The 69,249-nt window shown below is 39.5% G+C and overlaps 1 protein-coding gene and 1 pseudogene across 2 annotated transcripts; both read right to left on the bottom strand.

Moving 5' to 3' along the window:
• Positions 1 to 13,833: 13,833 nt before the first annotated feature.
• Positions 13,834 to 46,273, bottom strand: SMC3 (structural maintenance of chromosomes 3). Of its 2 annotated transcripts, none has more exons than XM_060127056.1 (29): positions 46,139 to 46,273; positions 45,088 to 45,163; positions 39,823 to 39,861; positions 38,249 to 38,316; positions 36,059 to 36,130; positions 35,603 to 35,682; positions 35,249 to 35,327; positions 33,727 to 33,844; positions 32,582 to 32,757; positions 31,931 to 32,011; positions 31,538 to 31,702; positions 31,091 to 31,212; positions 29,397 to 29,610; positions 26,973 to 27,076; positions 26,700 to 26,799; positions 25,936 to 26,096; positions 25,468 to 25,609; positions 23,337 to 23,487; positions 21,714 to 21,866; positions 20,213 to 20,364; positions 19,296 to 19,454; positions 18,547 to 18,654; positions 17,940 to 18,048; positions 17,039 to 17,286; positions 16,740 to 16,952; positions 16,226 to 16,417; positions 15,923 to 16,100; positions 14,761 to 14,867; positions 13,834 to 14,205 (listed from the first exon to the last, which is right to left on the bottom strand). In XM_060127056.1, the coding sequence occupies exons 1-29, from the start codon at positions 46,151 to 46,153 to the stop codon at positions 14,134 to 14,136; spliced, it is 3,654 nt and encodes a 1,217-aa protein (XP_059983039.1). In that variant the 5' UTR covers positions 46,154 to 46,273; the 3' UTR covers positions 13,834 to 14,133. The 2 variants fall into 2 exon arrangements, with proteins under 2 accessions (XP_059983039.1, XP_059983040.1); XM_060127057.1 differs by having other exon boundaries at positions 38,249 to 38,308; positions 39,814 to 39,861; positions 46,139 to 46,184.
• A 4,535-nt stretch (positions 46,274 to 50,808) lies between these two features.
• Positions 50,809 to 51,615, bottom strand: LOC132506947 (large ribosomal subunit protein eL28-like; annotated as a pseudogene).
• Between the last annotated feature and the right edge of the window lie 17,634 nt (positions 51,616 to 69,249).

The following is a 69,249-nucleotide window of genomic DNA, read 5'->3' as shown; positions in this document are numbered from 1 at the left end:
AATTCAACATTCATTTATGGTAAAAACTCACCACAAAGTGGGTATAGAGGGAACATACCTCAACATAACAAAGGCCATATATGAGAAGCCTACAGCTAATGTAATACTCAATGGTGAAAACCTGAAAGCATTTCCTCTAATATCAGGAATAAGGATGCCCAGTCTTGCCACTTTTATTCAACATAGTTTTGGAAGTCCTAGACACAGAAGTCAGGCAAGAAAAAGAAATAAAAGGAATCCAAGTTGGAAAGGAAGAAGTAAAACTATCACTGTTTGCAGATGACACGATACCATACAAAGAAAATCCTAAAGATGTCACCAAAAAAACTACTAGAACTCATCAATGAATTTGGTAAAGTTGCAGGATACAAAATTAGCGTACAGAAATCTGTTACATTTCTATACACTAACAATGAACTATCAGAAAGAGAAAATAAGAAAACAATCCCATTTACGATCACATCAAAAAGAATAAAAAGGAAAAATAAACGGGACTGTATCAAACTAAAAAGTTTTTTGCACAACGAAGGAAACTATCAACAAAATGAAAGGGCCACCTACTAAATGGAAGAAGATATTTGCTAATGATATATCTGATAAGGGGTTAATATCCAAAATATACAAAGAACTCATACAACTCAACATCAAAAAAACAAACAACCTGATTAAAAATAGGTAGGGGACCTTAAGAGACATTTTTCTATAGAAGACCTACAGATGACCAACAGACACAAAAAAAGATCCTCAAAATCACTAATCAAAGGAAATGCAGGGCTTTGCTGGTGGCGCAGTGGTTGAGAGTCCGCCTGCCGATGCAGGGGACTCGGGTTCGTGCCCTGGTCCGGGAAGATCCCACCTGCCGTGGAGCGGCTGGGCTCGTGAGCCATGGCCGCTGGGCCTGCATGTCCGGAGCCTGTGCTCCGCAACGGGAGAGGCCACAACATTGAGAGGCCCGCGTACCGCAAAAAAAAAAAAAGGAAATGCAAATCAAAATCACAATGAGATATCATCTCACACGTGTCAGAATGGCTGCTATCAAAAAGAACAAATATCAAGTATTGGTAAGGATGTGAAGAAAAGGGAACTCTTGTGTTGGGCTGGTGGGAATGTAAATCGGTGCAGCCGTTATAGAAGACAATACGAGGATTCCTCAAAAGAATTGAAAATAGAGCTACCATATGATCTAGCACTTCCACTCTTGAGTATTTTTCCAAAGAAAACAAAAACACTAATTAGAAAAGATATATGCACCCTTGTGTTCATTGCAGCATTATTTACAATGGCCAAGACATGGAAGCAACCTAGGTGCCCATCGATAGATGAATGGATATAGCAGCCTTGAACTGAGCCTGGGAAGGGCCTGAGCTGGTGCGGAGGGTACAGGGGCTCAAATCCTTTCTCTGCCACTTAGCTGTGGATTCTTGGGCAAGCTACCTTAGCTCACCTTGGCTCAGCCAGTTCACTTCTCTGCAAAATGGGGATAAATGAGGCCTGGCTTAAAGCGTTTTCAGAGGTAAGTAAGAAAGCGTAGGAAAAGCACCTGGCACCCGCCTAGCACAGAGGACAAACCCTCTAGACAAGGTACTTCTCTCTCTCCAAATGATGTGTGTGCCGGTGTGTGTGTGTGTAAAGGTGTAAATACACGTGTGTGTTCGTGAGTGAGAAAAGGCAGGGCCGGCTGTGGGATACAGCACACAGTTGGCTCAATTACTCATGGCCTCAAAATAAAAAGGCTGCTCCAAGCATGTATGGGCCCCAGGATGACTGTAAATCCCACAGCCCCGGGCCCAGGCCAGAACGCTTGCCAACCCTACCCCACCTCCTCTGCTGGTGGCCAGAGCCCTGCTGCCCTCCTCTCTCCCCAGACGGCCTGGTCCATGCCTACCCAGGGCCCTGGGAAGCCACAGAGCATCAGGGGCTCCAGAGTGGTCCTGAAGGGTCCAGGGAGGGGGTCCGGGGCAGAGGCTGGGACCCCGGTTGTCTGCAGGGCTTTTTGGAGACTCTGCGCTGCTTGCCTGCTCCGGGGACCTCTCCAGGTTAAGGAGATCCATCTGGAACCAGCGAGTGGAGGGCTGCACAGCCCGGGCCTCTCGCCTTACATGCGGCTCAGCCAGGGCTGTGGATCCTTAGTCCCTCCCCCACAGGAGCTGGCAGAGCAGGTGGAGCTCTTTAGCCTCAGCGTTGCTGAGGGCTCAGGGATCCCCTTCCTGTTCGGGAGCTTTGGGAGAGCTGGCCGTCTAAAGGACTCCTGCTGTGACTTTGTTTCTAAACAGATAGCCCCCTCCCGGGGAGCTCCTTTTGGCCCCAAATATTACAAATGTAGCTTGGATGCCAACTGGCACAGAAAAGAATTAAACCTAATCCTGACGAGCAACCAAGGCGTGCGAAGCGCTCTGTTCTCATTTAGTTCTGGAACCACCTTTTAAGATAGTTTCATGCGGTGTCTCCATTTTCCTAGAGAGGAAATGGAAACAGGTTAGCAAGCTGGCCTAAGACCATACAACTAGCAAATGCCAGGGCTGGGATTCAAACCCCTGCTTTTTTCCAGAACCTCCCTCGATGGCGGGTGCTTCCACGTATGAGACAACACACCTGGACAGGCTGTGTTGGTGGCACTAGGAGCTCTGGGCAGACGCTGGAGTGAGGGTCCCGGGGCCCCAGGAGAGCTGCCTCTAGGATAATGAACGAGCACAAACCCCAGGCCCAGCCTTCCTCCACCTGCCCAAGCCCCTTCCTCAGGTCCCTGGCACAGCTGTCGCCATCCCAGCCTGTGATCCGATTACAGACCCCAGAGCCGCTGGTCTCTTCCTGCCGCTGCCGCTGCTGCTAGTGAACAGGAAAGCAGAGGCCCATCCTGCCTGCGAACAACGCGGAAGCAAGCGGAGGACGAAGCTATCAGAGGCCCTGCCAGCTACCGTCATCGCTGGGGGCCCCGCCCTCCGAGCTCATTCTCTGGGGTCTTAGGCGGCGGCTGCTGAAGAGGGGCAGGAACGAGGGCCCCGCGGTGAGGATGTGAGGAATCCTGCAGTTGGCTTTGTTTAGACGGGTGGTAGGGGCGCCTCCTCCCTTGCACCAGAGTGCGGACACGTGCGGACACGTGCGCACACACAGAGGAAGCCCCCTCCACCTCCCACCCAGTGGCCTCGCACAGGAGGCCCAGGCCTGGATTAATGCTGGGCTTCACCAGTTATGAATTTGGCGACTCTGGGCCTGCTCCTAATCTAAGCTTGCTTCCTCACGTGTAAACTGGGTTCATCATAGCACCTAACTTGTAGGTTTTTACATCCCAGGTCCTCACCAAATGCTTGTTGAGTAAAACCAGTCCCCGCCACATCGACCCATCCATTCCCTGTGGTACAGGCCCCGGACCCCTCTCTTTTCTGCACTTCTTTCCTTCCTAGCATCCCTACACCTACTCAGCTGGGCTTGACCCGAGGTGTTCTTTCCTAAGCCTCCCCCTTCCAACCCTGCAAGTCCATGAGCTACTTTCCTCAGGGTCACACTTCTGAGGGCTACAACGGGGGGTCCAAGAGGCTTCGGATGTTTAGAAAATGTACCCAGTTCTTGGAAATAAGGCACAAGCCTACTGAATGCTTTTTCAAGGTCACACTAGAGCAGTGTCCAACAGGCCCCCTAGGGGCCTTCTGACTCTCTAAGGGAAGGCCATTTCGTTTGACACAGTCTTCCACTGATTAGGGTGTACACCCTGCAAAGTTAGATGTTAACTTAGAAAGAAATAGAGGATTGGGAATTTGGAAATGATCCTTGTAGGCTAGAAAAATAACCCCAAAGATTATAGTTTTATTGACCTAGAGAGCTTCTGTCATGCTGCTGGTTCCCTCATTAATGAGATAAATCTCTTAACACACGCTCACTATATTGTGTATGAGAATCGTATTTTCAACTTTTCAAAAATGATGCTTCAACACGGATCTCACGTTTCTAGGAAGAGGCCAGGGTTGGGGTGGGAGGATCCCCCAGGGTGGAAATTGGGAAGAATGCAGCCCCTGTGGAGGATGACGGGCTGTGGATGGAGAGGAAGGCTAAGCTTAAGGCCAAGTGCACCTGTGTCCTGAGAGCGGTGATGCTTAGGATGCTGGTGGTGATGTGTGTGTGTGTGGAGGGGGGTGCGGAGGAGGGGGGTAGATGGAACTACAGAGGGGCGACTGCTGAACATAGTGATGACGCAAAGGGGCAACAGAGCGCCCGGAGCTCACGGGTCCCTCTCCCTAAGCCTGCGAGAAGAGACGGGTGAGAAAATGTGGTCTCCATCAAAAGGGCTTCAACAATGAGAGACCTCAGAGGAAATCATCAGGGGGGTAGAAGGAAGGTTTCAGGTGTTGAGATTGAGGCTGAAGGTTCCAGAAGCTTTTGCGATATAAGAGGTTTCGGAGGAGGTGGGGCAGGTATGGAGGATGGCTGGCTGCAAGGACCTCGCCTCAGGCCCAGGGGTGAAGGCAGCCAGGACGGCGGGAAGCCGCCTGGAAGGAACCGGAGCCCTAGTGAGGCCGGTGACAGCCTGGGCAGGCCTGGGGCTTCTACCAGAGCAGGGCCTGGTGCACATCAGAGGTCAGGACTGCTCCTAGTGGGGACTCTGGGCAAGAGGCACTGGAGGTTTTCCTGGTGGTCTAGTGGTTAGGATTTGGGGCTTTCACTGCCGTGACCCGGGTTCAGTCCTTGGCTGGGGAACTGAGATCCTGCAAGCCGTGCGGTGTGTCCAAAAAAAAAATGGGATTAAGAAAAGGGGGTTTTCCTCCCTGGCTGGGCGAGAGGACACCCTGAGTTGGTCACACTCATCTTGGGTCCTGGCTCTTGGCTTTCAACAAAAGCTCCCCAGAAACCTCAGGTGTGCAAGGAAGGTATCAGGGCAGCAGGGAGCAGCTGTCAGGCCCTCTAGCTGCGTCCACTGCAGCACCAGGGCGGTGATTATCCCCCGAGTGTCACCCTTAGAACTGCTGGCAGCAGGCACGGACCCTCAGCTGGGAGCCTCCAGGCCCCTTCTATTGAGGAAGCCCGTGAGTCAAGCTGGTAAGTTTAAAACTACTCTCCCCTCAGGATGGGAATTCGTTTAAAGCGCCCAGTACAATGGGGGAGGTGGAACAGTCCTGAGGCGGGTTGGGACAGCGGCGGCTCTGGTCTGCCAGTCGCAGGGGCCTCCCTCCCACCCGCCCCCCTGCAACCAGCTGCCACCCACTCTTTACCTCGGTTCAGATGAAAGTTTCATTTTCCCCTTTGGATGAAGCATAACCAAAAAAGTCTGCTGCTTTCCTTCGCATAGACGTCTTCAAAAGGATCTCTCCCAGGTCACCGGCCATTCTTTGTTCCAGAGGTCAAGGATTTCAACAGGCCGGAGCCCACTCTTTGAGGCCCGTAGATTTCCCCAGTTAACAGGCAGGACCTGAGGCCTTCCTGCGCCCTGCCCCAGACCTGCTGATTTAGAATCTCCAGGGGAAAAGGCGGGAGAAACTGCATCTTCCAAAACCACTCCAGGTGGGGAGTTCCCTGGTGGTCTAGTGGTTAGGATTTGGGGCTTTCACTGCCGTGACCCAGGTTCAATCCTCGGTTGGGGAACTGAGATCCTGCAAGCCGTGCGGCATGGCCAAAAAGGAAAAAGAAAAAGAAAAAGAAAAAGAAAAAGAAAAAGAAAAAGAAAAAAGGGGGGGGGGGCGGGATTAAAAAAAAACCACTCCAGGTGAATTTGATGATGAGGCAAGGCCTGGGTAACATAGGTTTCTGTTAGAACTCCACCAGGATATGGGGTATTCATACACTTCTCGTCAAACATCTACTAAATTATTCCAGCTTCTTCCCCAGCCACCAGGTTCACCCCTAGGGTGGGGCAGAGTGGACCCCACAGAGCATAGCTTTGCAGAGCATCCACGCCCCCTTCCGCATGGGGAGAACCCTGTCAAAGGGAACCAGGACGATGATAGAAATAGTCTGAGGGAGAAGTCGGAGGGGAGAAGCAGCCTGGGGTGTCCCAGGACACGGCCCGCAGGCAGGAGGAAGTCTCACTGACGGGGAGGTACCACGTGCCTGTGGACCACAGAGGACAGACCTGGGCTGGGGTCCGGCTGCCCCCACGTAGAGCTGCGTGACTGGGGTTCGGGGTGGGGAAATAGCCTCTTCTTTGGAAAACGAGGACAGCAGTTCCTCTCTCAGGGCTGTTGTGAGGTTTGTCTGCCATAAAGAACATAAGTCACTGAGCACAGAGCCTGGCACGTAGTAAGCGTTCAGTAAGTGCCAGCTGCTATTATCAGTTGTTCATTCTACAAACACTCTCTGCATAAAAACGGCAAAAACAAACAGCAAAACAGAAACTTAGACATGGCCCCAGTCCTCATAGTGCTTACAGGGTACAGGGTTTTAAAGGGATTTTGCTCTAAAGTAAGGCAAATAAAAGGTTTTTGTTTTTAACGTGACAGAGGAAAAGAACTTTGGGGAAAAGCACAGGTTTGATTCAGATGAGAGTTCTGCCCTCGCTCCTGCTTTCAGATTCAATCTGTTGGAGCAAGAATAGATTGTGGAGGTCCCAGAAAGGGGGCCTGACTTCCTGAGACCGGAGAACCTTTTCAGCCTTGAAGAACAAATAAAATTTTTACGCCCCCGTGCCCTGCCCCTGCACTAGTGTGTCTAAAGGCTTGGTCACCTGGAACTATTCTTAGTTCTATCAACTTCCAAGTCTGCCTCTACCTCAAATGTCTCAAGTTACTGCTTTAAAACCTTCCTATACCTGCAAACTACAAAGTGAAGACTAATTAAATGGATTTAAGAACCAAAAAAGAAAAGGGATGGTATGGGAAGGGGCACAGAATCACAGTCCTGCTCTTCAGAACTGGAAGATAAGATGAATGAGGACTGAACCCAGGCCCTCCTCAGGGAAAACTGAGCTCTAAGAGGCTAGGGAAGAGTGGCAGTGGTGGCAGTGCTCAATGTGCAACCTTTGCCTTTTTCAAATTGGGAGCAGAGAATAGGGTTGGGGGACTTAAGAGGAGTTGATGGTTAACTGCTAGAGAATTCCAGAATCAAAAGCACTCAGCCAGCATCCTCCTCTGCAAGGATGCTTGTGTGATACAGAGTGGGGTGGGGGCTCCTGGTTTTGAATTTGCAGTTCCTTTTCGGGGACCACTTACAAGTCGACCACCTGAAATTGAAATTTTTTTTTTTTTTTTTTTTTTGGCCGCACTGCGTGTCTTGCAGGATCTTAGTTCCCTGACCAGAGATCGAACCCAGTGCCTGGGCACTGGGAGTGCAGAGTCCTAACCACTGGACTGCCAGGGAAGTCCCCAAACGTTTCGTTTTAATACCCAGCCAAGGGCAGAGGTTAGACAGACAGACACCCAGGAGCGTGTCCACAAGAAAAAGAAAGCAAAGAGTCACTGGAAAGACCTCTTTGGCATGCAGCTTCAGTAATTTCTCTTTCTTGAAGGTTCCAGAGCTTTAATCTCACAACTGAGATGAAAGACAGACACTCTCACCTCAGAAGTGAAACACCATGTTGCTTATTTCTCTACTTGTGCCTTTAACTCCAGTGCATCATAAGGCCACACTTGGTGCCAGTATTTGCATCAGGGGCATGGATGGATCGAGTGTTAGGGAGGACAAGATTTAGGCCACTGTGTGACGCCAGCTGAGGCACAGAGGCAGGGCCGTGCATGTGCACAGGCAGGCACACATGCTCCTTCACACCTGCTCACCGAGAGGATGAACACTTTATTCTCCAGCAGTACAGAAACTGGACTTCTGGGAAAATCCTAAAGAGGATAATAGTGCTTTCTCCAAGGCTACAGGGGTGCTAACTAGGTTTCTAACAAGAAAACAAATCATTAAGTATTGTCATCACTGTGTGAGAGAATGTAAGAGATCCTAATTCTGACTCAGTAGTGTTGGGGAGATGATGCTGAAATGGTAAACTGAAAAGCAACGTAATAGGTGAAGGTGTTTCCATTAAGGGATGCAAGGTGTGAGTCAGAAATAGGAAACAGGGAAAACGAAGACAATCTCTTCTGGGTCTACAGAAGGATTCAGAAGGCACCAGCAGAAAAAAATGCTGCTCTGAGAAACAAGTAGGGCTGTTGGAAGAAAGTGTTGCCATTTTGTTAACAAGATCCTATTAAACAGCTGCTGTGTATCTTTCTAAATAGCAATACAACCTGTTGCGAGCACTAGGTACCTTGGCTGAAAGCATCCGCTTTATGAGCACTTAGCTCGTAAACTCCAGCAACAGGGCAATCTCAAGAATATCACACCTTGACCTTCTCATTGCTCCTGGAACTCTACTAATGAGGAACTAAAGAGGAAACTAGTTTGAAAACTAGACTGGAAAAATGGAGGGGTTGGCTGCGTCAAGGTCCCCCTCTAGCGGTTCTGGAAATAAACAAAGTAACTTGAGATTTAGAATATCAGGAGAAAAAAATAGCTGCATAGACAAAGCTGAAACAAACCTTTGCAGTCATCATTTCTAATTCTGAGGGCGTATGATAGATTCCTGTTTGAAAAACCTCTCCTAGCAAAGGCTTCTGCCTTAGAAGTGGCATGACCCTTTTACTATGTTACACATTAACTGCCTCTGTGACCTTGGTTCCAAATGATTTGGTCTCACATCCATGTCCGTCAAATTCAACTTTCTACTGTTTGTTTTTCTCTCTCTCTCACCTATATGTACTTCTATGTTACCAGTCTTTATAACTATCACCTTTAAAGAAGGAAAAATTTCAGACTTAACTTATGAGGCTAAAGCAGGACTTGGCATCACTGCACACCCGACTGCTTGTGTATTATATAATCAACATGCCATGCACTGGTCTGAAGCACAGAGAATACATAAAAGTTGACATTCAATGTTAATGTCCTCTTTGCAATAGACTTATACCAACCAATGTGATGACTTGAGAGAGTAAATATATCCACATTCTCCTTGAAAACCTAATCTCTATGCTGCCTCATATCCCTGTGCAGTTACTGGCTGCCACAAGGGCTCTTACACCCAGGAGACTCTCTGTCTCTAGGAAGGGGAGACTCGGTGCCACATGGTGGCAGATTTATGGAGCAACACTAACATCTTTCATGCAAAAGTCTGGCAACCGGGAGTAACCCAATCCCCCTAGGACATTCAGGGACACAAGTGATCAGAGTGTACCTAAATAGGTAAAGGGCTAAAGAAGAGGGGAGAAGGGTGGGGAGGGAAAAGGTAAAGAAAACTAAAGATGGTGGTAACTCGCCCTTAAAATCTGTTACTGGGTGTAACGAGGAGGACCAATCAACACTGTACAATTATGGTACAAAATATCTCTTACTTCCATAGTTAACCAGGGAGAACAAAGAGCTAACCATTCCATATTTTACATTCTTTAAAAAGGTGCAAAAATTATACAAACAACTTTCTATCTTGGGAAAATAATCCTAAATTTCCACAGTTCTGTGTAAAAATGCTCAGTTTAAGGGGGTTTGTTTTTGGCATTGTAGCCAAAAGGAAACAATCTAAGCACCCAACAGGAGGAGGTATTTTAAGTAAATTAGGCTACTTCTATTTGACAGAATTTTGTGGCCGTTAAAATTTTGTTTCTGAAGAGGTTAAACAGAGGAATATTTTATATTGTATTACTAAGTGAAAATTCAGGATATAAAATTATATACACACTTCAAATCTACTAATACTTGGTAACAATATTAACAAAATCTCAAAGTGGAAAAATCAGGACAGGACTATCCAGCCACAGAGAAGCACTTTTTAGATTTATGAATCACTGGCTAATTCCTTTGGTGAATTTCTTTCCTTCCTCTAAGTTTCTGGGTTAGCCAAGTATGTCCAGGATTGTCACATTTTTCTATTCATTTTCATTAAGAATTAATAATTTATAGGGAATTTCCTGGCAGTCCAGTGCTTAGGACTCTGCACATCCACTGCCGGGGGCCCAGGTTCAATCCCTGGTCGGGGAGCTAAGATCCCACAAGCTGTGCAGCGCGGCGCAAAAATAAAAATAAAACAATAAATTTATGACTCAGATATAACAAGGAATATGGGTTTTATATTTATATTCTATGTTTCATTATCTAGGTGCTTATTGTTACAAATCCACTGGAGTCTCATTTATACTGATATTCTTGGGGACATGCTTAAGATTATTAGGAAGTTCTAGAATGATGGCATGCAGGTAACATCCCTTGCCAAATTCTTTATTATAGAGGGTGGGTCATATCAGGGCAAAGCTATAGATCATAAACTATATACCATTTCAGTCTCCACAGGTAGTGACTCATAATGATTATTCTTGGGGAGATGCTTAAGAAACATTTTAGGAATATCAGAAAGATACTGTGCTTACATAACCCTTTGAATGGGGTCTTAGAATATTTCTTATACCAAATTCTCTATTAGGGAAGATCAGTTATATTATGGCAAAACTATAAACAATATACTGAACGTTTAAACTCTACAGAGATTCAGCTGGTCAAAATGAAAACTCAAAGTGAATGTACATTTTAAAGTCACAATACTTTTTCCTCATTTTAGAAGTGCCTCTTTAGGGATTTCTGGCTCCCACCAATGGAGACTCCTAACAAACCAAACCTCTTGTAGATAACAACTATAAACTCTGAGGGTAAAAAAAGTCAGCAAGAAATAAATGGTATATATATTAAAAAGGAAGAAATAAAACTGTCTGTATTTGCATATGACATGATTATGTAGAAAATCTCAAAGAATCTACAAAAAAGACCTAGTAGAATAAGGGAGATTTCCAAGGACACAAGAGTATTCAACCCAGTATAGGCTGTACTGGTGACTTGCTTCCAAAGGAGCGTCAAAGGGGGAAAAAAGTAACTATAGTGAAGAAACCTGACAAACAATCTTGGGCAGGTGATCGAGGTAAACATCACCAGTGATAAAGCATGTTAATAACAGGCACTGCTGATGTGATGTGATGAGGACATTTCACCTCTATAGTATTATATATTTAACTCCAGTTTAACCATGAGAAAAATAGCAGACAAGGGCAAATTGAGGGACATTCTACAAAACATCTGAAAAGCAGTCCTCAAAACTGTCAAGGATGAAAAACAGACTAAGAAACTGTCACAGACCAGAGGAGACATGACAAGTAAAAGTAATGCAGTATCCTCTGTGGGATCTGAGAAAAAAAGGCATTAGTGGAAAAACTGGCAAAATCTATAGTTGAAAAACTAAATGTACCCACGTTGGGGGAAAAATGTACCACGGTAACTGTTATGGGCTGAATTGTATCCCCCCTCCAAATGTACATGTTTAAGTCCCAAACCCACTACCTCCAAATATCACTACTGTTTTGGAGATAGGACCTTTTAAAGAGGTGATCAAGTTACAATAAGGCTGGAGAGAGTGGGCCCTAATCCAACCTGACTGGTGTCCTTAGGAGGAAATCTGGACAAACGAGCTTATTTCTTTTAAATGTTATGCTTCAAAAGATACCATTAAGAAAGTAAAAAGACAATCCAAGGGCTGGGGTATTTACAAGTCACACACCTGACAAGGGTCTTTTGCATCCAGAATAAAGAACTCTAACTTCTGTTATTAGTATTCTATAATAATGCAAACTATGATTCTATAATAAAAGCACGAGTAACAGAATTTAAATATGGGCAAAAGATATGAATAGACATCTCACTGAAGAAAATATATAAATGACCAGTAAGCACATAAAAAGATGCTTAACATCATTAGTCATTAGGAAAATGCAAATTTAAACCACAATGAGGTACTACTTCACATAAGAATGGCTATACTAAAAAGACAGAAAAATAAGTATTGGTGAGGATGTGGAAAAAAACATAGCCCTCATATATTACTGGTGGAAATGTAAAATGGTGCAGCCTTTGGAAAAGTCTGGCAGTTCCTCAAAATGTTAAACATACCATATGACCCAACAATTCCAATCCAGGGTAAATACCCAAGAAAAATGAAAACATATTCACACACAAAAAACTTGTTCATAAATAGCATTATTTATAATAGCCAAAAGGTAGAAACAACCCAAATGTCCAACTAATGAATGGATAAACAAACCATGGTATACAGTTGACCCTTGAACAACACATAGGTTAGTGGTGCTGACTCCCCTTTGGGGTTGAAAATTCATGTACTGTTATCTCTGCCTCAAAAACAAAGGAATTGATAAATTACTCACCCAAGGGCAGGAAGCTAAAACACTTTGGATAGAATAAGGCCTCAAACCCTAGATCTTTTGATTCCTCATATTATGAACACAATCTTTATCCTCATACTTAAAGATCAATAAAATGACAATACAGGTGCTATACTGAAAAAAACCCAAGTATAAGTGAACCTGAGCAGTTCAAACCCATGTTGTTCAAGGGTCAAATTGTATATTCATACAATGGGATATTATTCAGCAATAAAAAGGAATCAAGTTCCGGTATGTGCTACAACATAAATGAACCTTGAAAACATGCTAAATAAAGGAAGTCAGTCACAAAAGGTCCCATACTGTATGATTCCATTTATAAGAAATATCCAGAATAGGCAAATCCATAGTATGAGACAAATTAGATCTGTGGTCGCCAGAGAAATGATAAGGGGAGAGGGAGATGTAGAGTGACTGCTAATGAGTACAGTGTTACTTTTGGGGTAACTGAAATGTTCTAAAATTAGATTGTAGAGATAGTTGCACAATTCTGTGAATAAACTAAAAAGCACTGAATTGCACCATTTTAATGGGTGAATGTTACGGTATGAATTACCTCAATAAAGCAATTTTAAAACACAATAAGCAGCAAAGCTCTAATCTGGGAAAAGACCAATGTTTCAATAACAAGGTTTTCCAAACTACTTATCCAGAAAAACAAGGAAATTTTATAGCTCAATTTCTTGGATACTCTCCCCAACTTCTATTAAACACACTGCCGTTTTAAATTAAAAATACTTTTTAAAGGACTGTTACATTGAGTTAAAGCAGGGGTTCTAACCCTCACTGAGGGTCAGAATCACCTTGCAGAACTTTAGAATTAACAATGAACAAGACCCTATGCCTTAAAGATTTCGATTCAAGTGGTCTAGGGAAAGATTTCAGCAATGTTACATTTTTTTTTAATTAATTTATTTATTATTGGCTGTGTTGGGTCTTCGTTTCTGTGCGAGGGCTTTCTCTAGTTGCAGCGAGCGGGGGCCCCTTCATCGCAGTGTGCGGGCCTCTCACTGTCGCGGCCTCTCTTGTTGTGGAGCACACGCTCCAGATGCGCAGGCTCAGTAGTTGTGGCTCATGGGCCTAGTTGCTCTGTGGCACGTGGGATCTTCCCAGACCACGGCTCGAACCCATGTCCCCTGCAGTGGCAGGCAGATTCTCAACCACTGCGCCACCAGGGAAGCCCAGCAATGTTACATTTTTAAAAGCTCACTTATGGATTTAAAAATGCAGCCAGGATTGGGAATCACTGCTGTAATTCAACAAAATATTAAACTGTGTTTTAAAAATCTTCTTTTAGGGGCTTCCCTGGTGGCACAGTGGTTGAGAGTCTGCCTGCCAATGCAGGGGACACGGGTTTGTGCCCCGGTCCGGGAAGATCCCACATGCCACGGAGCGGCTGGGCCCGTGAGCCATGGCCTCTGAGCCTGCGTGTCCGGAGCCTGTGCTCCGCAACGGGAGAGGCCACAACACTGAGAGGCCCGCGTACCGCCAAAAAAAAAAAAAAAAACTTCTTTTAGGTGAAGGCAGACCTTTTCTTAAGCAAAACAAAAGGTAGATATTTAAGAAAAATTTGTTTCTAATCATAGAACCATAAATAAAAAGCCACATAAAACACAGTTAGTCATAAAACCAATTATTTAATTGAAGCTATAAAAAAGAGGCAATATAACAGATAAAATAATTAGGAAAGACTATTTAGCACATTTTTAAAGATTTAAAATAGGAGAACACTTTACAAAAGGTTGTGTGGGAAAAATTCTTAAACTATAAGTAGAAATGTAACATTACAGAGCATGTTATAAAATACAATGACAGAAATATAAAAGGGCTATGTATGCTCTAAGTCTGAAAACTATTAATAATGACCAGATATTTAGGTTTAAATTTACAGTTCCTGGGTATGAGGATCATATTACTATACACATCTTCCAAACCAATGGGAAGTATTTTCCAATTAACCATGAGTGGTATCATCTTCTACAAAGTCTTTGGCCATCTCTGCTGTGATCACATCAATATGACTAACCTGAAGAATAAATGTTAAAAACAAAATCTGTTAAATCTTAAAGAAATATATCAGTGTTCCCCTGTATAGGGTAATATTTTAAAAATACACCCAATCACCTAAATATTTTACATAACAAGTCAAATGACTCTAAAACACTGACTGATAAAACCTTTATTTACAATGCTGTTTGTTCAATGCATGAGTTTAAAAATATTTGAACCATATTTTTGTTCAGTTTTTATTACTTTGCTATTTTAAAGAATCTTAAGGCTGAAAGCACCAGGAAGAGTTGTGTGGTCTAACCAAATATAAATGAACTTATGTAACTGTTTAAGACTGTGAATTAAATAAGCACTAAAGAGATAGATAGGAAGATAGTGTCTCTTAATGCCAATAAAAATAAAACCAATGCAATGAATGCTACAAAAAAAACTGATAACCTTCACAGTCATTTTAAGTTTTTTTCAATAACTTTCTAAATTTTCTTTCATACTTAAGTAACATAAAACAAGAATTCAACAGTATAATGGATTGAATACTACATAAACTTAAACTTAATATAAAAAAAATTACCTTATTTCTGAACTTTACACCATAGAATTTGTCAGCTGACTCAAGCAATTCAGGCCTAAAAGTAGTTGTAATAAATTGAGCATGTACAGCAAGTTCCATAATCATATCTGTAAAAAGAAATAGTAATCTAATAAAACCTTTTCAGTTGAAATGAAAATTTAAAAAGCAACTATCTTTTTACTCTTACCTAAAACTTAAAACTGCCTGCATGCATACATCTACAAAAAATATCAACTTGTTTCTTAAACTAGGGATAAATCTTTAACACAAATAACTTAGTTACAGAATATAAAGAAGCAACACCTTCTAACACAGCATTAGAAATAATGTCAGAGCAAAGTAAATTTTCTCACACAAAAAAACCAAAAGCAACCTTTTCCTGCTACCCACACCCCCAACCTGTATACTGGATTTGTTTGCATAAACTTACTAAAGATCACATATAGATTATTTAAACACATCAACATTGTTTATGACAGGGACTATTCAAGCATTGAGAAAAAGTGTTTAAAGGAGAGACGTTTGTATAAAAGTTTAACTGGAGGAGGATTTTCAATTATTACATCTATTTCTCACAGAACTAAACTTTTCAGTCTAATACTAGGTTTTTGAAAAATTGTTCAAAGAGAAATTATTTTATTTACTAATACCCTGTCCAGGCTCCCTGGATATCTCAGGCAACAAGAAATATACTATAAAGGAGGTAAGCTATTGGGGCTTCCCTGGTGGCACAGTGGTTAAGAATACACCTGCCAATGCAGGGGACATGGGTTTGAGCCCTGGTCTGGGAAGATCCTACATGCCACGGAGCAACTAAGCCCGCAAGCCACAACTACTGCTGCCTGCGAGCCGCAACTACTGCTGCCCACGTGCCACAACTACTGAAGCCTGCGGGCCTAGAGCGCATGCTCCGCAACAAACCCACCTCAATGAGAAGCCCACGTACCACAACGAAGAGTAGCCCCCGCTTGCCGCAACTAAAGAAAGCCTGAGTGCAGCAACAAAGACCCAATGCAGCCAAAAATAAGTAAATAAATTTTTTAAAAAAAGAAAGTGATGGAATTTAGTGGAGTGGGGATGAAGGGAAAAAGTAAAAAAAAAAAAAAAAAAAAAAGAGGTAAGCTATCATTTCTAGTAAGTTACTATGAAACCAAAACTGTACCTGACACAGCCTTTCTGTGCTGAGCATCCAGAGCCTGGTCAATCTCATCAAACAAGTAAAAAGGAGCTGGGTCACATTTCTGAATGGCAAAAATCAGAGCAAGAGCTACCAAGGATTTCTGTCCACCTGAAAGCTGTTGCATTTCTCTCATTTCACCTTGTTTTCCTGTAAATGACACCTAAGAAAATATTTAATGAGTTATATCTCAAAGGGGTAAAAATGTACCAATTTAGATTCGCAAAATAGTCTACAAATTCTACTATGATAACGCTCTGGGGAAAATTGAATGTAAAGGTATTTTACCCTAATTCCAACTCCAGTGAACTGGTCAACTGATGGAACACTGCTTTGTGACCCAGAGCCCCTCTCACTTTCACCACTCCCTTCTCCTTCATCCTGAGACTGACTGCCTTCCACATCTCCTTTCTTCATCACCAAAGTAGCTTTGCCACCAGGTACCAACTTTTGGAATACTTCACTGAAGTTTTTGGATACCTTAAAATAAACAGATAGATAGATAGATAGATAGGGTGTCAACTGGAATATGTATTTTTTTAAAAAAAGACAAAATTTAAAAGCAATCAAAAATAGTTTTATTTTTTTAATCTTAGGAACAAGAATAACAGATTGGATCCCCTTTAAGAGCTGTATAAAACATTCCAGTTACTATATTTGCAACCTATATACTGGATTTGTTTGCATGTTTCAGATATAATTATCAGTGGGAAAAAAGTTTAAAAATCTTTACAAATTGAATAACAGACTGAATAATACCTGAAGACTTTAGCTTGTGTGTTTACTACAAATAGAAACATACCTGTTTGAAAGTCAACTGAATAGCTTCATATTTTCGAAGTTCAAGTACATTCATCAGTTCCATGATTGATTTGTACCCCCTATCCAACTCTTCTTGTCGCTTTATTAACTTTTCTTTCTGCTCAGAGAAATTTACAAACTGATCTAAAGCTTTTTTGTTAACATGGCTGTACTTCTTCAATTCTGTGTTGCACTGTTCAAGTTTTCGAAACAACTATAAAGAGGAAAAAAATGTGTAAATAAATCCACATACAGGGAAATTTGCAATGAGATTTCAAATTTAAAACCAATTAGATTTACCTGTTTGAGGCTCAGTGTTTGGTATTTTTCAAATGCTTCCTGGGGAAGTGATCCAAGTTCTCGAATTTTCTTCATACACTCTTCTTTCTTCTTCAGTAGCATGCCTTGTCGATTTGTCATCTTTTCTAGTTCTTTAGTGTCATGATTTATAGCATCCATGTGTTCTTTTTCCATATTTTTCCAGCGTTCCATACTTTTCTGCAACTCCTTAATTCCAGCTTCTGTTTTATCAATGGAATTGTCCAAATCTAAAATGGGGGGAAAACCAAATTAGGCCATAACACCTATTTTATTATTTTTTTGACCAAGCTGCGTGGCTTGAGGAATCTTAGTTCCATGACCAGGGATTGAACCCAGGCCCTCAGTAGTGAAAGCATAGAGTCCTAACCACTGGACCGCCAGGGATTTCCCCAAAACACCTGTTTTTAAAGCCAGAGTGTTAGCTGACCAAAGATTTTCAAGGTCAAATCTATCAAAATAAATAGGTTTAAATTTTACTGTGAAAACTTATGAAAAACTTCAGAACAAAATTGGGAGTGTACATGAGTCAAGGTATACAGTTTACATTTAATGTTTATAAAAACCTAAAATAGTTTTCTTCTCAGCAACTAGTGATAAGAAACTTGATTCAGCTATTTCATACTTTTGTCAATGAAACTAGTAATGTTATGGTCTCTCATAAAATTGTCACAAACATTTCAACAAAACAAAGGTTACTATTTATAATCAACACCCTAAACTCTGTTCACTATAAACTGTTTATGATGATGGAAAACACATAAAACTATTGGTACATGCTTTTGCCTATTTGGATATTTCATTTTGTAGTAAACAATCCTATAAAACCAATAAGCTAAATTTAACTAAATACCAAAAATATTTTTACTAAATAAAAATTCACCTTCTGATCGTGCCATGGTATCTTTTACTCTTTTATTGATGGCTTCAAGTTCTGAGGTTGTAGCAGTGAGAACAGTACCCCCTTCTGTCTCTCTCAGTTCATTGAGTTCCTACAACACAAAAGGAACTTAAGAGCATTAAACCACAAAAATATGAATTTTGTTAGTTTCAAAATGTTATAACTGCCGTTTATATAGCTGTTGATATGTCTGAATAAACACTTAAGAAAACCAAAAAAAATTTAAAATAATTGTAAATACTTAATGTATCCATTAAAGGGGAAAAAATTACCAGAAAACTTCTTAGCATCTGACTACTGATGAGAAAATATTCATAACTAATATTTACTACCTAGAATGTGCCAGATAATCATACAAAACGGGTACTACTGTTATGCTTATTTTACACAAGAGGAAACTGGAGCTTAGAAATATTAAATGACTTGCCCAGTACTGTACACTAGGTGGCAGTGCTAGAACTCCAAGCCAGGGCAGGTGGTCAGACTGCTAGGCTTTCTGTCCCCAGAGCCCATACTCTAAATCAGAGCCTCTCATATAAGCATTATCAAAAGGTTATGTTTGTCAAGGAACCCTAGAAAAAGAACATACCTGTTCTACTTGGTCCAAGCGCTTTCTTAAATTCTCGTTGAGGTAAGTCTCTACTCGAGTAATAATACCTTCTAACTTAATTCTTTCATTTAGCAACTGTCTGTTTTCCTAGAAGAAAAAACAAAATTCTTTGTCTACACAACCATGCACATTTCACATACAGGAATGCTATCAATCTGTTGTTTTCTCCATTATTTTTGTTCAAATGAGCTGAAATAATTTTACACCTTTCCAAAAGGCCCTATATTTAAAAAAAAAAAAAAAAGCCCTGTATTTTCTTCATTTTCCCTCTTATCTATTCAGAATGCTGTTTCTGTGCCTGGTTCTTTTTATAAGACATGCTACCAAAAATATTTTTCTTTTCCTGCTTTTCGTGTTTTGAACTTAGTATTAATTGCTTACATCTCTGTATTTAAAAATCAAATGTTGTTAAAATGTTTAATCAAGACAATATTATTAAATATGTAAAGGTGGTCAGGTCAATAAATACAGCAAAGGTGACAAGCTCCATCTTACCAATGACAAATGGGCATTAAGTAAGATGAAAGAAAACAAAGATTTCTTACACAATCCTAACATATAGTTTGGAAAAACTTATTAAAACATCATTTACTTTAATGGATATTAGAAGTCTAGTAAGTTTTATATTTTCTCAATAATCTCTTTCACATTCCTTTATTAGCCAGAAAGACACTTTTCACAACAGCCAATTGTCAACAAAAAATTTTTTTCCTGTCAACTCTACTTGCCTGCTGAAGTTGACGAATTTCATCATTCAGTGCATCTACTCTCTTCTGATCTTCCAGACTAAGTTGAGAAAGCAAATCAGTTCCAAGTTCTGCTTTCAGCGATTCTCTGGTGGACTCCATAGCATGCAAACTTGCCTCCAAACTTTGTAAGCTACGTTGCTATATGACAGATTATCCATTTATTAATAAACGTACTAGTCAGTGTATCACTTATAATAGTGAAAAATTGGCAACTATCTAAATTTGATATTAAAGTGAGCTAAGTAATATTAACTCAATTAAATATTAGATATCCATTATATTTGATAATTAGAACTATGTAGCAACAAGAAAAATATTTATGATGCAGTATTTGCGGATGTGTGTAACACATCATATTCCATGGTCAAACTATAAAAAGAAGTTGCTAGAATGTTAGGGTGGTATAATTGTGGGTGTATATATATATATTCTAAACTTTGTTGTTTTACTACTATTGATGTACAAAATTAATAGTTTTTTGTCAAAACTGCTTCATGTTTATGACACCAATGTGTATTATCATTTGTAATAGCAGTAATAGTTTACTTTCTACTCATTTTAGCACAATCTGGACAGAATGCAATCAAATAAATCCATAAATAGTACTTTATAGACAAAAATGGATACTGGCTGACTACTATCAGGCAGTGCTATTATGCCGCAGCTCAAAATGCCTATTTGTTTAATGAAGTTGGAAAGTCTGAATGAGGCCTACAAAAGGAGACTCTGGGTACTCATGGGTAAAAGTGTGATAAAGATACATGTAGATTCCCAAAAGTATGGGCCTAAATGAAAATGGAACAGAATGTATATGTTATATAACTTATATAATATATGGTCCACCCCAAATCTTTATAATTAAAACAAATCTATTAAAAAAAGCATACTTAACAAACCTTGGGCATAAAGGTTTTCTCTGACTGCTGCCTCTTCTCTTTTAACATCTTCATTTCTGATAATATGCTATCTCGAGATGCTTTAAATTTCCTTTGCTGAGTCTCTATCTGCTGCATTTGGTTCATCAGCTGATCAATTTCATTATTAATCCATATACAAGGCTAAGGAAAATTCTCTTTGGTGCCATTAACAAAACATTGTGTATCCCCCTTCCTTTTCTTTACCCGTAAATAAAGCTATTTCCACAAATTTATGGACCATAACAACACTGAATTAAATACTACACTGTGTTCAGTCATAAGAGAAGCTTAAAACATTTCACCCCACTTCTCTCTCAAAATAACATACATACTGTTTTACTAATTGCTATACAAAAAAATAAATAATAAATACAATCCTGGGAAGCCCTAAAGGAAGCTAAATGAAATATAATACATATATATTTTTTCATTCAACAAATATTTACTATATAATCTATTATGCTTACAGCACTATATAAGGGAGTCAGATATGAAGAGGAGGTCTTGCCCGATGTAGAAGAATAACTCCATCTAGCTGGATTATCAAATACAGGAAAGTAGTTGGTGCCTACTGTAAACCTCTTTTTTATTAGTATTTCCCCATGCTTCGTGCTCACATCTTGCCAAACTTGGGCAGTTCTCAAAAGTATGCTGTGCAGACCCCTGCAAAGTTAAAACTAAGATGTCTGTTTACCTTTTTCTTTGTGCTTTTGCTTGCAACTGATGACAGAAAAGCTATAAACTCACATTTTAAAAAATGCCAGTTCCAATAAAGAATATCCTAATGAAGCAGTAAAAATAATTATTTTTGCTGCTTGAGTACCTGTACTTAATATTGTGTGACATAATGCAAAGTACACATAAAGCACTTCTACCTTATACCATGGTTGTTTTAAGAAGATGCACGTGCACAAGTGTCTCACAGTTGTGAATCGAACTAGTCACTCTTCACAGAACACCATTTTTATTTGAAAGAACTAAGAGAACTATGGTTACTAAGACTTGCATTTTGATGGCCATTTCCTCCACTAATACTAAATCTGAGCCTCAAGATAATAATGGACATTTTTCAACCTTTATATATTTAACTTCTATGTAGTATGTGGCATTGCTGATACTGTCCACCCTTCTTCCACTGAAATACTATCCTGGTTTTCCTCCTATAAAACTGTCTGACAAATACTCCTCAGTTCCCTCCATAACCTTAAATTTTTGTACTCCTCAGGTTCTTTTCTCTCAGAAGTAGATTTATTGCTACTAGCTATTTAACAGCTAAGCAAAGGATGTTAAAATAGTTTTTAGTTTTCCCTGTCTTCAGAATTTAAAGACTTACTACATAAGCTCCTGTGCTTAAATAAAAGTCAAACACATGGGATACTTTTCCCCATGGCATATGAGAAAATACATCTAACATGCAAAAGATTCTATATTCCCAACCAAAACAGTTATTTCTCTACAGCAACACAAGACAAAAAGATATTTTCAATATTTCTGCGCAGATTTTCATTGAGCTTTGCTTCAAGCTCACCTAGTTCTTCTTCTGCTTTTCTAACATCTTTTTGTAATTCAAGTCTAGACTTCCTCGTATCATAATAGCCTCCAGTTAAAGCACCCCGATGACTAACTTGGTCACCTATAAACAAAACATAAGAAAATTAGTAATTCTGTATAACAACTTCTTTATTCAATAATAAATTGATTAATAATCAAATGACTAATCTAAAGGCTTTACCTATTTAATAAGAATGTAAAAGTTAAGAGTTTAAGTCACTCTGGAAAAAATTTTGCTTTACAATATTAACACTTGCATTTAAAAAAATATACCTTCTAGGTGAGCCTGAACATCCGCCAGAAAGGAAAGAAGTGTTAAAGACTAATAGGAACATGTCAACAGGACACAGAACCTAGCTTGAAATTCCCAGTAGCCACAAATGGGAAAATCTGAAAATCAAAAATGATGATGGCAATGTGATAATACACTGAATTAAAAAAAGAAGTCCATGAATCACAGCAATACATAAAAAAGAAAAAAGGATGGGGCTCTTTACAGAAGAGTGACACTAATAAATATAGAAGCAATAACAGAATTTTAGAACCACCATTTAGAAACCCCCAATGTATTAACTTGAGTCAAGCAAGGGTCACCAAAGCATGCTAAACCACTGGTGAAGAAGTTTGGGGGAACCTGATATTCATGTATTCTTAAAGGATAATCCCACATATCACTTATTAATTACAAAGGGGATAAGGCATCTTTACAACCAAGATTTGTTAGTGGTCAAACCTGGCATCAGTAACAGTGGGACACATTGTGTAGTGCAATAAGAAGTACACATCACTCATGCCAAGAATGCTTAACCTAAACCTAATGAAGAGAAAGCAGTAAGATAATCCAGAACACAAGACTTTCTTTGAGAAAGTGAATTTCTTGGGGTGGGAGGAAAACGGGAGACCTGTCCTATACTGAAACTGAAAGAATCTAAAGAAAAGGCATTGAATGCATCCTTGATTGGATCCTGGATAGAAAAATATTTTTGGACAACTAAGAAAATTTGAGGACTCCCTTGAGGTGCAGTTGTTAAGAATCTGCCTGCCAATGCAGGGGACACAGCTTTGAGCCCTGGTCCAGGAAGATCCCACATGCCACGGAGCAACTAAGCCCGCGAGCCACAACTACTGAAGCCTGTGGGCCTAGAGCCCGTGCTCCACAACACAAGAAACCACGGCAATGAGAAGCACGTGCACTGCAACGCAGAGTAGCCCCCGCTCACAGCAACTACAGAAAGTCCGTGCGCAGCAACGAAGACCCAAATGAGGCCAAAAATAAATGCATAAAATATAACATTTTGAGAACAGGTCCGGAGGCTTCACCAAAGAACCAAAGGAAGTCCATGGTGCAAAAAAGGTTAAGAAACTCTACTATACATCAAATGATTATACTTAAGAGACATCAACTAAATATAAAGAGGTTGACCCTTTTTACATTCTGACTTGAATAAACCAACTATTTTAAAAATGAGAAATAACTGGACATGAATTTTCAAACACTCTTAAAACTAAAATGGAATTTATTTTTTCAAAGCTAAGAGTTATTATTACAAACCTTCCAGGGTAATGCAGTCCATAGTGAAAGCACGGGCCAACTGGGTTGAAACTTCCATACTACGACAAATAAGTGTTTTTCCAAACACATGTTTGAAAGCTTTGTCAAATCTGGGATTGTACCTCAATTTACTTATCATAGGAATAGCATCCTAAAAATGAATATTTTACAAGCAAGCAAAGAGATCAAAACACAGTTAATTAAAATGTGTTAGCAGAATCATGAATTACATCTTCCTGAAATACAAACAAAATACCTTTATATTTCAAAACTGTTGGTTTTTATACTGAAAAAGTTAGAAAAATCATTCTACTGAAATATACTGGAAATTGTGCTCATGTAAATCATCCAGGTTTTCAGTACTAGAGCACAGTAATAAAGAGCTTAGTGGCTCTGGAGCCAGACTGCTCAAGCTCAAATCCCAGTTCTGCTGTTCAGATGTGTGCTCTGGACAAGTTGCTTAACTTCTCTATGTATCAGTCACTTCATCTATAGAACTGCAATAACAACAGTACCTTCCTGACAAAGTTGTTAAGTCTAGGCAAGTTATATATGTGAAACACTTAGGATAGCCTCTGTCACGTAGAAGGGGCAAATGTAAACTAGTAGTATTTCCTCAAAATATTTTCATTTTATTTTATCTCTCTCTATCTACAGATATATAACCTAAGTTAGATATTCAGAAAAAAATTTTTCAGATAAAATTTATTTTCCCTTTTTTCTCTCGACTGGCAACAGAATTTTTAAATTAAGAAATACGGGCTTCCCTGGTGGCGCAGTGGTTGAGAGTCCGCCTGCCGATGCAGGGGACACGGGTTCATGCCCTGGTCAGGGAAGATCCCACATGCTGCGGAGCGGCTAGCCCCGTGAGCCATGGCCGCTGAGCCTGCACGTCCGGAGCCTATGCTCCACAACGGGAGAGGCCACAGCAGTGAGAGGCCCGCATACCGCAAAAAAAAAGAAAAAGAAATACATCTTACATACAGAAAAATGCAATAATATGTTAAGCTTAAATTAATAATTATGAAGCAAACACCAATATAACCACCATGCAGGACATGAAACAAAACACTACTGACACCCAGAAGCCATGAGTGTAACCCTTTCCTAATCATAGTGGTTACCTTCAATGGTTACCTGCTGGGGATGACACTATTAAAAGTTCATTCGGGTTTTTCCATAACCTGTTAGGAAAAACCTGAACGAACTTCTTGGTCAACCCAATATAACTTTTGTGGTCACTACTTCCTTGCACTTCTAGTTATATCATCTAAGCTTATTTTGTTCAGGTAGTGTAAAGGGAACCATGCTTACATGCATTCTTGTGTGTCTTGCTTCATTCACACATCACATTTATGACTCAATTTCTCCTCCCCAAAACTTCACAGATAATTCGTAAATTTAAAAGAAGAAAAAGCTAACCACTAAAATGGCTTATAAGATTCTCACTGTTCCTCTTAAATTGTAGATCATTCTCATAGGGTTTTAGCTTTAACCTTAAAAAATAGTGAAATAGTTGCTACTACCATCAATATTCTGAAGCCAAACACCTCAAAGCAATTACACTTTTTTCAAGAATGATGTCTAGGGAACATTTTTAATCTGTTTAAAAATATACCAGCTAATAACAAAAGCAACAGTATGCTTTCAGAGCCTGTCATCTTGCTAGGTATTTTTACTCTAATTTATAAGCCATTTAAAAAAAGTACATTCAGAAAACTTTAAAATATTTACTTTAAATGATAGTTCCTCAGGGAATTCTTCTCCAGCTACTTCATCTTAATTTTGTCTCCCTGAGATACACTCTCAAAGTATCCTGTGCTTATGTATGGTTTGGCCAAAAAGTTCGTTGGGGTTCTTCCGTAACATCTTCAGGAAAAACCCAAATGAACTTTTTGGCCAACCCAATATTTTAACACTTTGCACATTTTGCAATGGTTTGTTTTATGTCTTGGCTGTGACCTCTGTCTCCCTTCCTTTCCTCATCCAGCACTATGCTCTTCGGTAAGACAGGAATGTTTATCTCACAGACCACGTGAATCCCAATGTACAGTGCCTGTGCACTAGGATGTGCTAAACACAAGAAAAAACGTATTGAAAGGAAGATAGACCTTAACACACATCAACTCACATTGGTTTCAGGATAGGCAGTATCCCTTACATCTAATTTGTTAAGAGGCAGAAAAGTAACCTCTCCAGGTAGGTTCATTTTATTAAACTCCATCAAAATCTTCGTGCTGACTTCATCTGAATCAACAATGTGATAAAACAACCTACATGTAAAGAGAACAGATACATCTGAAGTGCTATAAACATTTAAGCAAACAATTCACTTTTTTTCTATGCAATCCAATTTGTATGGGGAGGGCTACTTAGAAAATTTCAACGGAGGGAGAGGAAGTACAAAAAAGGGAAATTTCTAGCTTCTACAATTAGGAACAAACACTTAGCATCTACATCTTTAATTAGAAAATTAAGTAACTGAGGATAGACGACAATGGGAGACATATTGTATTAAAACTACAAAAAGTTGTTTCTTAGGTTACTCTTATTCCCTCTTTCCTTTAAAAACTCAAAATATCAAGCAAAAACATCTCACCTATTTCCAGCAGTGACTTCCACACATGTGTAAAAAGCAGGCTCACATTCAAAGTTATTCATCACAATACCATGATAGCCATTTTGAACATGCTGGTTTATTCCCTTTCGACGAAAGTGGTCTAGCACTTTGTTTATACTATCTATTCCATTTAAAATGGCCTGTTTAGAAGTAAAAAATATTAAAATAGTGCCAATGGCACTCCTGCTGGTAAGAAATGAACCCATTACTCTAAGCATTAAAAAATATACCAAATTGGGAGAATGGGATTGACATATACACACTATTATATATAAAATAGGTAACTAATAAGGAAGGGAACTCTACTCAATACTCTGTAATGGCCTATAGGTGAAAAGAATCTAAAAAAAGACTGGATATATGTATATATATAACTGACTCACTGTGCTGTACACCTGAAACTAACACAACATTGTAAATCAACTATACTCCAATAAAAATTTAAAAAAATAAAAAAAATACCAGAGATTAAACACTCTCTCCAAAAACAGGTCACTCCCTTGAAATATGCCAACTACGTGCAATACTTTATATCATGGATTCTGTTCTATGACATCAACATTAAAAATGGACTCGCCATCTAAAAATCAAAAGTGCTATCTTTAATAGCATGGGTGCTTAAATGATACCCATTCTTTCGTATTTATAAGACAAGTAATTTGCCCTCTACTCTTGAAAGCTAATAAATTCTTGCGCAATAGTAACTGACAATGCAAACTGAGGTAATGAAAGAACCTGCCCACCTTTCCTGTTGCAGCTCTAAGAAGTTGCTGTTTCTTTTCAAGATCTTCTCTTTTAGCAGCAAGTGCTTGCTGTTCTGCATTCTCCTCTCTCCACAAGTAACTAATCAATAAAAATTAGACTGTCTTTAATTCTAAAAATATCAATATTCTAATAGTATACAAATTTGAATACTGAAATTAAACTTCAGTAGTTAATTTATAACTTAAAGACTGTTTAACAGCCAGTAATTATATTACTCAAAAATATTAAGACATATTTTAGGCTATACTAACTTTCTTTCACTTTGTAATTCATCTTTCTTATTTTTTACTTCATAGTATTTTCTGTCCAGTTCTTCAACTCGAGCTTTGACTTCATTAAGATCCTGATCCAGTTTCTACGGAAATAAAAATAATTCAAATTTAAAATCCAATTCCATACAAACAAATCCATAGTGACAGAAAGCAGATCAGTTGTTACCAGGGGATGGAAGGGGAGGACAGGAAAGGAGGGAGGGAGGAATTACCAAGGGGTATGGGAAACATTTTGGGGTGATGAACAGGCTTGTTATATTAATTGTGGTTATGGTTTAACAGGCATACACATATATCAAAACAATTAATTTGTTCATTAATGTCCTTACTACTTCTATATTACACACCCTAGAATTTTAAAAGAAAAAATACATTAATAAATTCTCAAAACACTGCAGTGCACATACTTTTCATACTTCCCCCTCTAAACATACACTAGAACATAAGAGATGTAGGAACAGACTAAGAAGCAAAAAGGCTGTTTTGTACAATTAATTAGCACTGTAAAATCATCTCTACCCATTATAAAGCACAGAGTTCACCCTCACAAGTGGTCATTTTGATACACGTAAGTGTGGCTGAAATACTGAAAAATAACTTCAAGCTTGAGAAAGAATGAATAAAACCTCTCACTGGAAAATCTTGGTTTATCACTAAACTTTTTCAAAAGGGCATCTGTTGAGGTCGATATTTCCATGAACTCAAGACAAAATGCCTTTTCTTTATTTCAAGACAGAACTGTAGCTATTGCAGCTGAAACTATACTAACAAATTCGCAAATAACTGACTACCTCAATCAACCTGTGTTTTCCATCCCCTCCGTAAAATATCCTGAACAAAGCCCAAAGTACACTGGACTCTCAAGGCCAGTAGGCTGTCTATTACTCCTGGTCACTTTTCCTACCAGTTGAGCTGTTTATGGTTACAGAGTCAGTTCTGTTTGCTTCCTACTATGTTTTTGTTTTGGGGTAACTGATTACATTAAATATTAGATAAACTGATGATATGAGTACAAGGAAGAGTTGTTTCTTTAAAAAAATTGATTTAGTTTTGGACAAACTCAAAGGTGAGTCACTAAAAATTGGACTAAATGGGCAAATCAACTCTAAAAGACTAGGGAAAATAATTATTTAATATATAATACATAAGTTAATAGATACTGTGCACTTTATATCAGTAATTCAAAATGTCAAGTCGCAAAGTCAAAAAGACTGAGGAACTGATCCAGATTAAAGGAGATAACAGAAACATGACAACTAAATGCGATATATGATCTTACACTGAAACCCGAATTCTGTTCTCATCCAACTTCAAGGAGAACTGTATTTACATGTGTGGTCCATAACATGAAAGTCCCCTAGGAACTCCAATCACTACTCATATTCATAAGAAATACCTTGGGCTCTACATCAAAAGACTGGTACACACTCTGCTGGAGGAGGTTGATAAGGAGGCTATACATGTGTGGGGGCAGGGGGCATATGAGAAATCTCTATACCTTCCTCTCAATTTTGCTGTGATCCCAAAGCTACTCTTAAAAAAAAAGTCTAAAAAATAAAGATTGGTACATACGCATATATTTATCTATTTAAAATTAAATACTTATAAATATGTACATTTATATATGTGTAAAAAATACATATAAATATTATACATAAAATATACATAAGTATACACCTTTAAGATTTTATGCTTTTAGTGGCTTTTTTTGATAAACCAACCATACCAACTGGTACAGATCTCATGGGGTAAGAAGGTTCCTTCTGGGCATGTATATATATATTCTCCTCACCCTACACCTGTCCTACACACTCCCTTTTCATCACTTCCAATCATCTATATATATCCACACATATCACTTAAAGAATTTTTCTCCCTTTCTAATTTTAAATAATGTAAGATCTTTCTTGTTCTGAAAGTAATGATTTTATCTTCTACTTCACTTTTTAAGAAAATGCTAACTAAACATGCATAGTAAATGTTTAATTCACTTAGAAATGTTATAAAATCACCAATGCTTTAACAAAATATATATACCTTCTTCAGTAAGTTATTACATTGACAGAAAATTACATTAGAATATAAAAATAGAAAAATTTTAAGTTACTATAAAGTCATGTTTTAGTTAAGGGTAGAGTTCAGGTACATATTACCAAGTCATAAAAATATATTTTAAAATACATTCAATCTATACGGACACTCACTGACATGTAAGAACTCTTCTTCGAAAAAGAGAACTACCATATGTATCATATTACATTGTGCTGGTCTTGCCTAATTAAGTATCTGGTCTTGTATATTTTAAGATAAACCATTTACAAATAAAACTTAAAGAAATAGATGAAACTGCACATGTTCACACTCTTCTGAAAGATTTCACAAAGCAGCTATGAAAGTTCTTACATTATACTGCTCCAGATTTTTCTCTTTATTTGCCTCAGTGTCCTCCAAATCCTTATGTATAGCAGCAATCTGTCTTTTCTTGTCATTAATAGCCTGATCTAAAGACTTGAGTTCCTTTTTAATCCACTTATCCCTTTCTTCTTTTGATGTAAACTGGCTTCCTCGACCCTGCTTTGCATAAAGATCCGTTCTTTCCTGCGTAGCTTGGGCCAATCTACACAAGATAGAAGAGAATGGTTTGAAAAGGACAACAGGAAATAACCAAGTTTAATTGCAATAGATACCTCAAGAGTACACAGAGACAATAACCATTTCTATAATTCCATAAAAGAAGGAATTAAAGGGAATTCCCTGGCAATCCAGTGGTTGGGACTTTGCTCTCTCACTGCTGAGGGCCTGGGTTTGATACCTGGTCTGGGAATTAAGATCCCACAAGCCGCATGGTGTGGTAAAAAAAAGAAAAAAAAAAAAAAAAAAAAGAAGGAATTAAGTATAAAAAGCAACTGTTATCTAATGGAGCTCCTGGGACTAGTTCTATATAACATTAATTTAACTGCAAAATCAGTTACAGTCAGGTAAAACAGCCCATCCCCTAAGGATTTAAGGTCATTCCAGGTCTGGGTTAATCAGTAAACCTACACAAATCTAGTACCCCATATCTCAGGAATTTTCAAAATAGCTCCAACTATATTTAACTATTTGAACATTTTCAACTCCTTACAATAAAAGACACTATAAAGATTAAAAGGCAAGAGAAAACACTTACAACATACAGAACAAATATTAATGCCCAGATAAAACAACCCTATAAAACGTCAGAAAAAAAATCAGAAAAAAGGGGCTTCCATGGTGGCACAGTGGTTAAGAATCCGCCTGCCAATGCAGGGGACACGGGTTCGAGCTCTGGTCTGGGAAGATCCCACATGCCACAGAGCAACTAAGCCCATGCACCAGAACTAGTGAGCCTGTGCTCTAGATAGAGCCCATGAGCCACAACTACTGAGCCCGCGCGCCTAGAGCCCGTGCTCCACAACGAAAGAAGCCACCGCAATGAGAAGCCCGCACACTGCAACGAAGAGTAGCCCCCGTTCGCCACAACTAGAGAAAGCCCGCGCACAGCAACAAAGACGCAACATAGCCAAAAATAAGTAGGATAAAATAAATTTTTTTAAAAGGCGACAAAAAAAATCAGAAAAAAATGGACACAAGATATCAACAGGCAATTCATTAAAATGAACATAAGTGGCAATAAAAACATGATAATGTACTAAATTGTGAAATCAGCAAACGTTGGCAAGTCCAATCTACGGATAGATATTAAAATGTCTAGATGTTAAAACGACATAAAGTGGGAGAATGAACACACAGCAGGATACAATTTGGGTAAAAAAAGAACAATCATCATGCATGTTTTTAAATGCCCAACATTTAGCTATGTTATCTTGGGCAAGTTATTGAACACCCCCAGAGCCTCAAGTTTGTCAAATTTACAGTGGTGATACTGTGGATCTCCTAGGGCTTTTGAATAGGCAATAAGCATACAATAATGCTTGGCCGACACTGCCTATTACTTTGAAATGGACATTTAACTTTTGCCCTTATTTACTGTACCTTCTTAACCCATAACTACTTAATAAGGTTCTATAGAGGAACAATGTAGAAAATTAGAATTGTTGGTGAAAAAAATCCCAGACCTAGCAATTCCTCGCTCTTCTTTTTCTTTTACACTGTTGAATTTAGGTTCTGTTTCTGCCAGTTCTTTCTGCTTTTCTTCTATTTTTTCAAGCAGCTTCTGCCTTTCTTTTAATAAGCGTTTCTGTAAATGAAGATAAGTAAAAACGCAATCTATTTAAAAACTGTTGTTTAATTTATAAGTCTAGCATAAAATATTTTCTCATGAAAAAAATGCATGAGACTGATCACGCAACACAAAACTAATTTTTAAACTGATCCTGCAACACAAAACTAACTTTTAAATGTAAGTAACAAAGATAGTACTCAGTTGCAACTTGAATGCAAATTATTTTAATGTGCCAAATCTTTTACAAAAATTCAAGCACCCGTGCCACAGAAAGGACTGTCCTCTGCAGTTCCCACTCACCTGAACATTTATATCTTTCATTTTTAGCACTTTAACTCACCCTCTGTTCACTATTGCCTGCCAATTCATCTTGTAAATCCTTGGCTTTAAGCTCCAACTTAGTCCTCTGCTTAATTTGTTCTTGTCTTTCAGCACTGAGCTGCTCCTTTTCTTCTTTCATAGCTGAAATTTTTGTTTTCAGTTCTCTAACTTGGCGCTCAATATCCTACTCAAAAAGTATCAAATAGAAACAAGTTAGACAACTAGAAATACAACAGCAAAATCAGGACACCACTGATTTGTCTCTTCTTTTTCTTTCATTTAAACTTTCAGTACTACTGTCTTTCCAATACTCAATCTCGGTGACACCCCACTTGAAGTTACCATTCTATAATTCTGGTACAAAAAGTTTACTGTGGTCAAAAATGTGACTAAACCTGGTTTATAACCTTACCTCCATTTTATCTCTTGCATCCTGCTGGGCGTCTCTTAATTGTCTGGATTTTTCTCCACTAGTCTCTCGCTTAGCAGAAAGCTGGGAAAAAAACCAAGCTATGATTTCTAACTCATTTCGAACTTGTTCAGTATTTAAAATTTTAAAATATCTGCTAAATTTTAAAATATCTGAATTTTTTAATATCTGCTAAGTATTTTTAGCAAAATTTTAAAATATCTGTTAAAATAAACATTCACTTAAAAATTTTTTTCCAAAAATAATTGTAGTGGTTTTAAATAGAAAATGCCTGTAGTTTTCAGCATTACCTAAAACAAATTTTTGTACAAAATGTCAGCAATACTAATTACAAATTACACCTTAAAAAGCCAGGGAAAAAATTCATGAAACTTTAAAGGTGGCTTCCTCTCATCCTGGTCTGCCTGACATCACCACCTAATTATATTTCAGATACAACTACAGCAAGGACTATGTGGGTCTAGGCATTTTCCTTGGAGTAAACTGATAGTGTAAATTTGCTGAGTAATGAATTCACTAAGAGGTTTTAAAATTTTGAAGTTTGTGTTTAAAAATCATTGAAAAGTATAAATATAAAATGAGTTTAATATATTCGTAAAAATAAAATTAAACTGAAGTGGCAAAGTATTTTACCTCATCAAGTTTAGCACGAGTCTCGTTAAGTTCCTGATTGTAAATGGTGTATTCCAGGGCTCGTCTCATCTTATCCCACTTCTGATACTGAGCTAGTTCTTCCTTTTCTTCCTCTAAGGTATGTAATCTCTCTTCAATGTATTTTAACAACTCATTGATTTTTTCCCGTTTGCCCTCTTAAAAATAAATGGGAGAGGGGTGAAGGAGTTCAATAAAATTTTTATGTAACATCAATTCTCAAATATACCATGAGTTAAACTTAATCTTAAGAACGTTAGCATTATTTCTTTGATATTATGTGGTAACCAAATCCAAGATGCTAAAATTGCCATTAAAATGCTCTATTATGAAAAGCATCGGAGAATAAACACATGGTGACACTGATTCTTATATTACATGTGGTAAAGGCCTCTGTTTAAACTTCCTTTAAAAGCCAGTGTGCCTTCCCATGACATTAAAAAAAAAAACGTACTTAACATCACTGGTGTCACTGATTCTCAATTCTTACAACAGCATTATCTATAGCTACCATATATTGAATACCAACTATATTCCAATCATGGTGATACTTTGCTCCTCTACTCACCACTACAAACTATAAAAAAGGATTTCACAAGATGGGAAAGTTATGGACCAGGGAGGTCAAGTCTAAAGTCACAATTATCAGGTAATTATTAGTAAGATTTTGAACCCAAAACTGTCTGACTCTAAGCCATGAGAGGGCACAGCACTTGAAAAGCAAAGTAGGGTTTCCATAATAAATGTACTAAGGAAGACTGAAGTTCAAAATTTCATATTTACTTGCTCCTGAACAACTTAAAGCCTAATGCCAACTGATATTCCAGCAATTATTTTTTGAGGAATACATACATTATTATCCTCACTAATAATAAAAAGGACATTAGAGGCACAAAGTAGGTGACCTAGAAAAGCACTATTATCTCACAGTAACAACTCTTTATTCAAAGAGACAAATTATTGGAACTCTCAAACCTTAAACTTCCTGAAACTAATTTTTTCTCCATTCAGTATATAGGCAAATTATCATACAATACACTTCTGAGGATAACTCCTCTCAAGTATCATAACACAATGAAAAAGTAATTCACAACAAAAAGAATAATGTAGAATCATATTTATTTTACCTGTTTCCTTCATTAAAGAGATGCTTTCTTCTTTTCGCTCATCATACACTCTAGTACCAGCTACTTCTCTTAATAGTTTTAGTCTCTGAGAATCTGGTGCTGTTGCCATCTGGTTGATCTAAAAGTTTTAGAAAAATAATTATTTACAGAGCTACAGAAAGCTCTTTAAGAGCTCTACCTTGAAAGTTATTCACATGCTAAGCTTTAAGTATGAGTTCACACTGGGAAAATAGCAATGAACAGAAAAGGTCTTGCCCTCGAGGAACCTACTTTCTAGTGGAAAAAAACCAGGAAGTATGCATACCATTACATTATAATTGCTATGCGGAAAAACAAAACAAAATAAGAAAATACAGCATAAAGAGTTGGAGTGACAGTAATGCTCTTGTAAAAGAGGCAGACATAGATCGCTTATATGAAATGACATGAGCAAAAATTGAAATTATGTAAAGGGACCTACTATGTTGTATGTGTGCAGGGAAGACTCAGATAACGGCTTTCAAATCAGCCTCCTTTTATTTTATTTTTTAAAGTTTTTTTTGATGTGGACAATTTTTAAAGTCTTTATTGAATTTGTTACAATATTGCTTCTGTTTTCTGTTTTGCTTTTTGGCCCCAAGGCATGTGGGATCTTAGCTCCCCAACCAGGGACTGAACCTGCACCTCCTGAGTTGGAAGGCGAAGTCTTAACCATTGGACCGCCAGGGAAGTCCCCAGCCTCCTTTTAAAGAAATTTCTCTTATAAAGACAGTCTTTTCAAACTCTTGCTCTTAAAGTGAAACTCCATATTCTTTCTAATCACTTCTTCTGAATGCTAACTTTCCAACACATACCTAAAAAAGCCTCCAACATGAAATAAGAAGTGGACATTTTAAAAGGATTTTCCCCTAGTTCAATATAGCACAACAGAAAGCTATTAGGACACTGCAGGTATGTTCTAAGAAAAAGAAATTATTTTAGATATATATAGTTAAAACATACGAGGAAACAGTAGAACAATCAGATAAAGTATATAACTCCTAAAAACTATAAAGAATATAAATTGTATTAAGGGAAAATAATATGTAGCACTACGGTAGATTTCTGGTAATTTAAGCATTCTAGCATTTTAACTCTGTGATATACTAACAGAGAGAGTATTAATTTCAGAGAGTAACTTTTTTCAAATGTGATTTTTATAAAGTTTCTACAACATTCTTAAATATGATTGTAACTTCTACAAACCAAAAATGTCTTCCAGTACAGTGCACCTTGGTAAATGATACAGATCACCAAGAAAATAAGATCCACTTAAATAATTCTACTGAAATACTTTTATCCCACTATGCAATGGATCTATTTTGTACATAAATTTATGGCCACAGAAAAGGTAATACAAACTTCGGTGCAAAATAAATCAATGAAAACAGAAGACAATAAGGTCTATTTTCACTCCAACTTAACCACTAGAATGAAATCAAACTCATCATTCAATGAATATACTCAAAAAACAAATTCCATTTAAAAAGATACTATTTCTTACCTTTCCTTGTTTAACAATATAATAAGGATTGCTTCGAGAAAAACCAGCACTTTCAAGCAGATTCATCACATCATTTTTCCTGTTGATAAACAATTAAAAAAAAATTTCAAATACATAACAATCCAACTATAAGCAAAAAGAGTACACTAACTCCTGAGCTAAGGTGCATGAAGGAGTACAGAACAGTCATTTAACCCTTCTGTTCTATCAGCCTCAGAGAATCTTCTGATTCTTATGTTTATGCTCTAAATTGTGATTTGTTGAACATGAGGCAAAAGTACCATATATGAGGCAAGTAAAATACTACTTTTAGTCTTTTGTATAGAAACTACAAACGTAAAGAAAAATGCTTACGTGACCATTTTCTTGTCTAAGAAATACTGATCCTTTTTGGCACCAATAACTCTTCGAAGTGAAACTTCCTCTTTGTCGATCTAAGAAAAAAAGGAAAAGCCCAAAGTTAAATCTAATAGTAAAAGTGGAAACTTTATAGTTAATAAGGTCATTTCAGAGTCCCTCACCATTGCAATTATTTTGAAACTTCAATCATTTCACTAAAGATATGCCACGAATACGCAATACTATGACAAAGACATTTTTTCACAATGGCTTGCACATTCCCATTTGTTTACCAGAATATTCATTACAACTTTAAGACAAAATTAGTATGTAAGCTGTAGTTATTTTAGTATGAGCTAAATTATAAAAGCCTAAGTACAACTATAAATAAGTGTTTCAAAGCATGAAAAAAGTCAGTTGCATCAATAAAATTCTCAATGTTACTACTGAAAAGAAAAAGCAGTTACTCACTGGCAACCGGTTGTCTGAATTGTCAAAAATAATCTCCACAAAAGCAGAAATAACACGAGGTCCTGTACCCTCCTAAAACATGAGAAAAATTAATATGTTGCATAAGTGGGATTTTCATATTCTTTAAATACATTTAAAGTTTAGTGCATGGTAACAAGCCTGATTCAATGGAGAAAAATTTCTATCAGACTAATATACAGCCCTCTTGCCAAAGCAGCAAACACTGGATTAGGATAATAAAACTCAACCAAACAGCTTCTGATTCTGAATTTTAAAAAATGAGAACTATGCAAGAGACGTCAAAGTTAGATTTACATAGGTCTTGTTCTGCATATCACCTCATTAGAGCATAAGACCCCACAGCCACCCAATTTTACCTATTTGCTAAAATATAAAACACTTTGAGGCTTCTCTCTTATAGATTCACCTTAATGCTAGAAAGGAGCCCTAACAAGTCACATGATAAAAACTGTCTTTTTAAACATTTGAGATATTCTATATAGTTTTAAATCTGCTATGAAAACATATGCATTTAACATATGGGTCACATTCAGAACGATTTGTGACCCAACTACTTACATACCAAGCCCAGATAATTTCTAGACTGTGAAAACTACTATTATGTAGTAGTTCAATACAATGAAGAATGATACCTAAAGAAATTATTCTTTTAATGCTAATCTGAGAAACCTAAAGAGAGATTTTTCTATAGGGAATCAATCCTGATTACTGGACTAAAAATTCAAATGTAAGAGGTGGGGGAGGGAATTTCCTGGCAGTCCAGTGGTTAGCACTTGGTGCTTTCACTACATGGCCCTGGTTCAATCCTTGGTTGGGGAACTGAGATCCTGCAAGCCACACGGTGCAGCCAAAAAAAGAGTGAGGCGGAGAAAAATATAATGGTCAGAAAAAGAACTTTAAGTCTGAGAGATACTGTGGAGATATATTGAAGAATCTCGCTTTCTGGTCTTAAAATTAATTATAAGCCATATTTAAACAAGACAGGGACTTCCCTGTGGTCCAGTAGCTAAGGCTCTGCGCTCCCAGTGCAGGGGGCCCAGGTTCGATACATGGTCAGGGAACTAGATCCCGCGTGCTGCAATGAAGATCCTGCATGCCGCAACAAAGACCCAGTGTAAGTAAGTACATAAGTACGTAAGTAAATAAATAAAGTTACATCTTTTTTGTTGTGTTTTTGGGTTTTTTTGCAGTACGTGGGCCTCTCACTGCCGTGGCCTCTCCCGTTGCGGAGCACAGGCTCCGGACGCGCAGGCTCAGCGGCCATGGCCCACGGGCCCAGCCGCTCCGCGGCACATGGGATCCTCCCGGACCGGGGCACGAACCCGCGTCCCCTGCATCGGCAGGCGGACTCCCAACCACTGCGCCACCAGGGAAGCCCCTAAAGTTACATCATTTTATCATAGCCTTTTATACTTTCTTATCCTAAAATTAGTTTATTATTCATAATTATCTAAAGAAAAATTCTAATAATTTTCATTACTATATACTGTCTTTCTTATTGGATGTTACCGTTGTTACCAAAAGATGTTACCATTTAAGTATAAATATGGCTAAAAGTAACTTTATGTTGTTTAGTTTGTAATGGTTGCTTTTCTATGCTCCCAATTAACTTATTTATTTATTTACTATTTATGTAGGCTACACTGGGTCTTGGTTGTGGCGCATGGGCTCTAGAGTGCGCGGGCTCAGTTGCTGCAGCACGCAGGCTTAGCTGCAGTATGTGGGATCTCAGTTCCCTGAGCAGGGATCAAACCTGGGCCCCCTTCACTGGGAGTACGGAGTCTTAACCACTGGACCACCAGGGAAGTCCCCACAATTAACTTCTGATTCTCAGTCTCAAAGTTTCTAATCCCCAACCTAACTTTCTTCTTTCTCAGCAAACCTGCTTCCAGACCGTTACCAGGCCATACTCCTAATAAAGAATTTATATTTATATGGAAGGCATATCCATCCATAGGGAACTCGCACAATTTTCTTACCATTATATAAAATTTAAGCCTTTATCCTGCATTAATATAGTAATCTAAATTTCACAGCAGAACAACATACATAAGAGACACACTGTGTCATGTTTACAAAGGATCTGAAACTTGAAAAAATAATTTTGTTTACCAGAATTGACAATGTATTTTTAGAAGTATTTAATATCCATAAAGCAGTCTCACTCACATGTAACAAAGCCAATCTCTGTTCCGGACGAAGATGGCTAAACTCATCACTGAGAACAAACTGAATTGCTAGAAATACAAAAACAACTATTAGTAGGATCTAAAAAAGGATTTATGCCTTAGTTATAATTTCCCATACCTTCACAGAATACAGTATATCAGGTAATGAACAATGCAGATAAAGTAGATTACCTGTTTTATATAGACAAAAGGAATGCAGAAAATTTGCCTGTACTTCAGACTAATCAGCTAGGAAATGATGATATTAGAAAAACATTAAGTTTTCACTGAAATATTTAAGGTAAGAAAATAAAAACACTGAAATACACAAACAGACTAGAACTAAGGTGTACCTCTTGATCAAAGTATACATGGTTAGGTTTCAAGCTATAGTTGCTTTTATCCAGTAGATATAAATAATATAAATTAAAATATTTAACAAAATAGGATATATTCCTATAATATCCTTAATTGCATACTTTTTCAAAATAAATAGCACTAAGTAGGAAATGTTTCAGATTTCCACTTTCTACTGCAGTACTTACTTACCCTTTGTCTTCTGTAAGGAGCCATTCCTGCTTTCATAGGATGCCTAACTGGACCACCCTCTCCTAGAAATGGAACTCTTTACTCAACTGTTCTATTCCCAGTCCACCCAAGAGAGCGTTGACACTCTAAAAGAGGGAGTATGTATATATGAATGTGTATGCTGGGGGTGGAGGTGGGGATTGGTTTTCTTTTATAATCACCTTGGAGGGGACAGGTTCAAACTGCCCTCATCCCCCCTGGAGATCAGGAAATATTAATACTTCCACTCCAATCCTACTATTCTCACCATCCCCAAATTACAACCACTGATGGGGTAAAGAGTACCCTTTAGCTTTATAAGTAAACAAGGGATAGAACCTTTGTTATTACTACACCCTCCTTTTCCTCAAGCACTACTAAGAGGTTCAAAACTTTTTCAATCTACTCCTTGTACAGTCCAAATCTGTTAAAATATTTTTTCTCCCCAAAGAATTTAACAGAGGCATTACTATGCTTAAACGCATTTTATATTTAGAGATAGTTTTTAAAGTTCTACTTACTATCTTCTGACAACAACTGTCTTTGTTGAGTCTAGTTTTTTACACCCCTCCATCTTTTATTAAAATAATTGATTTAGATGAAACAGATAAGCCATTTTCCATAACAATATTAACTATTCTACTGCACTTACATTCTTTGAATCTCTCTCTCTCTCTGCATTTACAACATTTATATACAGAACTGAAGTTTAGAAAGCACTTCCATACATATTATCTCATTTGATTCTCACAACCCATCTAAGGTAGGCAGGGCAAATATCTCTGTTTTTAAACTGAAAGAGTACTTTGAGAAGTTAACTGTTTTGCCCAGTCTCACATGGCTAATCACTAGAGTAGAGCTCAGATTCTTATACTCTAAACCCTCTACATTAAATTGCAACCTCATTTGAAGAAGTATTTCTTGTGTTTCATGCAGACATAACCTCAGATAAACTACCATAAGATACCTAGGTCTTACTATGTTTAGAATTCAAAAAACAATACCTACCATAAAAAAAGTTACTTTTTCCAGATCCATTTCTGCCCACTACAAAATCAAAAAGTCCATGTTATTTTGTATAAAAAACAATAAAACGTTACAGAAAGTATTCAAAAAATATAAAATCCAATTTTCTAACATAACATCTTAAAAACTGAAATTAAGTACAACAGTGAACAACAAATCAATAAACAAAACAGCTTTAATTACCAGATGAGTGCAATTTTTGCATAGTCTTCAGATAATTTTTTTCTTAAAGGAATTTATTTCACTGTTTATTTTTTTGCTCTTTCCCAATACTTTAAAATTAACAGGAATAACTAAATATACTACCTGGTTTTCATGATTTATAATCATTACAATGGACATGTAATTCTATTTAATTGTATATAATAAAATATTTTTAACAATTTAAAGATTCACATAATGCTAAAAATTTTAAATACTTAAACAATCATTTAAAAATTTCAAACCATTTCCATGTTAAACAGTTTCTGATCAGCCCTATACATCATGTATAGTTCTTAGAATCACAAAAATATAGACAACTATGAGGCACTTTTTTTTACTAAGTTCAGAAATAAGCAATTCTATACATAAAAGGGTATCAAATATTTTAGATTTAATGAATTCATTTGAACTTCTTTTGTTTAACAAAATTTTCATTGTTAAGAGTCATGAATAACTATGCCACTCTCTCTCACAATCTTGACCAATATCCTGAACAAATTAGCCCCAAAGTCATCACCTTTAATCCAAGATAAATTCTAAAGAAATCAGAAAGTAATGAAGTGCTTTTTAAAAAAAAAAAAAGGCATATAACAGACACAGAGGTCAGCCTGAAGGGGGCTTCTATTAGCTAAATCTAGGACAATTTGAGCACCAAAATAATTAGATGAATTATAAATTAGTGCTGGGGCAGCGGTGGGCAGGAATAATCCATGAGTCCATACTGATAATAAAAAGATAAATATATAGCTAAGGAGTGAAGATGTTTGATTACAGTAGAATACCAAGTGGTAAATGTGAAAGGAGTGCTGGAAATGGAACATCATCATTCTGCAACCATCAGAATAAAGGCAAGAATTATCAATGAATGCTAAATCTAAGGGGGAATTTTGATAAGGAGCACAATATGTGCATAGTCCAAAAGTCTCTCCCCATCTCCATATTAGTTGCAAGGGAGAAAACACTAACTATACAGTGGAAAAATTGGACAGAATCTCTACTCAGTGATCAAAATTATCATCATCAATAAGAAGAAGATGGATATCATGTGCCTCCAGGTGGAATACCCTGAAAAGGACACATCATTTATGTAATATTTTTCAAAAATAACATTGTAAAAGACAAAGGAAGGCTGTGGAAATTGTCCAGATTAAATGAGACTAAAGAGGCATGACAACTAAATGCAACGCCTGATCCTAAATTAAATCCTGTACTAGAGGGGGAAAAATGCTACAAAGAAAATTTCTGGGTCAGCCAACATAGCTAGAAAATAAAATAACATTATTGTATTGATGTTAAATTTACTGACATTGATAGTTACACTGTGATTATATAAGTAATATCCCTATTCTTAGAAAGTACACATTGAAGTCACAGGTAAAGAACCATGACGTACATAACTTACTCTAAGGAAAAATAAGTGTGAGAGCGAGTGCAGATGATAAAGCAAGTGGGGAAATGTTAACAGTAGATTTGGGGGACTTCCCTGGTGGTGCAGTGGTTAAGAATTTGCCTTCCAATGCAGGAGACATGGGTTCGAGCCCTGGTCTGGGAAGATCCCACATGCCGCGGAACAACTAAGCCTATGTGCCACAAGTACTGAAGCCCGCGCGCCTAGAGCCCGTGCCCCACAACAAGAGAAGCCACTGCAGTGAGAAGCCAGCGCACCACAACGAAGAGTAGCCCCCGCTCACAGCAACTAGAGAAAAAGCCCATGCGCAGCAACGAAGACCCAATGCAGCCAAAAATAAATACATTAATTAAAAAAAACCCAAAACAGTAGATTTGGGTAAAGGATACACAAGTAGTGTCTCTGTACTGTTTTTATTTATGCAACTTTTCTGTAAATTTGAAATTATCACTAAATAAAAGTTTTAAAAGGTAATTTATCATTAAAAAATTACAGAAATAGTTCAAACGATAATCCATTCATAAATAACTGAAAAATTTATAATTTCCCTAAGAATTACTCCTACCCACACAGTGGAATGCTACATAGCAATTTTAAGGATGTTGAATACTTAATGATAGGGAAAGATATTTCAGTTTATTCTGAAGGAGAAAAAAATAGATTACCAAAAGATTACTACAAACCAATTTTTATTTAAAAAGGCGTACTTATATATATGTACACAAAAACTGAAGGGGTATTGAGAGAGACCCAGTTTATGTGTGTCCCCAGATTCACCTGCCCTAACCCAGGCCTTGGCTGCCTGTCAATAGAAAGGCTAGTCTCCCAACACCTCAGGTTGTTTCTGCCTACCCTGGGGATGCATTCAGATCTGTGAAAACCCAAAGGAGATTGCAGTTCCCCAACCACTCCAGGGGGGTTAGTCCCCAGAGTAACACAATCCAAAAGCACAGTGTGGGGGGGGTGGGGGGAGGGAGGGGAAATCAATGCCCTATGTGGTAAACTTTGACCAAAGAGAGACAGAAGCCAGCACATAAAACCTTCTCCATACCTCTCCCACCTGAGCTTTCCAAGGTGTGGTGGGTTTACAAAGTCTGTCTGTAAGTTATCCAATGTGACTGCAATCCAGGTGTATCTTCTTTATAAAGCTATGACCACTACCCCCCACAACCCCTTGCCCTCAGACTGCTCCCTCCCATTAAAGCCTTAGCAGCTAAGCAGGCCTCGGGCTCCGTTTTCCAGGAAACCACAAGCTAGCTCTGGGGAGAAAGATTACAGTTTAAATTTTTTCCTTTTAGCTTTTATGCTCTTTATGTTCTATAACTTCACATATATTTCTTTTGTTAGAAGGCCAGGAAAAAGGTAAACTTAAAAAGGTTTATGGTTCTTGCACTTAAACATCAAACATTCAAGTATCAGCACATGAGGTATCTGCCTTCAAATCGTGTGTTTTTTAAGGGTCAAAATCATTAAACAATCAAAGTGGTAAGCTTTCAAAAGACATTTTTAGGAACAATCTCACTGTATACTATTTTTGGTCTTTCTTATATGATTAAGGGACCTATTTTTAAAATATGTTAAACAAAGTCATATTATGTTTTTTCAGTTAAAACGAAAGAACATTTAGATAATGTCCTTTCTAACTGTGACTATTAACAATCTTAACGTTGCAACCAAAGTAGTAAAACAGCTGTCTGATAATAGCTAAAACAAAAATACTTGATAGGCCCTAAAGATATAATTTAATCATTCTAAGTAATAATGGCCATCATTTTACAGTTCATTTATAAAATTACAGTCCGTCCTCCAAGTCCCAAATTCCTGTGCTTCACACCTGGGGATTTAACCAACTGCGGATTGAAAATATTCCGGGTGGGGGCGGTAGGGGAACTTTCCAGAAAGTTCCAAAAAGCAAAACTGGAATTTGCCACAAGCTGGCAACTATTTACACAGCAGGTATATTGTATTTACAACTATTTACATAGCATTTACATTGTATTATAAGTAATCTAGAGATATGCTTAGGTTATATGCAAAAACACTAAGATTTTATAACAAGTTTTATACAAGCATTCAGGATACCAAGGGACAACTGTATACAATTGACATATTAAGATATTTATCCACTTTTAATTTGTAAGTTAAGGAAATAATATAAATCTAGTGATTATTCATTTTTCTCCATTTCTAAAGATTTTTTTATTGACGAAAATCAGAAGGCACTTATAATCAAAATGTAAGTAAAACTCTAGTACAATCAAGTTACCCTTATGGCACACCAATTCAATTAATGATTCTCCAGTAGGCAAGGCAGAGGGAAAAGTATGTTTTCTTTATTCCCAACTACAAAGTTGCAATTGATGTACCAAGGGCAGGTGTTTTCCTTGCCCTCAATTTTTAAATTGTATTATATATTCATTTATTTCAAAATAAAGTATGATTCTCCAAGTTTCTCTGGCAACATCAGTATTCATTGTTCACTCTTTGCTGATTTCTCTATCTCACCTCACCCATGCTATGGACTGAATTGTGTCCCCGCCCCACCCAATTCATATGCTGAAGCCCTAACCCCCCTATGTGAAGCTTTTTGGAGAAGGGCGTCTTTGGAAGGTAATTAATGTGAGGTTAGGAGTGTGGGGCCTTTATGGTGGGATGAGTGCTCTTGTAAGAGGGTGAGGGAGAGGTTCTAACAAAGAAGGTCCTGTGAGCATGATGGAGAGGGAGGCCTACAGAGCAGTGAAAAAATAAATCCCTGTCGTTTGAGCCACCTAGTCTACGATATTTTGTTATGGTAGACCAAGCCGACTAGCATGCCAATAAACTCTGTGAGGACACTGTAGCAGAAATCTATGTCAATAGCAATCTTTGCTTTTCTGGTGTCTAGAAGCACTCATTTCACCTATCCTTTAAAAACTCAGCAGTGTCAGAAAACACTTTTGCTGTCTGTACGAGCAAAATGGAACCTTATCATCTGAAGAACCTATAGATTAACTATTATATTGAAAGGCAATCACCATTAGCCCCTTGTCCTCACACAACTGCCTTCCCAACAGCCCCATGAGATGTATATCATTATTTCCACTTTGCAAATGAGAAAACTAAGCAGCTCAGGAAGTCAAGTTTGAAGAATACATGGCAGAATTGGGATTTGAACCCCATTCTGTTACAATTCAAAGTTTATGCTCTTCCCACCAACCTGTGTACTCTGTCCTTAGACATTATAATAGGAAATAAAAAAAAAATCTGAGAACAATCTAATTTGTAAAAAAAGAATGGTCACCTTTGAAATAAGGCAATAGTGTCCACTTTAACTAGAAAATGACATACCAAGAAGAGCTGAAACAGTAAATTTAGTGTCATTCACCATAAACTTAAATCTGTCAAAACATACACATACGAGGCTACCAAATAAAAATGAGTAATTTATGATTGTCTTATTCAAGTATTTTAACCGTATAAAGGAAGCAATTTCATCAGTGCAGATAAAAAACAGAAAAGTAATTTCATATAGAAAAAAATACACATATATTTATGTAATATTCAGAGACAATTCCTGTCTCCTTAAGCCTAAACACAGGCAGGATTTAAACGGCTGTAGAGACATAAATCTGATCTAGTAAACCATGAACACTTACCAATAACATTATGTTTTGAACTGAAGGGATCTACAATTGTTTGATCTCTATAACTTCGAAAACCCTGGATAATAACCTAATAAATAAAAGAGAGATTTTTTTCAGAACACACCCCAAAAGAAATAACTTCTAAGCTAACATTTTCCTTCTGCACTCCTTCTGGTTTCTCATTTAACACAAGACAGAAAAGCTTCCATGTCCTAGAAGAAAAACTCATTTTGGAAAGTGATTTAAAAAAACTTCTAAACAGCCCGTTTATCAGTAACCATTGCCACTGTTGCTTTTTTAAGAGTTATAATTAGTAACCTGTTAGGGAACTCTCAAAACCAAGCACCCTGTATACGGTTCGTTGGAGCGCTAACCCTTAGAGGGCCGTCTAAAAGTCTATCAAGTATGCAGACCTGCCCAGCTTTCCTGGGAGCCCCTGTCAGTCACACACTCGGGCCAAAAAGAGCCGCCGTTCCAGGACAGGACTGCCTGGAGTCCAACACCTCCAGCAGAGACACTTCTTGTAAAGAGTGTGAAGGGGCTCATCCGTGGGGTGGACTCCAGCGCGGGAAGGCCATTCTGACAGAAGTAACAACGGAATGAGGCGGCGCTACACATTCAGCAGGAACGAGGAGCCCTTTCACTCCTCCGATTAAGTTGGGAGACAACCCAGCTTGGGCCTCAGGGGCGTCCCCGGAGCCGAGGAGACCCTCTCTCCACACATCCCACGCAAAAGGCCCACGGGGGGCTAGCCGGTCCCGCAGCACAGGGCCGCTTCTCACCCTCCCGGGAAGGCCCGGCTCCCTCCAAAGGGCCCCGCCCCGCCGACCCCTCCACCCCTCTCCCCGAGAACCCGCCTCCCTCAGGCGAGCGCCCTGCGGGGAGGCCTGGGCTGCAAAGCGGCGCCCCAATTCTCCGCGGCCCCCGCGCTTGCAGGCCGGGGCCGCACCCCTCCCACCCAGTCCCAGTCCCCGCGCCCACCCTGCGGGGAGAAGCGACACCCCCGCCTCAAGGAGCGGTCCTCACGGGCCCGTGAAGGGTGGGAGGGACGCACAGGCCTCACCTGCTTTATGTACATGGTTCCTCGCCCCGAGCCGGGGAGAAGGCCTCCCGCGAGAGAACCAACAACTCGGCAGCTGGATCAGGTGAGGCGCCTAGGAGATCCCTCCCCCCAAAGCGCCGCTCTCTCCCCTCTAGCCAAACAAAATGGCGGCGCCCAAGGAGGCGGAGTCCCCGCCTCGGACGGAACCACCCTCGCAGCCCCCAAGGAGCGTAGGGGGAATCAAAGTCAGATCTGCTCTTTCTTTTTGGAACAAGGAGCCCTTCTTCAATGTCTTTAGGTGAATTTCACTTGATTCCTCAATTTTTAGATGAGTTTTTCCTGATAATTAGTCGGAAGCTTCACTCGGATAAGAGCCTTGATCGTGAGGTTGGCCCGTATTCCCTCCGAGCGTGGAGCCAATGGTTTCGACCACAAGGGGGGAAAGCTTCGGCGCCAAAGCTAAGACTGGGAGGCTAGGAGCCAGTAGCGGTGCGCGTAGGTGTTCACGTGGTCTCGGGCTGTTTGGAAATACGGTGCTGGCGCGCGTCCCCGAACACGGAACGTACTGGACGCGGGTGGGATTCGGTGTGCAGAATCCCTGCTCCTCCACTATTCTCTCTCGCTCTGGGAACTTTTATAAATTTAGAATTGCTCCCACTGGGTCTGGACCGCCCAGTCGCAGGACACCCCAAATGGACTTGACGCTCGAAAATTAGTTTTAATAATGTCATAATTATTAATACCCCGGGCGATTTTTACTGCTCTGCCAACTGCTATAAATCTAGGCAGTTGGACAACTGCAACAAAAAGAGATTTAGGTAAGATGAAAAGCTCCCCTCCCCTCCCTTTTTATAACAGCCTAAAACATACGAAGTGCTAGTGGCAACCCTGGGTGTATCTGATATGTTATCAATCGTAGGGGAAAAACATATTGTTAGAAACTGGATCTCCAGGTCCCTGTAAAATTACCTGCCACTCAGCAGCCACTCAAGTTGGTTGGTCCTCGCCATCCCTCCCGCTGCGGCTGGCAGTTCTAGACCTTATTCTTTCTAGATTGAACTGTTTCTAGTAGCCTCTTAACTTCATCCCTGTCAGCGCCTCTTAGTGCTGGCAGAATTCTTTATATACCGTTTTAATAGATGAAGGGAGAAGGACACTTCAGGGAAAACAAATGACTTATTTGAAGGTGAAAAGGGGGAGAGAAAGAGCACATAAGGGAAAACAAATGACTTTTAGGAAAGTCAAATGGGCCCTTAGGAGATCAGATGGGAGACCTGCTAGTTTTTGTGACTTTGTTTGGGTGTTACTCAGTGATAAGAGTCAGACTTCTCTGTGAGTTCCCGGAGAGAGGATTTATGACAGTTGAGTTACCTTGAGCTCTTTTGGGAGGCAGATGAGAGATTTCAGGAACTCAAGTACTTTAAGCTCAAAATAATTTTTATGCCACAGTAGTGGATTCTGGAGCCCTTTAAGAGGGTATTCAGAGTATACTTGCCACTTCCTCCCTCCCAGGTCTGAGGAACATGGTGTCAGTATAGTGGACCAGCATGATAATCTGCTCAATGATGAGAGAATTAAGCACTCTAGGCTATATTATGACGGAGAGCAAAGAAGTAATGTGCCCTTGAATGTGAATTGCTGCAGGCACCGTGGGAGTGCTCCACTCCTTCCAGATGAAGATGAAAAAGAATACATTTTGCCGGATAATAACTGCCAGTCTGTGTTGATCTCTTCTAGTAAGTATTCTACCTCCAGCCCTGCAGCTGAGTTACTTCTCGCTTAAGTTCTGTTAGTCCACTGTCTGTCAGGATCAATCTGGTTTTTGCAAGGACCTAACGGGTGAATTAAATGGAGATTTAATGGGGACCACCCCCCCTCATCCTTTAAACCTTTGAGAGTGGCACTCATTTCCACCATTCTGTCCAAGATGTGGTACTGCTTCTAAATTATTATCTTGGCTGGCCTTAAGGCAGTTTTAGGGAGTCTGACTTTTAGATGAAAACATGGGAGTAAATCTTTGTGACTATGGATTAGGCAATGGTTTCTTAAATATGATACTAAAAGTACAGTGATGAAAGAAAAAAATATATACTTTATCAAAACTTTTGTGCCTCAAAAGAAGTAAAACGACAAGAAAATGTGAGTTATATATTTGACAAGGGACTTGGATCTGAAATATATAAAGAACTCTTACAATAACTTAGCAACTTAATAACTTAACAATAAAAAGACAAATAACTCTGTTTAGAAATGGGCAAAGGGGGCTTCCCTGGTGGCACAGTGGTTGAGAGTCCGCCTGCCGATGCAGGGGACACGGGGTCGTGCCCCGGTCCGGGAAGATCCCACATGCCGCGGAGCGTCTGGGCCCGTGAGCCGTGGCCGCTGGGCCTGCGTGTCCGGAGCCTGTGCTCCGCAACAGGAGAGGCCACAACAGTGAGAGGCCCGCGTACCGAAAAAAAAAAAAAAATGGGCAAAGGATTTGAATGCACATTTTCCCAAATGGTCAGTAAACTTATGAAAAGATGCTCACCATCATTAGCCAGTCAGATACCACTTCACACCCACTAGGATAGCTAAAATAAAAAAGACAGACAATAACAGGTGTCAGCTTGGATATGGAGAAATTGGAACCGTCTTACATTATTGCTGCTGGGAATGTAAAATGGTGCAGCCACTTTAGCTATTCCTCAAAAAGTTAGACATAGGATTACTATATGACCCAGCAATGTCATTCCTAGGTATATGCCCAAGAGAAATGAAAACTTCCACACAAAAATTTGTGTATGAATGTCCATAGCAGCATTATTCATAGTAGCTAAAAAGTAGAAATAACCTAGATGTCCATCGACTGATGGATGAGTAAAATGTGCTCTATCCATACAATGAAATATGAGTCAGCAATAAAAAATAATACCAATACATGCTGAAGACTGTACTGCCACATACACTCACTGCTATGGCCCGGGTTCAATCCCTGGTCCAGGAACTCACGTGGCACAGCCAAAAAAACCCCACAAATAAACATGGATGAATCTTGCAAATGTTAAGCTAAGTGGAAGAATCCAGTCACAAAAGAGCACATATTGTATGATTCCATTTATATGAAAAGTCCAAAATAGACAAATTCATGGACACATAAAATAGATTAGTAGTTGCCTGAGGCTACAGATTGGGTGGGAAGGTTGGGAAATGGGTTTTGGGGGAGGATTTTGGGAAGGGTTTTCAGAATATTCTAAAATTAGATTGTAATGATGGTTATACAACTTTTTAAACATAGTAAAAACCACTGACAACATTGCAATTCAACTATACTTCAATTAAAAAAATTTAAAAACTTTACACTTTAAACGGGTAAATCTTATTATATGTGAAATATATCCCAATAAAGCTGAAAAAAAAACCTAGAAAAATTTTCATTATGGATCTTCAAACCATACCCAGGTCTTCCCTCGTGGCACAGTGGTTAAGAATCCACCTGCCAGTGCAGGGGAGATGGGTTCGAGCCCTGGTCTGGGAAGATCCCACATGCCACGGAGCAACTAAGCCTGTGCGCCACAACTATTAGGCCTGCGCTCTAGAGCCCGCGAGCCACAACTACTGAACCCATGTGCCACAGCTACTGAAGCCTGCACACCTAGAGCCCGTGCTCAGCAACAAGAGAAGCCACCGCAATGAGAAGCCTGCACACCTCAATGAAGAGTAGCCCCGCTCTCTGCAACTAGAGAAAGCCCATGCGCAACGAAGACCCAACGCAGCCAAAAATAAATAAATTAAATAAATTAATTTAAAAAACCCACACACAACCATACCCAGATTTAGGTCATGTGCAGATTTATATAATGTACAAATTATCTGGGTCATTCTAGAACCATTCCATAAAAGTCACCAGTGATATGTATATATAAAATTATATATGTATATATAATTAAAATACATTATAATTTCAAATATGCTATTGAAATCTCATGTTTATGTCATCAAACATGCCATCTTCCAAATTCTCGATTTTGCATTCTGTAATAACTATCACTACAGAGTTAAGCACAAAATTACATTCTTTAACAAATAAGATGATAAAATTTCCAATTTAATTGGTATTTTAAAATGTTCTACAATTTAAAAGTTATTTAATGCAAAATCGCCAAACAGTATAAGGGTTTTTGGTGGGGGGAAGAAGCAACACAATGCAAAAATGAGTTATTTACTAAGAAGAGGGAGGTTTACCTCCTCCCCGCACCTTTTCTAGAACCAGAGTTTTTGCTATAGGCAAGATTTAAAGACCCTAACCTCAGGACCAAGATTTTTTTCCCAAATTTTTGGCCTGTAGCCCAAAGTTAAATTTCTTTTTCCAGGTTGAAAGTCAGATGGAAAAAAAGAATTATTGATTTAAAAATCATTTAATGCAGACATTGTATCATCTGTTTTTCTGGCTAAAGAACAAACGAAACCTCATTCAATCAACTTTCTCAAAAGCAACTTCATATTTTATACTTTTCAACATACAGACTTCAGCTGTTTGTTTGGCACCTTCCCAAAGAGACAATTCTCAAGACCCTGAAATCTCTGATCATTTTAAAACTCAGCACACTTAAGATTTGTTTTTATACCATTATACACGCATCAGAATGACTAAAATTAAAAATACTGATAACACTAAAGGTATTAGAGCGAGGTCTTAGAGGAACTGAAACTCATACATTCATGATAGAAATGTAAAGTAAGTGGTAGAACCAGTTTGCAAAAAGTTTCTCTTCTTTTTGAGGCCAGTCAGCTGACAGCTTTATTGCATTGGGGAAGGGGATAGATCTGTCAGGACCCGTGGGGCGGGTCCGCTTTCTCTTCACCATCACAGGCTTCGGGCTGCGCAGGATAGCGCTGGGTCTGCGGGTGACGGCCATACGCAAATCCGTATGTTCTTTCGGATCACGTGCGGGATGCTGCTGAGGGTGGCCCGGGCGTTCTTGTTGATGGTGGTCCACAAGAAGGAAGTGGCTGCCTTTCGCTGGCCGGATCCTCGCTTCATGACCACCACGACCCCTTTGCCGTCCGCCGCCGGCTCCACGCCCACAGTCTTGCGGTGAATGAGCCCGTTGTAGCGAAAGGAGTTGCGGGCCTTCAGGTTATTGGGTTCAGTGCTGTACGTCTGCTGTTCCTCTCTATCAAGAAGCTGGAGCAGTTCCGCACGACCATCCGTTGCAGATGCGCGGACTTGACGGCAGCTTCTCTCGTGGCAGCGGCCGGATACGGAGTTTCTTTCTTATAAAACTAGATATACATCTACCCTAGGACCTAGCAAGTCCATCCATAGGTATTTGCCTAAGATGAAAACGTAAGTCCAACATGATTTGTATATCAACAGATGACTCAATCAATAAACTGAGGTATATATATTGACAACAAAAAGAAATGAATTACTGATACATGCAATGACCATTGATGAATCCCAACAATATTAAACTGAGTGAAAGAAGTCCTATCTACATGAATACATACTGCATGCCTCTATGTAAAGGAGGTTCTAGAACAGGTGAAGCAAATCCATGGTGGGAAAAAAAATCAAAAAAGTAATGATTACTTAGGGAAGGTTCCAGGAGAAATGAGAAGGAACGTAAGGGAATTTGGGGAAAGGTTATGGTAATTATATCTTTATAGGAATTTTGGTTCCAAGGTTTCTGCGTGTATCAAAACTCCATGACTATTCACTTAAGAATTTTGCATTTAATTGTATCTTCATTTTACATCAGAAGAAAGAACATACTAAATATAGAATTCTAGGTAATGATAATGAATGCTGAAGTATTTAGGGGGAGGTGTATTGTTGTCTGCAACTTACTTGGAAATTTATCCCCCCAAAATTAGCTGTGTAGACAGATGGACAGATGTGATGAAATAAGTGTAGTTAAAACATTAATGGGAAAGTTGAGTGGAAGGTATATGGATTTCATTGTAAAAATTTTTAAACTTTTTTGTATTTGAAAATTTTCATAAAAACATTCTGGGGGGATAAAAGTCCTAAAAGTTTCCAAAACTAGCCCATTTTTGCCTCTCTGATCTCATCTCCTGCTACTGCCCCTCTCTGTTCTAGGTGCATTTAAGTGTACCAGGTATCCCCTACCTCAGGACTTTTGCACTTGCCCTTCCTGATGCCTGCATTTCTCTTCCCTAACATATCTATCTGACTTTCTCCCTCACCTTCAGGCAGATTTATAAGATTTCTGTCCCCTGGTGTACATGCCCTGTATAATCTCCTCCCCTTGGGTGTAGATGGGACTTGTGGATACGATGGGACATCACTCCAGGGATTAGGTTACCATATATGGCAAAGGGACTTGAGGGGATTTTGCAGATGTAATTCAGATCCCTAATCAGGCAATTTTGAGTTAATGTTTTGAAAAAGATGATCTTGGATGGGCCTGAGCTAATCAGGTGAGCCCTTCAAAAGAGGGCATCAGAAAGGAAGTCAAGTCAGAGAGATTCCAAGCCAGAGATGCTCCCCTGCTGGTCTTTTAAGCTGTGGAGAAGGCCATATGGCAGAGAATAACAGGTAGCCTCTGGGAACTGAGGGCCTCAGTCTTAAAACTGCAAGTAACTGAATTATGCCCCAAACCAGTGAGCTTGGAAGAGGCCCCTGAGGTTGAGATGAAATTGCAACCTGGCTGACACCTTGATTTCAGCATGTTGAGACCCAAAGAGAGGACCCAGTTGCATCGTAAGAGTTCTTTATATATCCTGGATACTAGACCCTTATCAAATACATGATTAACAAATACTTTCTCCCTTTTCTGTGCATTGTCTTTTTACTTTCTTGTTAATGTCCTTTGAAGTATGGAAGTTTTAAACGTTAATGTCACCTGATAGATCTATTTTTTCTTTGGTTGCTTGTGGTTTTGTTGCCATATCTAAGAAACTATTGCCTAACTTTTAGTCCAGTTTTTTTTGTTTGTTTGTTTTTGGTTTTGGCCATGCTGCATGGCTTGTGGAATCTTAATTCCCCAACCAGGGATCAAACCTAAGCCCTCAGCAGTGAATGCACGGAGTCCTAACTGCTGGATGGCCAGGGAATTCCCTAGTCCAATTTTTATAATTGGTATCTGTGAAAGGAGTCACCTGACCACTCCACACTACCTGGAAAACACTTCTACCAGACATCCCCAAGACTTACCCCCCACTTCATTTAGGCCTTTACACAATTGTCACCTTATCAGCAAAGTCTTCTTTGATCACGTTATCTAAAGTAACAGTACCCTTTGGTCACTTACCATACTTTACACTGCTTTATATTTCTTTAGAGGACTACTTATATGACACACTCTCTCTCTGTCCCTCTCTGTCTCTCTTTTCTTCTCTTTTCCATTTTCATTTACTGTATACCCCTGTGCCCATATTGGAATGTATGCTCCTGGAAAGAAGGAATTTTTGTTTACTTTGTTCACTGCCAATTACTCAGTGTCCAGCATAGACTCATAATAGGTGATCAATAATAATTTGATAAGTTAATGATTCCCCCAATCCAAGTGTTATCAAACTTTTTCATCTTTGCCAATCTGAAATATGTAAAATGATATTTTAATGTCTTTTTGTTTGCATTTTCATTTCTTTGAGTAAGGTTTAGCACCTTCTCATACATTAAAAAAAAATTTCTTTCTCTGTTAGCATCATTGTTTTCAATAGATGCTATTGTAATAAATGAAATATACACATCCCTTAAAAAGGATTATAAATGTTATAGTAGTTTTTGGTCGTTCTATTCTCTATCAGGGTTTGAAATAATGCCTTTTGTTGAATGCATGAAGAATGAACAGCTAGAAGGTGAAGACAGGCCCCATGAAGCTTTTTGCAGTTTAAAAGGAGTCCTCATAATTGAAGGGTATTCTGTAGGCTAAAATATGGAGAAGACATATTTAGCTGTGGCAAAATACAAATAACATAAATTTTACATATCTTGACCATTTTTAAGTGTACAGTTCAATGATATTAAGCACATTCACATTGTTGTGCAACCATCACCACCATCCATCTCCAGAACTCTTTCCTCTTGCAAAACTGAAACTTTACCCATTAAACAATAACTCTCCATTTCCCTCTCCCCCAGCCCCTGGCAACCACTCTACCTTCTTTCTCTATGAATTTCACCACTCTAGACAACTCATACAAGTGGAATCATACAGTGTTTGTCTTTTTGTGACTGGCTTATTTCACTTAGAATAAAGACTTCAAGGTTCATCCATGTTGGAGCATGTTGCAGAATTTTCTTCTCCATTGTGTGTGTGTGCGTTTCTCTGCAACCGGCCTTTTTGTTTTTTTCAGTTGAAGTATAATTGACCTACAATACTATTTAGTTCCAGCTGTACAACATAGTGATCCGATATTTCTATGTATTTCAAAATGATCACCACTCTTCTGTTGCCTTTGAATGTTTCCCCATGCTTTTGGCCCACCTGCATTTCACACTCCTTAAAGGTCAGACTATTGGCTGCTTCAAGGTGTATCATGCAGTCCCTTGGAATTACATTGTGACTTATACATTCAGGTGTTGATTGTTTTTCACTCATTCATTCATTCACTACAAAATGTGACAATCATGGTTCTGCAAAAAAGGAAGGAAGATATCCTTAAGCACTTTGAAGTTTATACCTAGCTGACCTTGCCTCTTGTTACCCAGGGCACTGGGTTTGCCTTCATCCCGTATTTTTATGCATCCCAGAGAAGGAAACTAATCAAGTGCCACCAGTCCTGGACCAGACATCCAAGTAAACATCAACTACAGGTACCTATTGGGCTAAAGAATCGGAAGTCACAAAATAAAATCTCTGCTCTTTGTAGATCATGTCTGAAGTCACAGTTACCTTCTGTTGATTTGTGAAAGGAGTAGAGGACAGTCATTGGGATCTTGATTATGTTATCTAAGCTGGTTTTATAGTCACCACAATGACTTCCCTGGGAGGAAAGCCAGTGAATCTATTACCTGGAAGGAGACTGTGTCCCAGTGCCAAGGCTTGGTCCTGGCTGTTCTAGACAATGCCGCCAAGTACGACCATGTAGACTGCACTGCACAGCTCCTGAGGACACCATTCCTAGGCTTGTGTCATATGGAGAACTGAAGATAAAGATCTCAAATGGAAGCTCCTTCTCAAACAGGAAAGGACTGGGAAAGAGAGCATTGGTGGGTATCTGTGCTGATTGAACGGTGCCAATGAACTGACCCCTCCCCGCATGACTTTGTCCTGAGGAAGAGAGTGACGGTTAGGAATCTGGTTGGTGAGATACCAGTCTCCCTCACACAGTGAGTTGATAGTCATAGTCATAGCATCTACTCTCCTGCAGACTCTGTGCAGACACTTCATGGATAAATCTCATCCAATCCTCTCAAAAACCATTTAATGGGTGAAGAAATTGTTCATTTCCTTAGAGAGGGAAATGAAGAGGGCATTAGACTAGGAGAAAGGTGGTTCACTACTTACTCACCAGTGGACTTTGGGCAACTCACTTAGGTCTTCTGGTCAATACTCAGTTCCCTGCAGCCCACGAACTGCTTGTTGCAGCACATGAGGAGAGCAGTACAGGATGAAGAGCAGGTGTTTAGAAACTCTCATGCAATTTGACGTCCAGTGCATGATCAGGGAACTTGTTTCATGCTGTCCATGAGTTAGGTGTATTGAGAGCTGTATGTATAGTAGGAAAATATTACCATGTGTGATATTTTAAGGGTTAGTTGGTCAACTGTAAACCAAATGCATACAAAAATCTGAGAAAATAAAAGCATTTAGGTCTTTGTATAATTTGTTATTGTTTAATTATTAAATATAACTTTTTTGTAAAAGTATGTTTAAAATTTGTAGATATTAGCTAAATTAGGAAGGCAAATTTTCATAATAATATTTAACTATAACTTACAGTTGTCAAAACACTCTTCACTTGACTTCTTTTAATCAAGAAAAGACATACTTTTCCTAACAGCAGCAGTAATAAAACAAATGATGACTGTGAAAGTGATTCTGAAGAAATTAAAACCAAAAGAATTTGTATTAGTTTTACTTGAAAGTATAAGTCTTCATGTGTTAAGCTCACTTTTGTGGACATAACTGATACTAAACCACTAAAACTGTGGTATGTTATCTGCAGAGATGTACTAGCAAATGAAGCTAATAAAGAAAGTCATCCATATAGATCAGTGGAACAGGATAGAGAGCTCAGAAATAAACTCACACACTTATGGTCAATTAATCTACAACAAAGGAGGCAAGAATTTTCAATGGAGAAAAGACAGTCTCTTCAATAAGTAGTGCCGGGAAAACTGGACAGCTACATGTAAAAGAATGAAATTAGAAATTCTCCAACACTGTATACAATAATAAACTCAAAATGGATTAAAGACCTAAATGTAAGACCAGGTACTCCTAGAGGAAACATAAAACTCCTAGAGGAAAACATAAGCAGGACACTCTTTGACATAAATCACAACAATATTCTTTTTTGATCCATCTCCTAAAGTAAGGGAAATAAAAGCAGAAATAAGTAGGACCTAATTTAACTTAAAAGCTTTGCATAGCAAAGGAAAACATTGACAAAATGAAAAGACAACCTACTGAATGGGAGAAAATATTTGCAAATTGTATGACCAATAAGGGATTAATATCCAACATATATAAACAGCTCATACAACACAATATCAAAATACAAATAACCTGATTAAAAACTGGGCAGAAGAACTGAATAGACATTTTTCCAAAGAGGAAATGCAAATGGCCAACAGGCACATGAAAAGATGCTCGACATCACTAATCAGGGAAATGCAAATCAAAACCACAATGAGATATCACATCACACCTGTCAGAATGGCTATCATCAAAAAGAAAACAAATAACAAATGTTGGCAAGGATGCAGAGAAAAGGGAACCCTCCAACACTGTTGGTGGGAATGTAAATTGGTGCAGCCACTGTGGAAAACAGTATGGAGGTTTCTCAAAAAACTAAAAATAGAACTACCATATGACCCAGCAATTCCATTCCTGGCTATATAGCTCCCCCCCCAAAATCACCAAAAACACTAATTCAAAAAGATTCATGCACCCCAACATTCATAGCAGCATTATTTACAATAGCCAAGACATAGAAGCAACCTAAGTGTCCAACAACAGATGAATGGCTAAAGATGTATTATATATATATATATAAATATATATAAAATGGAGTACTACTCAGCCATAAAAAAGAATGAAATTTTACCATTTGCAGCCATGTGCATGGACTTGGAGGGCATTATGCTAAGTGAAATGTCAGACAGACAAAGACAAATTATGCATGATATGTGTGGAATCTAAAAAATACAACAAACTAGTGAATATAACAAAAAGAAGAAGACATAGATATAGAGAACAAACTAGTGGTTACCATTGGGGAAATGGGGAAGGGTCAATATAGGGGTGGGGTGGTGGGGGGTATTGGGTGTAAGATAGACTACAAGGGTGTATCGTACAACATGGGGACCATAGCCAATATTTTGTAATAATATAAATAGAGTGTAACCTTTAAAAATTGTATAAATAAATAAATAAATAAAAAGTCATCAAATTTAGATAGCATTTACAAAGAAAACAAAAGAATAAGTTTAAAACTTAAAGAATACTTTGCAAGACTATTGAATTTTTAAAAATTGATAGAAGCAGAGGTTCAAAATTTCCCATATAAACATTGTTAATTGTGTCTAATAAAGTAGGACTTTGGGATGCTAAAATTAAAAAAAAATAGTGCAAAACTGTATCAAAAATCTTGGAAATTATGGGTGAATTTGTGGCAAAGAAGGTAGGTCAAATATCATTCTTCATAGCTGGACAAATTCAGCAGCTAGCTAATGACATGGCAGATTAACTCACAAAACAAATACAGGTAGCAAAGTATTTTTATTTCTTTTCATTGCAAATTGTTGAATGCACACATACTGCTAACATGACAATTAATTTGAAATATGTATATGCAATTTGAACATTGTAGAGATATGAGGAAGAATTTTTTTTCAGCCTCATTGATGACAACACAACTAGCTCTGAACTACATAAAACTGTGAAGGATTACACTGTTCAGGAATGTGGTTTGAGTTTAAATTTGTGTAGGAATATGCTCTAATGGTGCAGCTGCGTTGACAGAAAAACATTCTGTAGTTATTACCCAAGTTAAAGAGCTTGCATGAGTATGTAAATCAGCACATGGCTTCCCTCATCAAGAAAGCTTTGCAATGAAAAAAATTTACAGTGTCTAGTTACGTAGTAAAAAAATGTGAATTATGCAAAAGCTGATGTATTAAGTTTGAGATTTTTTTCTCTTTATTATGTGATAACATGGAAGCTGATAACATGGAAACACCTACTATTGCGTATGATATGAGGCATGAGATTCCATGCTTACTGAAGGGGAAAGTTCTATTAACAATGTCTGAATATGAAACAAACTTTCAGTGTTCCTAGCAAGTGAAAAACGCACCTACATAAGGTCCCCACCTTTTAAATATGTGGTTTGGATGACAGACTAGTTTATTTGTGTAATATTTTTGGCATTTTTGGTGATCTTACTACTTCTAAGCAACGAAAGACTGCAATATGATTTTCAATGGCAGATGGGATCGAAGAGCAAAAATAAAATTGAGAAGCTTGGAAGAACAGAGTTTCCATAGACTGTTATAACATGCTCCATAATTTAACAGCAATTATCAGTAAAGTAGGTGATGATCTTGATATTGCACATCTGGGAGGTGTTATGGCCAGATGTCTTACAGATTTCACAGAATTGTTTAAATTTTATTTCCATCAAAAGAAGATCCATGATAGGAAATTTACAGATCCAGAAACCTTTGCTTTAATCGAAAGATAATTTGATTCAACTTTATAACCTTACAGGATAAATTGGTGGAAATGGCAATGGATTGAGAATTGAAGATGGATTTTGAAAATCAGAATCATTTGCTTCACTTTGGGTAAAAGTGAAAGATGAAAATCTTGAGCTTCCTGGAATGGCTTTAAAATTTCTTCTTCCATTCCCATTAACAAACCTCTGTAATACTGGTTTCTCCACTAGAGCTCTTATTAAAACAAAATTTAGAAACAGTTTCAACAGACATTGTACCTTGTGAGTAGCATTATATTCCATTCTGCCTGCATTAGATAGACTAACAAGCCATAAGCATGTGTATTTGTCCATTAAAAACACAATATTGATATAAATAATGTTCATTCGAAGTGGGGAAACATATCGTACTTATAATTTTTCTTTAGTTATGACTGAAGAATGACAAAAAAGTTATTCGCATAATAGCAATTGTCTATATTAATCGGTTATTACATGCACATTTAATGAACAACACATACAGACTTTGCAATTGTTTTACTTTTTCCTTTGTTATGTTTGTTCTGATTATGTTTATTGAAACGTAATATTGTCTGTTGAATCTGATAGTAACAATTAGGTTTTTATTTTATATGTTTGTTTTTAAACGTAATTTATCTAGTTTTTTATTTTTTATTGACTTTTTTTTTTTTTTGCGGTACGCGGGCCTCTCACTGCTGTGGCCTCTCCCGTTGCGGAGCACAGGCTCTGGACGCGCAGGCTCAGCGGCCATGGCTCACGGGCCCAGCTGCTCCGCGGCATGTGGGATCTTCCCGGACCGGGGCACGAGCCTGTGTCCGCTGCATCGGTAGGCAGACTCTCAACCACTGCGCCACCAGGGAAGCCGTTGATTACAATTTTGAGTGATGTGAAGTCCAGTAAGTTAGGAAAAAAGGGCCAATTTTATTCCAGTAGGAAAGATGAACATTGTTCTGAGTTTCACTTTTTCATCTTTCCCACTAGAGGGCAGTCAAGAAGTACTTATAAGTGTTGGGCGTATCATAAAGCCAAAATTGCTCTTTAAGAGATTGAAGTACGGAGAAAAAATAAAACAGAGCAAGATCAATTACCCAGCGAACGTTTATTGGTACCAATACTGTACTGTAACACACTAAGATTCGATGAAGAGCTCGAAACCCAGTGTCTATGTATTTATAGCTAAAATCCAAGATAGTAGGTAAAAATGAGACAACACAAGGGTAAAGAAAGAGTTTTGCAAGATGTTGTTTTATATTATGTGTATTTTAGAGTGCATGCACGTGCAGGAGAGAGAGAGAGAGAGAGAGAGGTTGATTCATTCCTCAGGCCTGAAGCCTGGGTGGGCTGAAACCATCTATATTGACAGTTCCAGTTCATAAGACGTGGAGGAGAAGTAGAGGGACACAGGCTGCACATCACAGGTGTTACTGAGCTGTTGCTCTGGGGGACACACACATACATACACTTACTTTTATTCTGATTGTCACTACAAACCTTAGCCCATCTCTCTATTCCAGTTTCCTAGCTGACTTCTTTAGGGAATTGCTTTCACTAATTAGTTCATTCAACATTTGCTGAGTATCACCTTGTTTCCAGCACCTTGTAAGGCTCCGGGTACAGCTGTGAATGAGCTTCTACTCTCAAGGTGTTTACAGAATATAGCTTTTTATGTTTGGGGCCTTGAAGGTCCTGGCAACTGTTTTTATTTCAAGTCAGCATCTCCTTCAATCGGTGACAAGTGGGCCACTTGGAGCTGCTGTCTCTCAAGTGTTCTCTTGCAAAGGTGGGAACACAAGAAAGAAAAAGAGAGAATAACTATAGGACCATAGTGTGATCCAGAGTTGCCTTGATAACAAGATTAGAGAAAACAGCCAAGCCTTTGAGGTGCCAGCGCTGGACTCAGCCTTGGCCAACTGTCCACGGAAGCATGTCACCTTTTGACTTTAACAGAACTTCACTGAAGTGAGTCTTTGAAATCCAAAGGAAGAGGGGCCCACGCATTGAGGAACTCATGCCACACCTACTCCAGCCTTGTTCCGATTCGTGTAGGAACACACGATGTTCTCACTTTAAAGACTGTCTGGGACTGCTGGAGGCAGTATAGTGGATGGGTAAGAGTTTGACTTAAGAATCAGACAAGCTGCAGTTAGAACTCAGGCTGGACCTCCTGGTAGCTGTGTAACTTCAGACATTATGTCTGAGCCCTGGTTTCCCCACTTGAAAGTGGAAATAATAATAAGAGTAGCACCTCAGAGGGTGTCGTGAGGATGGAATCACATAAGTGAAGTTCTTAGCACACTGCCTGGCATAGGGTAAGCACACAGTGAGTGCTGGCTTTAAAAAATAAGCTGAGCTGGAGCTCAGAGATCGTCTCATCCAACTCCATTCTACAGATGAGAGAACTGAGGCCCAGCAGCCTAGTGATAGCGGAAAGATCATGAATTTTGGAGTTAGACAGACCTGGTTTTGAATCCTGGCTCTACCAATGGACTTCAGGAAGGTCACTTAATTTCTGTAAGCTTCAGTTTCCTCATCTGTGAAATGGGACAATAAGGTAACTCTGAGGACTAAATGGTATATATTATGTAAAGCACCTGGCACAAGGGCCTGGCACATAATAGTTGCCCAATAAAATGTTCCTTTGCTTCCTTCCTGCTCTTCCGTTGTCCAGAGTCATACTAGGTCCTAACTTTAAAAATGTAGGCCTCAGGGAGTTCATGCTGACCTTCATGATGCAAATGTGGAAGTCAAGCTGGTCTCAAGTCAAATCCAGTTGCTGACCTTGGGCAAGTGACTTATCCTCTTTCTGTTGCATTTAACTTGTCTGTAAAATGACGTTAATAACACTACCTACCACCCAAAGCTGGTGTGAGGATCATGCTCTCTTTTGAAGTGTCCCATAAATGTTTATTTTCATGTCCTTCAAACATGACTCTGATCTGTAGGAGACTCTCAGGTAGATAATTAGTCACGCCCACGTTCATTCATTCAATCAATCGTTTTTTGTTGTTGTTGTTGTTCTTTTGTGTGCCAGGGTGTTATCAGAGCTGGGAGTCACAGAATTAGACAAGGCTCCTCCTCTTGAGTTGCTCACAGTGTAAAGGACTTAAACAATGGCTACATAACTGTGGGTCAAGGGCTTTGAGAGGCTCGGTCATCAGCATTTAAGAGTACAGAATCTGGGGCTTCCCTGGTGGCGCAGTGGTTGAGAGTCCGCCTGCCGATGCAGGGGACACGGGTTCGTGCCCCGGTCTGGGAGGATCCCACGTGCTGCGGAGCGGCTGGGTCCGTGAGCCATGGCCGCTGAGCCTGCGTGTCCGGAGCCTGCACGTCCGGAGCCTGTGCTCCGCAACGGGAGAGGCCACAACAGTAAGAGGCCCACGTACTGCAAAGAAAAAAAAAAGAGTACAGAATCTACAGTCAGACAGCCGAGGTTTGACCTCAGCCTGCCACTCTGTGATCTTGTGCAAGTTACTTAACCTCTCTGTGCCTCTATAAAATAGGGATTACCACTGCACTTCGTTCATGGTGTTGCTATGAAGGTTAAATGGTTTCATAGCTGCAAAGTGCTTAGAACAGAGCCTGGAACATAGTAAACACACTCTGTGGGCTTTTTCAATCAATAGGAGCATAAGCAAAAATGACATCAGTAGAATTTAGGGGAGAGGGTGGAGTCCTAGAGGAAGAAATAGGGAAACCCAGGAGAAATTCAGTGCAGTTTCTATACCTCAGCCACCCTACATTTCACATTTCAAAATATTCCCAGCAGCCAAACCTGGAAGGAATCTGGAGAGCTTTTCATCAAAGACTCACAGTTTGCAGATGAGAAAACTCAGGCCAGAGAGAGAAAATGGCTTGCCCAGGTGAGGTAGACAGAATAATGACCCCCAAATACATCCAAGTCCTGATCCCAGAACCTATGATTATATAGCCTTACATGGCAAAAGGAACTTTGCTGATGTGATTAAATTAAGGATTTTGAGTTGGGAGATTATCCCGGTGGGTGGGTCCAGGGTAATCTCAAGAGAGTCCCTAAGGGAAAGAAGGAGGCAGTCAGAGGGGCAGACGTGGCATCAGAAGCAGCGGTTGGATTGATGTGGGCCAACAAGCCAAGGACAGTGTGTGAAATGGGACCTCTTCTTCCCCCATGCCCCTTCCCCACGGAGGCCCTTCCATTGATCTGAGCCTTCACTTCCTGTTATCTGTCCCAGGAACCAAATTTGCTACTTTCAGCTCTGATAAAATGCCTGCCTCCCCAACTCCTGGCTTTAGAGAGAAAGCCAGAGCCTCACTCTCAGAAGTGTCCACAGAGTGGACCATGAGTGATATTAGCTATCTGTGGAAAACTTTTAAGGAAATAACTCACCCTAGATGAGATTTGTGAACAAGGCTGATGAGATTTGGGAAATGTAGTCAATAGCAAATAAGCAGTCATCTAACTAATCATCAGCAGTCCTCTGTGAAGCAAGGCTTGGTGGCTGTGATGGAAAACTGGCAGCAGACGATAGTCAGAGTTTGTATCTCCAGAACTAGACAAGGTAGAAGAGGCCTTGTGAGGCTGGGAGACCAAATTTATGTATTTGGACAGAAAAATCCTTAGAACGGAGAAGAGAAAGTGATCAGGCTACCGCTGCTGGAGAGAAAAGAAGGGCTGTCGACAATCAAGATAGGGGACACTGCTGGACTTGATAGGTGGGAACACAAACTGACATGAAGTTTTTGGAAGCCTGTTTGTAAGTATGGACCAACAATTCTCCTTTAGGAAATTCATCATAGGGGAGTAATAAAGATGTTCAACTGCTAACATGTTCATTTCGGCATTGTTTATAATGGTGAAAATACTCAACAATATGGGATTGGTTGAATAAATGATGATATGACTATCTGGTAGGACACTATGCCAGACATTTTTTTTAAAATGATGCTGTAGAAGACCAGTTAAAGACATGAGATGATGTTAATACACACTCATAGGTGAAAAGAGCAGGTTGGAAGATGGAGTGGGCATAAGATCTCATCTTTGTTTTAAAAAAATTATAATACACAAAAAGCCTGGAAGGACAAATACTAAAATACTACCAACAGTTCCCTCTCGATGATGGAGAGGTTTTGATTTTTTCCCTTTGGCTTGTTGCATATTTTCCATATTCAATAATTAGCACGTGTTACCTTTGCAAATGAAAGTTATCTATAAAAAATAATTAAAAGAAAGTGACCACTGGGTGATATCTAGTTTGTACCTGGATCTTCCTGTATGTTATCTCATTTACACTTTAAAGCAGTATGAGTTAGGTGTTATTGTGCCCATTTTACTTACAGAGAAACTGACACAGAGACTTTAAGTAACTTGCTCAAGATCATACAGTTCATAAGTGCTGGACCTACGATTTCAAACCAATTGCTTCAGACTCTAAGGCCACCTTCTTTCTACGACATCACTTGCTTCCTTGTAAAGAGTTGCCAGGTCCCTCTGTGCTCTTTCTATGTTCTGAGCAACCTTCTGCTTATATAGTAACCTCGGCTTGCCTTATCCTGTAGCAAAGAACAATACTGCTGCTGCTGGACTCAGGAATAGCCTGATAAACTAATACATTAGTTTCCTATTTCATTATTCCCACTCTTGTTATTACTTAGAATAAATTGGTCCCTCCAGAGCTTATTAGGGCTGGGGGAACAGGTGGGTCAAGTCCCAGGGTCCACGCTGGCAGGTTCTGGCTACCCTGGCTGGTTTCCTGCCCAATCTCCTTCAGTCTAATTCCCAGGGGGTCATTTGAAATAAGCTGTGACTTCTGTAGAGACTAAAAGCTGGGTGATTCCCCAGCGTATGTTAACCCAAGGGCATTGAGATAAATGCTCGGTTTCCGTCATGTGAGTTGACCAAGGAGAGAGATGTGCCTAAATTGATTCCGTATCCACACCACGTGCTTGGCAGGAAGAAGTCACTTGGTCGATATAGAATGTATCCATGGCCACAGGAAACCACCGAGGTCACTCTCCATGCCAGCAGCTGCCTTTCCTCTCCCCTTGGGTCAAACATTGCCCACGTGGCCGAGAACTGATCAAGTGGTTAGTATTTTCTGGAAACCTGCACTGTGTCCTATTATCTGAAATGACTAAAGGGAAGGTTGCAGGAACAAACAACAATTGAGCACCTGCCTGCCATCAGCATTCTCCTCTTTCCAATATTCATTCATTCGACAAATATACAACTTGTTGAATGTGTACCGTGAACTAGACCTTGCACTGGATGCCAGAGAGAATAAACAGATAAAAAGGATGCCATGTAAGGAGTGTCTTACTTAAAGCATAGGATTAAAAATTTTTTTTTGTTTTAAAATTATTGTTCAGTAAAGTTGATTCTGCTGATATACAGTTCTATGCATTTTATTTCTTTTATTTTTTATAAATTTATTTATTGATTGATTTATGGCTGTGTTGGGTCTTCGTTGCTGCACGCGGGCTTTCCCTAGTTGTAGTGAGCTGGGGCTCCTCTTTGTTGCGGTGCGCAGGCTTCTCATCGCGGTGGCTTCTCTTGTAGCGGAACACAGGCTCTAGGCGCACAGGCTTCAGTAGTTGTGGCACGCGGGCTCATAAGTTGTGGCTTGATGGCTCTGGAGCACAGGCTCAGTAGTTGTGGCTCACAGGCTTAGTTGCTCCGCGGCATGTGGGATCTTCTCGAACCAGGGCTCGAACCCGTGTCCTCTTCGTTGGCAGGCGGATTATTAACCACTGCGCCACCAGGGAAGTTCAGTTCTATGCATTTTAAACATGTATAGATTCACCCTGTTAGCATCACAATCAGAGCACAGAACAGAGTATAGGAATTTTAATTTCCAGTTGGCTGTTGTAGAATTCAGTCCCAGAGAGTTTGAGCAATTCTCCAAGGTCAAGGTGTCCAGTGTTTACACAGATGATGGGAGGAAATGCGGGTTTCACCTTGGAGTCAGCAGGAGGTCAAGGAAGGGCTCTGTGGCCCAGCATTGGTCCTTGAAGTGGAAATCCCCTCTTTTTCATGGATGGTTGCAAACTTCTTGGTGTCAATGAAATCTACTCTGTAGCTTGTCTGGAATAACTGATTTAACAAAGAAGTATTTTGACTCACTTTCTTTAAAAACAACATGACTGCAAGGTAATCTTTTGCCAGTAACTCTTGGTCATCTTGGTGACTGTCATTTGAGGTACCTTATTCTGACTCCTCTCTTGGGGAAAGTGTGCTTGCTGCCCTCACCACAAGCCCGCCTTTAACCCGATGTGTTTAATGAGCTCTATCCTGGACAATAAACACTGCAGTGTGGTGAAAACTGTAAACTGAAAGTCAATAAAGTTGAGTAAAAGTTGAGAACCCCTTCTAGGGAGTGTCACGCACTTGCAAAATCCAGTACTTCCGTTCTACTTCTTAAATCACCTGCTGTCGTTGCTGAAAGCACTTTGGAAAATTTTTAAGCCAGCATTTTTATGTTAGTTTATGTAAGTAATAAATGCACATGATAAAAATGACACTAAGTGACTGAGAGTCTCCCTCCTACCCCCAGACCTCGTCCCTTGGTCTCCCCTTCCAGGGGCAAATGCCATGGCCAGTTTACTGTGTATCCTTTTGGAAAGTCACTAAACAATCAGAAAGCATTCTCTTTATTGTCTATAGAATGTGCATTTATGTACTGCCTAAAAGAAATATGCCACCCCACTTCTCCTGACTCTATTCGTTCAATTAATTTAACTGGGGGCTGGTACCAGCTATACAAGGACCAATAAGGCAGCTGTGACTTTCAAGGAGCTCTTGTCAAGCAGAGGAGCTGGGGGCAGCATTTGTGTAAACAGGACTAAACACAGACTGCTTGGGGTAGTGGCCCAGATGCCCCTTAGTCCCGCCCGTTTGGTCCTGGCCCATCCACCACTGGCACCATCTTGTGGCAGTGGCTGGTTTTCCAGATGTACCTGCAGGGCTGGTCCCAAAGCCTCCAAGGTGGGGCTAAGCTTGCCTTCCCTGGGGGAAGGGAAATTCTTCTCCTCAAAATCCCCAACAGGACCCCAGAGGCCATCCCCACAGCTGGTGACCCCTAGCCTGGAGCGGGCCTGAGGAACGCTTACTTTCCGAAGTGCTTGGAATTCCCACCCCTGCATCACCAGACTGGAAGGGACTTGAGAGGATGAGCCACCCCCTTTCCTGACTCCCGTTCCCACACAACACATCCCCATCCTGGGGACTTCTGACCTCGTGGGGGTGGGAACACACCAAGGACCAGGCACTCCTTCCCTGGGCAGCCCACTCAGTGGTCACACAACACAAGTGGTGAGAAAGATCTTCCCTGTATTAGACAACACATGTGGCCCAGTGACACCCATCCAACAGGCAGACCAAACCGGGCTGACAGGATCCGAAAGTGGAGGCATCTGAAAGCATAAACAAATTTTCAAGGGACATTGATATTTGATACTATTTAAAAAAAGAAAACAAAAGAAACAAAAACACTAAAGTGGTCATTGTGAGAAAAATCAGAACCTTATTGGACATCCTTATACTTGTCTTTAGGAATTAGATTGCTTAATTTTATATTACCTCTGGGAGGAGGGTGGGCAAGAAATATGATCATTAGAGGCTTAAGACTCCGAAAGATCTTAAACAATATTACTGGATTCTGCTCTCTGCATTTACCCGGAGGAAGTGTCCCCCACCAGACAGCCTTTCAAATATCTGGTGACTTCTTCCGCTCTCACACTCAACGTTCCTTGCAGTTTGTCAACCTCCAGGAAGCCCTTTCTGTGCGACTGGGAGAGGATTGGGGTTTCCCCCAGCACACACAACCTCGTTTGTGTTTGTCTTTCCACTCAGAGTCCTGACCCCTGTGCTTGGAGACAACAATATCCCCTGAGTGGGTGCCCAGGAGGCACCCATAGGGTCAGTGACTACTCCTTACTTCATGGCTAAGGCTTGAACATCCGCCTACCTGTCCGTCAGCCTTACATCACAGGTCTGGAGGGATGGGGTCCTCGTTCTTTACCCTCCTTACCCAGCCCCAGGACAACCAGGGTCTCCCGCCAGGCTTTCCATAGCAGGGTTGTGGAATAGGGCTGAAGTCGAGAGCTGGTGCCTCTCAACCTGGTGGGATAAGGGCACAGGAAGGGGTGACTAAGCCTCCCTGGCAGCTGGGGGTCATACGTATCATGGCTCTTATTACTAAACAGGGCTCTGGAGCACAGGGGACCCTGAACGAAACAGGAAGTGGTCACTGTGATTCAACCACAGAACTTTTTCCTGTCATCTGGTGGGAGTGACACAGCTTTTGGGGAAAGTCAGTGCTGAGGTGGGAGTGTGGGTGGGTGGGTGGGTGGTTGGATGTTCAAGTTATGGGCCGGTGCTGCCACAGAAACTGGGCAGTGAGGCCGGGAAGGAGGGCAGACTCCTTCCTGTAGCATCGGTGTCTCCAGGGAGTCACAGCCAGCACCAGTCCCAGCTATGTGGGAAAATCCTTCTCCGTAGAGGGGACAGCTCCCAGGAGGCAGCATCTCTCTGCTTTCCTGGAGTCAGAGACCCTATTTACTAAAGCTACCATTTGTACAGGTTACTTTACTTCTCTGAGCCTCTATTTCCTTATTAATATAATGGGAATAATAATGGAGTCCACTAACAGCTTTGTTGTGAAAATCAAATGAGATGTTACGTTTATCACTTAGAAAAGTGCTTGGTATATGGTAGGTGGTAATAAACAATAGCTGTTATTATTTAGTATTTATTATAATCAGGGACTCTCAGAGGTGGAAATCTTAACCTGAATAATCCATTTTAAAGAAAAGAAATCTGAGGTGTCAAGAGGGCCAGTGATGTACCCAAAGTCTCACATTGCTAACCAGAGGCACAGGTGTGCCTAGAACCGAGGTCTCCTGCTTCGCAGCCCCTTTCCCTCGTTCTCTCCCCACCCCCGTTCATCATCCACCACTAACTGGGTTCTTGTTACATGCCAACCATTTAATGTATATGATATCAGTTAATTCTCAGAGAAGGTAGGCAAAATTGTTCCATCTTTCAGATGCCATGTCATTCAGCATGCTTTCAGCCATCTTCTCATCAATTCCTTTAAAACTCTCTGCCCAGGCACCCCCTCCAGGAAGTCCTCTGGCATTAAACCTTCCCCAGGATTCTAGTCCCTCCCAAACACCCTGCCCTCTCAGCTATTAGCCGACAGCCTGATCTAGCAGATACATCTTGCAACCATCAACAATCAACATAAACATGAGGAAGGACAAACATATGAAGGACAACACCCTTCAAACATGGATCT

The sequence above is a fragment of the Lagenorhynchus albirostris genome, chromosome 16 (genome assembly GCF_949774975.1).
Source record: "Lagenorhynchus albirostris chromosome 16, mLagAlb1.1, whole genome shotgun sequence".
Lineage (NCBI taxonomy): Eukaryota > Metazoa > Chordata > Mammalia > Artiodactyla > Delphinidae > Lagenorhynchus > Lagenorhynchus albirostris.
This window is presented reverse-complemented; position numbering and strand designations above follow the sequence as displayed.

Excerpts from the sequence above, each read along its gene's own strand:
- SMC3 (XM_060127056.1), bottom strand. Across the intron at positions 25,610-25,935 it reads GAAGTCACTGCTGGAAATAG|GTTGTTTTATCACATTGTTG; the intron begins GTGAGATGTTTT and ends CTTTACATGTAG. Across the intron at positions 23,488-25,467 it reads CTGCCTATCCTGAAACCAAT|GATGCTATTCCTATGATAAG; the intron begins GTGAGTTGATGT and ends ATTCATTTTTAG.